This window comes from Sesamum indicum, linkage group LG5, assembly GCF_026168435.1.
Source record: "Sesamum indicum cultivar Baizhima isolate 11 linkage group LG5, ASM2616843v1, whole genome shotgun sequence".
Taxonomy (NCBI): Eukaryota; Viridiplantae; Streptophyta; class Magnoliopsida; order Lamiales; family Pedaliaceae; genus Sesamum; species Sesamum indicum.
In genome coordinates this window covers 12,202,405-12,274,493 of record NC_142661.1, presented here as the reverse complement: position 1 = coordinate 12,274,493, position 72,089 = coordinate 12,202,405, and the positions used below count along the sequence as shown (strand labels likewise).

General features: G+C 36.0%; 1 protein-coding gene and 3 long non-coding RNA genes across 4 annotated transcripts; all 4 read left to right on the top strand.

Moving 5' to 3' along the window:
• Nucleotides 1-22,756: 22,756 nt before the first annotated feature.
• On the top strand, nt 22,757-24,143 carry LOC105162334 (uncharacterized). Its single transcript, XM_011080341.2, has 2 exons — nt 22,757-23,326; nt 23,406-24,143. The coding sequence occupies exons 1-2, from the start codon at nt 22,757-22,759 to the stop codon at nt 24,141-24,143; spliced, it is 1,308 nt and encodes a 435-aa protein (XP_011078643.1).
• Nucleotides 24,144-43,941: 19,798 nt separating this feature from the next.
• On the top strand, nt 43,942-45,383 carry LOC148788130 (uncharacterized). Its single transcript, XR_016065580.1, has 3 exons — nt 43,942-44,364; nt 44,487-44,654; nt 44,748-45,383. It is a non-coding gene; the product is annotated as an uncharacterized LOC148788130 (long non-coding RNA).
• An 8,706-nt stretch (nt 45,384-54,089) lies between these two features.
• LOC110012014 (uncharacterized) lies at nt 54,090-55,012 on the top strand. Its single transcript, XR_002287157.2, has 2 exons — nt 54,090-54,481; nt 54,586-55,012. It is a non-coding gene; the product is annotated as an uncharacterized LOC110012014 (long non-coding RNA).
• A 15,346-nt stretch (nt 55,013-70,358) lies between these two features.
• On the top strand, nt 70,359-71,883 carry LOC105162293 (uncharacterized). The gene is made up of 2 exons (XR_016065500.1): nt 70,359-71,564; nt 71,644-71,883. It is a non-coding gene; the product is annotated as an uncharacterized LOC105162293 (long non-coding RNA).
• The last annotated feature ends 206 nt before the right edge of the window (nt 71,884-72,089 follow it).

Genomic DNA, 72,089 nt, shown 5'->3' with positions numbered 1-72,089 from the left:
TATTTGTGACTATTATTATAATTCATAATTCGGGCTTCAATCTTTAACCCTGATTGAGAGGATCAGACATCAATTCCTAGTTTATAATCCCAACTGAGAGGGTCAGACATAAGTTCTCATTTATAACACCAACTGAGAGGGTCAGTAAAAAGTTTTTGGTTTATAGCCCCAATTGAGAGGGTCAATAAGAAGTTCTCAGTTTATAGCCCCAACTGAGATGGTTAGTAAGAAGTTCTCAATTTTTAACCCCAACTGAAAGGGTTCAAACAACTCTAGTTTCCCCCCAGTAAACAGTGATTTCGTTTACGGTTGAGCATGTTCCATCTATTAGTCGATGACTTGAGCATGCTTTATCATTGCTTAAGAAAAAAACTAACATAACATTTATCACATGTGTCTCAATTTCAAAAAGATGTCAAAAACATAATAGACAGTAAAATAATTTTGACACAATGTTATGATTTTCAATTTTCAAGATTCACAAAGTGCTTGCATAAATATTTGACAGAAAATCCAACCGCATGTACCTCAATTTGAACTTTTCCAATTATCATATACTGGCATCACATTTTACTACAAATACAAAAAATATCATTTGAGATCAGAAAATATTAAGTAAGAGGGAAAAATCCACTTACAGAATATACTGAACTCAAATCCACTTATTTGGCCACTTGTTTCGGGTTGAATCCTATAAGTTATTTTGATCATAATTCCTATAAATCAATAATTACTTAAATCACATTCATCCCAATAAAAATAGGCCTTCAACCTATTAATTCTAAATAAACTAACTATGAAGAATTCTATCTTAATTTAAACCTAAATGATCTTACAAACTCAAAATATTAGTTCAGTACACAATTGGCTTTCATAAAAATAGATACCCAAAATAAATTAATAATACCTAAATTAATTGCTGATTTTAATCACTCCATTACTCTTTCATCGATTCAAGTCAAATAAAGTAACTAGATTAAATAGATAATAGGGTGATACCAATTGGCAATCTTATTAAATGAATTTTGTAAAATTATATACATAGTATATGGATGTGAAAAAATTTATATAAAGTGCTAAAGGTATTGATTAACATATTTAAAAATATATTAGATAAAATTTAGTTGAACAAATAGGCGCGTGTAAGAATTTTCAAAATCGAGTTGAAGAATAACTATGATACAGACTAGCAGTTTACTTGTGATGAATATATCTTGTAATAAAAATTTATAAAAGTTTTATAACCAAAAGATATCTAGAAATAGGTTGAATATTTCTGAAAAAGGGGTTGCCATATTCACGCCTAATTTTTGGCAGTACATGTGCAACAATTTTATAAATTTTATTACAATCAAAATATTGCAGATACTTTATGAATAATTCGACAACTCAATAAGGTTCCATAAAAAAACTGTTCTTGATAAAATAAAACGCTTAATGTTCACACAAAACGAGTCTTTTGCCTATGCTAAAAAATCGTTCCATCAAAAACACCATCAACGCGAACTCTCCTTTGAAACTCTTTCTTTATTAAATGTAAAAATCTCCAATCAATTTCAATAGAAATTTATAATTCATACAACTATATAAGTACTAGTGCTAATATTTTCACACCATGAATTCAAGAACTTAATCAATTATTGAATTCCTAGAGTATAAATCATCAAGATTACAAAGAAAATAACCTATCACATCACTACTTAATTAAACTAAAAATTTTGAGATGATGACTACCTGAAATTGACAGCTAGGGAGTTATTTGGCTATCTTGTATCTCCTTTTACCACGATGTCATTTAGATTCGACAATCATAAACTTAAGGTATGAGTTTATGGTGACAAAAGGTTGGTTTTGTTTATTCCCGCTTATGAAGAGGTGTGTGGAAGAAATAGGTTTCTTGAGTTTGAATGGGGTGTATTTACTTGTTTTCGGGTGGTGGTTGGGTATAGATAGGCCTAGGAGGTTGAATTCTATTAAAAGACCTCCAATCGCATTTAAAATCCAATTTCTAGGAGGAATAAAAATACATCTGAAAATAACCAAAAAAGATAAAAATTGCTAGTCAAGGTGTGCCATAATAAGGGTTAAACTAATTGGTTTGACTTGAAGGGGTGCGGGTATTACAAACGGTGCTGCCTCTAACTTTGCCCTTTGTTAGAGCGAGGGCGAGGAGGAAGTAAGCAGTAAAAAAAAAGCTAATAAATAGGAGATAGAGAGAAGACAAATTTAGGATAGAGTAATAGCCTCGGAGGTAGAATCTTTTGGGATTTTTCGTTCTTGTTTTAGAGATGTTGATGTAAATGAACTAAGGACGAAGTATGGGATACCCAATAAATTCTGGATCAGGTTGCTTTCCCCAAATATCGCCCTAACTTTTTGCCCTCACGCTTTGCCTGTTTTTATGTGGTCCAGCTGGAAGCTAGGTTGCACTTTCCTATTCACGCCTTCCTTCCTGAAGTTTCCACCTTGTTTAAGGTTCCTCTAAGTTAGCTAGTCCCCAAATGTTTCAGTCTGCTAAACAGCTTTATCATGTTGATTAGTACTCCAGGCAAGACCTCATCTACCGCCTATTCATTTCATTTTTCGTGCTGAAGAAAGCTAGTGTTGGGTTGTTCTATTTCACCTCTAGGGGGATGCCCACTTTCTGCCTTCTGATACTACTGTGAAAGAGTTGAAACACCACTAATTTCTTCCCCCATTTCTTGGCGTTTCCCCATTGTGTAGATTACTACCCCTCTTGAGCTTCTTAGATATTCAATTCGTACGCGCCCAACTATCTTCTTGCTGGATTGCTTTAACATCTCATTATGATCCTCATAAGCTACTTCATCCAACTCTCCTCCATAATTTCAAGCTAAGTTCTAAAGATTCCAATATAGATGGTAGGTCTGCGTGCTTTCTTGTTGTATTTTTTCTGCCTGTCTAACTAGTTCGTCTAACCTATTGATATATTTGTTTCTGTTGCAGTCGAAATGTTTAATCGATTGCTGCAGAACAAGGTCCTTGAGGAGGAGAAATCCCCCGATGCTAGTTCCTCTACCGACTTTCTTTGTTGAAGAGTCCACCCCCACTCTGGCTAGTTCTGCCTCAACGGGAGACCCAAAGGGTAAATGGCAGGCGGATCCCCCCCCCCTCGACGCCTAATAAGAGGAATAAAGGGTCAGCTAACCTCTAGCTCCTCGTGCTGTTACATGGGCTGGAACTCCCAAACTTGCTGGGGATAAAACTATGAAGGAAAAATGGTTACCAGTGAAGGCTACTCCCTACTGTAAGAGGAAAGTGATAGCAGTCGGGTTGCAAAGTTTCTAAGGAAATCCCTTTTACCCTTGGACATGACCTATATAGAGGCTTTGCCCCCGTCCCCAGGCCTTGAACTTCTCATCTTAGCAAGTGTTAGCATAACATATATAATATTTTGAAATGTAACTATAGATGGCTAACCTATTCACATGTTTCAGGAGACTATGCTAGTTAGTGGCTTGCTTGATTGGCTGGAGCAAGGAGGGTTGGAAACGAAGGATGCAAAGTAAAAGGTGGAAGAGCTGGAGAGAGCAGCCTAGGAGAAGGATCGTTCTCATAAAGAAAGCCTTGACCACTTGTGATTTGATATTAGTAGCCTTTATAAGTGCTTGGAACAAGCTGTGCTAAAGCAGGAAGAAAGGATCCATGACTATTCTTCGTCTGAGGGGGGAAAGAAGGTGCTCGATAGAGAGTGGTCCAGCAGGTTGGAGGAGTTCAAAAAGTCTTTGGATTTCCAAAGCCTACTAGCTTACACTGCTCTCAAGTACTACAACCATGTTTGGTTTGGACCCGTGCCCTCCAGTTTGCTGAAGTAGGTTATTATCCTTCTACCACCCTTACCTCTTTTATGGACATTCTTGCTGTGCTGGCTGATGCCCCTGAGTAAAATGAGGAGGTCCCCCGTGAACTATCGGAGATCTTTCTAAATGTTGGACAGGAAGGAGTTTCAAAGAGCCTGGATGATCAAGTGATGAAGGAGGCATTCTCCCTTAGGATGAAATTTCTAGCTAGTGGTGCTGAGAGCATTCCCCTCCTACTGACAAGTAATTAGTTTTTTTTTTTTTTTTTTTTTTTTGGCATAAGTGAACAAGTTTAACTTTTGGGTACATCCTGCATGAAGTTTTGGAAATGCCAATGTGTGGGCTTGAATATGTTGGCTTTTTTTTGGCACTATATACCTTGAATTCTATATTTTCTGCTCTCTTCTTTGTTGTTTATGATGCGCTACTTGCTTGCTTACTTGCTGTTGGGTTCTTGAATATCTCCTTTCCTATAAGCTGTTAGAAATAGATGTACAAATACATTTGTTTTTCTTGTAGGTTGAAATAGAGTGTTGGGTATAACAAGCTTGCTTGATTGTCCCCTGCAGACGGTTAGTGATATGAGAGATAAAGCATAACTCTTGCTATACCAACAAGTGTACATGAAATTTGCTTTGCAAGCTTAAATAAACATAGCATTTCCCTAAGTGAAAAACGAGTAATCTCATAAAGTGGTAACCTAATACGTTTCTTTTTCTACTGATAGTGTAGCTCGACCAGGTATGCTTTAGAGCTTGTCCTGACCTAGCAAAAATAGAACTGCTGCTTCTAAAATATGCAAGTGTAGGACTGATAGGATATAAGAGAATATTTCACATAAATAGTGAGTGCGTATAAACCATAAAATGGTAAATCAAGTAACTATGCCTACTAGAGGCAACTTTATTATGATTTATAGCCAATATAATGAGGGAGAATGAGCCAGCTAGAGGCGACTTATCATAGCCTCGCTGTCAAAAAGATGAATAAGAGTAGGGGCGTCACCTAGGGGCATCTTATTAGGGTTCAAAATCAGCAAGTATGTGTGCTCCAGCTGAGGCTGCTTATTAAGGTTCAAAGCCAGCAAGTATGCATGCAGTAGGTGAGGGCGACTTATTAGGCTAGCAGGATTATTAAATTGTCATCAACATAGACTATAGCAAGGAGAAATGGGATCCATTCTCATTCTAGCAAGAAATGACTGGTAAAACTATAAAATCATAAGCAAGAGCAAAGTTTCAAGAGTAAAACTTTCTAAATTTGATGATCTAGGTCACCTTGTAAGGACCTTCCCAGTTGGGAGTTAGTTTTCCAACTAATTTAAGTCGGTGTGCTCGCTTGAGTACGAGGTATCCTATCGGCATTCTCTCATTTCCACCCATCTATTGTAGGCGTTGACCATCTTCTATTGGTATCTTGCAAACGAGTCCAAGCATCTTATTGAACTTCATCTATTAAGTCTAAGTGGGTACATAGTAGGGCATCATTGTTTTCCTACTTGTATTGCTGGATTCCGTAGGTTTCTATCCCTACCTTTGTAGGGATAACCACTTTCGAGCCTTACGCCAAGTAGAAAGGAGTTTCTCTAGTGGTGGAACTAAGGGTGGTCCTACAGAACAAAAGGGCATCGACCCACAGTCCTCTTGTCTGCTCAAGCTTGATTTTGATGCTTTGCTCAAGGATGCGGTGGGTAACCTCTACCTGCCTATTAGCCTTGGGGTAGGATGCCTAGACCAGCACAACAATCTTAGATTTTCAAGCCCTGAAACTAACGACCATTGCTAGAAATAAGTAACAATATAAGTCATTCCTGCATATTATGTTTTTCCAAATTAATTTGAGCAATTCACTTTCTGTGGTTTTGGCAATGGGGCTTAGCTTCCACCCACTTTATGAAGTATATCACTGCCACCAATAGGAATTTGCGTTGTCCTTGTGTAGTTGGGAAATGACCCACTATATCCATTCCCCGCCAGGAAAATAGATTGGGCGCTGAAAAAGATTTGAATGGTTCGACTAGAATATGATGCGTGAGATGTGCTTTTGGCATTGCTCACAGTCTCTTTTTAGAGTAAGGCAAAAGTATTCGGCTCGTAAAATTTTACTTGCAAGAGCTAAGCACCTATGTGGGACCCACATGATCCTTCATGTATCTCCAATAATATAGTTCTGCCCTCCTCTGCGGACAAGCATCGGATGTAGGGCTGGGAAGAAATATGTTATAAAGTATTCCACCAAGCAAAATAAATCTAGCTGCCCCGCTTCTCAAGTGGGTTATCTCGTGTTCCTCAGCAGGAAAAATTCATCCTGTAGGTAGTCTAAGACGGGTTTTCTCCAATCTTGTTGATCTATATGGCATGAACATTAGTACCAGAAGATTCTTTAGTAAGGGTTCTTATAGTAATAGTGCGAGTGCTGCAATCAACTAGGGAGTTGTCCAGTTCGGCAAGATAGTTTACCTTGGTATTTTCTTTGCAATGGATTTGATAGAGCTGAAAACTCTTTAGGCGGCTTTTGAACTTGCTTATCTCTTTGAGGTATTCCTTCATTCGGTCCTCCTTGACATCATACATGCCTCCTCCTTGGTTGGTCACCAGTTGGTAGTCGAAGTAGGTAATCAGGTTCCTAGTTCCCGTATTAAGTGCCATCTTAATACCAACCACGATAACTTTGTACTCAACCTCATTGTTTGAAGCCTTAAAATCGAATTTTAAGGTATATTCCAACTCATCTCCTTCTTGGCTAATGAGGACAATCCTGGCTCCCCTGCCAGCAAGGGCGGAGGAGCTATCAATTTATAAAAGCCATTATCTATCGTCCTCCTCAGTATGTGTTGCCTTGGTCGCGAACTCAGCTAGCCCCTGAGGTTTGATGGCCATTCTAAGTTCGTATGTCATATTTGTTGAGCTCAACAACCTATTTGATCATCCTATATGAAGTTTCAGGTTATTGCTCGTAGGGGATTGTTAGTACGCACAATGAATAGATAAAAAATAAGGACGTAGCTTACGTGTTGTTGTTACCAAACCAAATGCTAGTTCTACTTTAGGGTAGCATTGTTCGGGTTCGTGTAATACCTTACTGACATAGTATATGGGCTTCTCATTTTCATCTTCCTCCTAGATGAGCACTAAGCTCATGACGTGTTGCCCCAGAATAAGGTACAATTATAATGGCAGGTGTTGGTTTAGTAAGTAAGAGTAGCTCGACCAGGTAGGATTTCAGATCTTGAAAAGCTTGTTGGCATGCCTCATCCCAAGTGAAGCCTTTTGCTTTTCTCAGCTTTCAAGAAGAGTAGTTTGCGCTCGGCTAAGCGGGATATGAACCTGTTGAGGGCTGCTAAGTGATCAGTTAATTTTTGGATCTCGTTAACGTTGGTAGGAGGTTTCATCTCCTGTACTACTCGTATTTTGTTCGGACTGACTTTGATGTCTTTCTATGTAACCATATAACCAAGGAATCTATTGTTTCTAACTCCGAATGCGCACTTAGTCGGATTCAATTTCATGTGATACTTCCTCAATATGCTAAATATTTCAGCCAGGTTGGTGATATGCTGATCCGCACCAGCTCATCACCAAAATATTATCGATATATATTTTTCATGTCACGTTCTAGTTGTTCTTGAAACCTACGGTCCACTAGCCATTGGTAGGTAACACTTGCCTTCTTAAGCCTGAAGGGCATAACAACATAGCAATAGGTACCCTGATGTGATGAAGCTATTTTCTTATAGTCACTAGGGTTGAGCATATTTGACGGTAACTCTACGAGGCATCCATTAGAATTAACAATTCATAACAAGAGGTGGGATCCACCAATTGGTCTATATGAGGTAAGGAAAAAAAATCCATAGGGCATGCTTTATTAACATCTCAAAGATCAACACACATATGCCATTTGTTACTTCATTTGGGTACAAGTACCACATCTGACAACCACTCTGGAAACTAGATTTCCTTGATGTGTCCCACAGCAAGGAATTAATTTACCTCCTCTTGGATGACCTCGTTTTTTTTTTGGACTAAAATATCTCTTCTTCTGCTTTACAGGAGGGAAGAATGGGTCTAGGTTCAAGTTGTGCACTACTTTGTTGGGGTCAATTCCCACTAGGTCGCGAGCTGAGCACGGAAACACATCAACATTTTCCTGCAAGAAGGTAGTTAATTGCCCTGCTAGTTTAAGGTTTAGTTGTGAACTGATCCTGGTAGTCTTATTTGGCTCTCCTGGTATCAACTGGATGCTTAATAGCTCCTTAGTCGGCTGTACTTAAATGGGGACCTCATTCCCCTATTCATCATGGATTCAACTCTTTCCCTTCATCCGGTTAAGTAGATCCGCCTCCATATCCTTCAGGCAACCCTCTTTTACCAATTCCATGTAGCATTTTCGAGCTACAAACTGGTTATCTGTAAACTCTCCTAATCCTCTTTCAGCAGGGAACTTCAATTTTATGTGATAAGTGGAGACGACGACCTAGAAAACATTTAGGGCAGATTGCCCTAGGATGACATTGTACGCTGATGGATTGTCCACTATGAGGAAACGGGCCATCTAGGTCTTTCTGTTGAGCTTTGTTTATAAGGATAATGGGAGCAGGACTGGCCTAAGGGATGTACCACCTTTTCTGCAAAGCCATGCAATGATATGGCTACTGTCTCGGATATTGCCCAGCTCTATTTGTCAGTAGACCTCGTAAAAGAGAGTATTTGTAGAATTACATGAATCCACAAAGATGCGTTGAACTGTATAATTAGCTAAGGTAGCAGATATAACAAGTGCATCATTATGAGATAAATGAACTCCTTGTGCTTCAGCAGGCCTAAGTGGATTGTAGGATCCTTTACTCGCATTTTACGGTTAATCTCCATGACTAGCTGCCCTGGCATGAGCACATCGAACTCACCTGGAATCCCCGTCCATGGATCCTCGAGCTATCATGTAGATGAGCCCTTTGGCTGGGGTGTTCTCGGTGCTCTACTCCTCACCTAGGAGCTTCTCCTTTCTGCTTTCTCTCCTGGAAGGATTGTCTATTGCTCTTTGTTCCCATGGTAGTCTTTGTGGTGGGAGCGTTGTTGCTTATGCTCTCATCTCTTTTATCTATCCACATAATCTTTCAAGCAATCGGCTTGGATAAGCCTTTTTATCTCTTCTTGCAACTTGCGATACCTATTGGTGTCGTACCCGTACTCCTGATGATACTTGCAAAAATATTTAGATTTAGGAAGTTAGGGTCCCTCTTCGGAACCCTTAGGCTAATGTAAAACAGAGAGCTGGTCCATAGTCATGAGCATTTGTGTCAGACTGGTTATGAGCGGGGTGTAGTGCTCGTTCTTGGGATCAAGGAGATTAAATCATCCTCTAAGCTCTCCCCTGTTCATGCGGGAGGAGGGTCCCTTGTTGTCCCTCATTCTTAAGCATAGATTCCTTCTTCATCAGTTGTGCATGTTCTAGATTTATGTACTTTTCCGCCCGATCAAGTAGCTAGTAGAAGTTAGAAACAAGTTTTTAAGCTAGGGATTCGAAGAGAGGTATGTTGTGAAGTTGCTTGATAACACTAATCAGGACTTCTGGGTGGGTAGCATGGACCTCCAGTATGGCCTTGTTGAAGCACTCAATATACGCCCTCAATGTATCCTTTTCCTCCTACTTCGGTCTGAAGGGGCAGATGGCCGATTTTCGGCACTTCTTGTTGTTGGCAAACTGATGTAGGAAATAAGCTAAATTCTGCAAAAGATCTGACTGATCCAATTGGAAGCTGGTCGAATCATTTTTGAGAAAAATTGGTATACTTGTAAATCAATGCTGCTTGTTCAGCCTTACAGATGTGCTTATCAGGGTCGACGGTGCCACTGTAAGAGGGTAGGTGCGAGGATGCCTATAATGAGTTGGGAGCTCCTCCACATGATGTCAGCACTAAAATGACTACCAATCTCTTGGAATGGGCTTTCCTCTTTACTCCTTGGAGGAACTCCATCATCCTCTTCATGAGAGAGTGCCGGCTTTTGAGGGGGCCCTAGGGAACTTCCTCCTTACTGGTAGGCTTGGCGGGTATAAGGTTGGTAGGAATTTGCTAGCTTGTTCTTGACTCACTAGGTGTCTTGCTCTTCTCCTGTTGGGAAGGTGTCCTGCTGTACTGGTTTTGGAGCTTTAGAGAGTTGCATGGACAGTCTCCATTATGAACTTCCGGAGCAGCTTAGCTAACATTCGATTGATGGCAGTAGACATTGCTGCTAGATCGAAAAGTGATTGGGGGTATTGAGTGCCCCCTTCGACTTGCTATGGAGGTGGAATGGTGGAATTAGTTACAACAGGTAGGGAAGTGTTTTCTTTAAAGGATCGTTGTCACCTCTATTGTTACAACAGGTAGGGAAGTGTTTTCTTTAAAGGATCGTTGTCACCTCTATTGTTAGAACTTGCCATTTCTTACATCAAAGCTCAATGGTCCCACAAACAATGCCTATACTAGATATTAACTGCACCACAAAGGTCGAAGAATTTTCAGAGAAATCCTAAGATCAACGGAGACTAACCTTGCAAATCAAAGATTAGCATTTTGATGCTTAAGTCAATAACAGTTTAATAAAAAAGGTGAAAGAGAAACTTGAATCAAATTGATAATACTGGTTAATTGTGATATTGAAGTGTTATATATTCGTGTAGAGTGCAAAATATAAGCTTAGAACAATCTAAAAAGAGAGAGAGTGTGAGAATAAGTGAGGATTGATGTTACCAAATGACTGCACAAAGCCTCTATTTGTAGGTTTTCTTAGAGCAATAGGGGAGTTTGTTGTGGAGATTCCTATACCATTCGAAAAATCATTGAATCGGACAACTAACCGAAAAATTCATGTACGATTTGGACTTGAATTGATTGAGGTACATATGGTTGACTAGGTCTTGCTAAGTCTGCTTGAAAATCTGGAAGTTTGTTACATGTAGATTAATAGTTCGTTTGCTATCAATCTACCAGGTGCCACCTGAAGATATTCTAGAATGATGTGCCTTAATGTGTTAGCAAGCTATATAACGTATTTGTCTAGCTGTATGATGATGTGTTCGATTGGAATGAGGTTGATTCTTGAGCGTACCAGCTCAATAAAGGTGAAGGTGAAAAAGAGATAACCTTGTGGGGCCAGCTAGACCTGAGACCAGTTGGAACTGATGTGCATTACTCCTGGGTTTATGAAAGACTTTAGGACATCATCATATACTTGTATATAATTATATACTGAAATTAATTTCAACAAATTTTCTTATAGGTTGGTAAATTGCATACTTATATCCTAGCGCAAAATACATTTATCGTTCTATAAATTTGGAGGGTGATATTTTTGATCCATTCTGATTTTAATTTGTAATTGAAAATAATAGTTTTATTTTTAAAAAATAGTATATTTAATTCAATTTTTGTACGAAATACCAATTTCGCTGAAAAAAACGAGTTATCACAGATCAAGCATGTCCCTTTTTTCTGACTAATTTGGCATTTTTTGACAAAAGTTGGACTAAATGTGCCATTTTTTTAAAAAAATTATCATCCTCAATTATAAATTTGGAATTAGTGTGGACCAAAAATGTCACTATACTACAATTACAGAACAAAAAATACATTTCTCCCATGTATTCTTCTTTTTAGAATTAAAGTAAATTTCTAAGTTTAATTTCACATAAAAAACCAAACTAGTATATGTGAAAAAATCGAATTACTCCTACCTAAAAATAAATAAAAAGAAGGAATTAATGAGGACTAATATAATTACTAATTTCGTATTTTTTCTTAAATACCAAAATCTTTTCTAAGTTTACAATATTTACATGCCACCACCTTCAAATTTAAAAAAATTAGAGCGGAGATTACTTTAATTCATAAAAGAAATTAAATGAGCAGTTGATATATAATTACACTAACCTAAAGAATATAATTATTAGGGTCAATTACATGGAATTCTCCTAAAATTTAATATAACTGCAACTACTTTTATTTGTTTAAAAGTTAATATAATACCTCTGATATGTAACATAATTATGTAATCTTGGACTGTAAGATGGAAATGTCAATTTTATTCTTATTAAATTTTTGATTTAAAAAAATAAAAAAATATAATATTGAACGGACATTAATATATAAAATCTAGATATATAAATTTGATGATGGATGGATATTATTATTTAAAAAAAAGGGTGAATAGCAATTTACCCCCTTGTGATATTAAAAATGAGCATATTACTCCCATATGAAAAAAATATATCAATTTACCTCCCTGTAGTTTTTAAAATGAAGTAATTTACCTCCTTATACAGGAAGGTATATTGCTTCATTTTAAAAAACATAGGGAGGTAAATTGTTGTATTTTAAAAATATAGGAAGGTAAATCGCTATTTATTTTTTCATAAGAGGGTAATTTGCTCATTTGTGATATCACAAGGGGGTTGCTTGCATTTTTCCTTTAAAAATATATATATTTTTTAAAAAAAATATGTAAAACTATAATTCAATGTCCAAAAGAGCATTTGAGGCAATTAATAAAAATATGGATGAAAGTCTATCGACACTAAAGAAATGGGTAAATTGTTAGACGAGCGTTATTATCAAGAGAATATCGATAATTTTTCAAAAAATCAGGGGTATTAATAATTATATCAAATTTCAAAAAAATTTGATGTAATTTACCTAATTATTAACAACCCTCAAGTAATGCTTCTCAAAGGAGATTCCTAGATATCAAATATCAAATTTTCAAATGTTTTCAACTATTCCAAATATTCTGGTTTTCCTATTTTCCTATTTTTTTTTTTTTTTTTCCTCATGAGGCTTCCCAAAGCTCACTGAATTTGGGACTAATCCCCGATCGTGGTTGTTGTTGGCCTAAGAAAATTTTGCGCATAATAAAATTTGAATACGAGATTTTCTAGTAGATAGATCAACTAAAACACGTGCGAACACACCCTACATTAAGAACTCTTGGTAGAAAAATGACGGATGGGTAGTAATACATAGGATAAAATTACATTCATAATATTTGATATTAGATCTGACTATACAAACACCCCATATCTTTTTTAAAATTATAAGTACATTTAACGACTGTAAATTTGTAATATTACGGATGCAGTTTTAATTTTGTGAAAATATCTAATATTTGTGTAATTAAGTGATTTTAAGAATTTTAAGAATTTATTTTTATCCAAATCAGATTTAATCAAATCAAATCAATACAGAGCAAATGTGATACACTTGTCAAGTAATTGATCATTTTTTTTGAATTGCGCACTAAATCATGTTATATATATATATATTATATCATATAATTAGTTTGAGTTCGATGAAATTAAATTTAAATTAAAATTTTTGTAATGGGGGAGCGGGGGTATGGGGATAAGTAGATGAGAAGTGCAAAAGGTGGGGCGGTGCATAGCTGTTTAGGTCCACACCCTCATCCCAGAGCAGGGATGGTAAGATATCAGTGTGTTTGGATTAGATTGGATATTCCATTTATCCAAGTCACCTGTTTATCTATACTATATAAGATATTTTTTACTCACAAACAACGGTTAATGATATTATTGTATCAATTTTTTGTAAAGTAATCAATAATATTTTTAAGGAATAATTACATTTACAGTTCTTGACTTATGGTCTAATACACAAACCACCTATATCTTTTGTATAATTACAAAAACTACCCCTGACAACAAAAAAAATAGGGATAGTTTCTATAAAAATGATATATGTGTAATTATCTAAAAGATATGGTTGATTTGTATAAACGGACAATGAATCAAGAGGTATAAATGTAACTATTCCTATTTTTAAAACAATCAACAGCTTCAAAACAAATAAAAAAACAACAAACACATGTTACTACAAAATTAGAACAAATCCTCAAAAGTATTACAAAAATGCCAGTTTCAAATCACAATCAAGCAAACAATGCCTTAGATAAATATTTCAAATTCTATCACTACATATTTCAAATTTCATCATTTATTACTCTCTGTATCAGTTTAATCTCATCATACAAAGTAAACGGGCCCTACTATAATAAGTGTAATACATTCTATATATATGAATATTTTTATAAAATATTTTTTAATATTATATTTTTTATTTTTTATAGAGTTAAAAATTACTGAATATATATATATATATATATATATATATAAGGTAAAATGAATGAGAAAAACAAGTTATGAAAAATTATGGTGAGTGAGGAAGTTAAAAATAATTATTTAATTTTTTAAAAAAATTAACATACCAATAAATGGAAGACACCAATAGGATGCTCTTCAATTATATACGAGAATATGTGGTACACTCAGATGTGTGTGCACAATCAATTTAATTTTTTTTAAAAAATGATCATTATTTTAAAAAATATTAATTAGATTAATGAGTGTTAAAAAGTATAAAAAATGAGAAAATAATAAAAAAATAACTAGAAAAGAAAGACGTGGAAATTGAGAAAAGAAAAAAATGGAAAGTTGAGAAAGAAAAAAGAAACTTATTAAATCTATACTAATATAAAAGGGAAAGGGACTTCATACACAAATGATGGTTAGTGACACCGTCGCGCACCAACTTTTTTATAAAGTCAAAAATGCCCTTCAGCTAATAAAATAGCTAACTCATTCCAACTTTTAAATTATACATTAGTTTTTTTCCTTTTCTTTTTTAATGTAATGTATTGATTTGTATATTTTACTCTTATAATATATTTGAAAATACGAAAATTATTTATTATATGGACGCAAGAACGGCGTGCCACAACGGCTAGTATTAAAAAAATAAAAATTGACATACCAATGAATTGAAGACACTAATAGTGTGCTTTTCAATTATATAAAGGTATATATAATATAGATATTGGGGTAAATTACACTTTGCGTGTTCGAGTGATTATATATGATAATCACAAATTTGGTTTATGATACTAAAGCCCAATATGACCAGGCTAGTCTTATGAATCACAATTGGGTAAATTATATTTTTGGTCCCATAAGTGGACATGTTTTCAATTTTGGTCAAACACTCAGATTAATTCGCACAATGAGTCCCATATGTGGTTTTTTTTTTTTTCTTTCAATTTGAGGACCATTGAGGGATTTCCGTCCAATTGAAACGACAACTGCTCCCTCCGTTAGTCAATACGACCAAAATAAAGATAAATTACATTTTTGATCCCATAAGTGAACATGTTTCCAATTTTGGTCTCACACGTAAATGTGCGAATTGGGCTGAGTTTGGGACCAAAATTAAAAACAGGTCCACTTATAGGATAAAAAATATAATTTACCCGATCACAATTTATGGGATAGTGTATACCATCGTCTAAGAGGTGTGATATAAGATTCATCAGATAATGTATTTGAGATTAAAATGCGTTGTTGTTATCTAAATACCATCCAATTTTCTCCACCGGTCTATTTCTCTCACCCTTTTTCTCACATTTTTCGTGAAAATAAGATGAAAATACATATATTCTTGAAATAATATACTTCAAATTTATAATAATTTAATAATAAATTCTAATAAAAAAATATTACTTCATTTATTCTTGGGACTTTTGAAAATTATTTGAATCTTGATTAGTATTAAATTTCAAAAAGTAAAATTTTAGCCATACTGCCTCTCCCTCTCTCTTTCTCCTATTCGATGTCTGGTTTGAATTTCTCCCTTATATGAATATGGAAAAAATATTTGACAAAGAATTTTTATTTTAAAGATTATATTTCAATAAATATCGAGAGAATTTTTTTTATCTTATGTAATTATTCACAAACTGTAATGTTAAAATAAAAATAATTTTAAAAAAAACATCTTTATTGGTCACATTAAATCATACTTTGTAATCGTTTCAACCAATCACAAAATTGTATTATTAAACGAGATATCACACAACACAATATGCCAAATCAAACCGTATATATATAATTAAAAATGAGATTAGTTTAATAATTTTATTAACGGTGTTAAGTGAGTCAGACATTTAATATTTTTTGACAGAATGATTTGTAAAATTAGTATATTTGAAGAAGGGTAAGTATAATTAACCAATTATTTAATAGGAACATATGTTGTTGGGTCAGAATTGTTATAGGTTGGCTGCCAAATTAAGAAGGCATCATCGTCAGTGACAGCTTTACGCATCTCTTTGCGCGTCAAACAAGAACTTCTCGAATCTTGAGGGAAAAAGGTGTTAGTGTTAGGGAGAAGAGTGGGTCAGAAACAGAATGCTTGGGGCCATGTAAACTAGGCCTACTCATTCACAAAATTTCAAAAACCCCTCACAAACCTTAGGATCAAATTGAGTCAATTGTTTAGAGTGATAATTACGTTCTCCTTTTTTTGTGATTTTGATGTAATTATATATATATATATATATATATTATTTAAAAAATTATATTTAGTAGTCTTAAAATTTATTCCGTCTAATAAATAAGTCTTCTCGTTAGCCAAACTCAATGAATTTGCTGATATCAACAAAATTTTTTTAATGAAAATTGATATTTACTCTTGATTGAATTAAAGTGACCTATTGCAAGTTAAACAATTTTTTCCAAACTCAATTACCCTTATAATGATGAAGATATACCTTCTCATATATATTAATGCATGAAGATGTGTGAGAGTAATCTGGTTATAAAAAAAATTATTTGACCTACTATAAATCAGTGATAGGTCAATCGACAGTAATTGTAGAATTTTTTTCTGTTTTTTTTTTATTTTTTATTAATATCAGCAAATTCAGTGAATTTTGATTAACGGAGGGACTTATTTGTTAGATGAAAGCAAACCTTAAGGGTGAGAGATGTAACTTCCCCAATCACAGGGGATTTACGTGTACTTATACCAAACTTCAGGAGAGAAGAGTGTAATTATCTCTTGTTTATATGATTTATTCAAACAATTATGATTCTAAATTTAAAGTAAAACTGGCGTAAAATCGTTGTTATGTACGGTTATATATATATTTTTTAAATAAATAAATTATTTTATAATATATTGTTTTATAAATAATTTTTTTACGCAAAATAAAACTTTCATTTTTAATAGACAAAACATAGTAATTTTAAATAAACAAATCGATTTTTACATACATCCAGCTCTATATAAAAATTAAAATAAAGAATTAATTAAATATATTTTTTTATATAATTCATCTTCCTCAAAACTATATTAAAGTATAGAATTTAAAATAATCTTATTTATAAGAAATAAAGTGTAATGCATGAATATAAACTTACTTTTAACCAGTTATAAGAAAGACAATTAAAAGAAAACAAAATGGACAATAAAAAAAATTTAATTTAGAATAATCTCAATATCTTAATATCATTTCATTCAATTTGAACAAAAAAAAAATGCAATAAATTAAATATCATAAATGAGAAAATAAAAAAAATGAAAATAAAAATAAAATAACTAAGTTTAGTTAAATAATAAAAATAGCAACATTATCATCGACTAAGAATAAAAATAACTTCTATTACGCGAAGAAATCTTAAAGATGAAAGTTTAGTCTGCAAACAAAAGAATGAATCGGAAAAAAATGGTGAAAAGTATTATTTTAGTACGCTAAGTATGCCTAATTTTAATTTTAATCCGATAACTATGTCCATTTTTGTTTAGGTCCAGTAACTTACGAAATTGCTTACTTTTGATCCTCTGGCAGATTTTCGGACAATTTTACTCCTATTAGTGCATATGGACTAAATCTGCCTTTCAAAAGTTGCATAGGGGTAAAATTGTCCGAAAATCGATCAAATGACTAAAAGTAAGCAATTTCATAAGTTACTGGACCTAAACAAAAATGGACATAGTTATCGGACTAAAATTAAAATTAGGCATACTTAGCGGACTAAAATAATACTTTTCCCAAAAAAAAAATAAAGCAACTATTAAAACGATAAATATTTATCAGATCATACGTTTCTCTAAAAGCCCTAATGCATTAATAAAAAGGGTCGACAAGAGAAAAGAAAACATACAGAAAAAAACAATAATAATAATAAAAAGATAAAGCAGGCAAAAGTATAAAATAAAAAATAGATTAAAATGTATCGACAATAACTGTTAAATTTTAACCAAGAATAAAGGCCGCATTTATATGATATAAGCTTATAGCGACTTGCAAATCACACCGCTCCCAATTCAGTTTTTTGAAGCAATATGATACTGTAAACTATAAATAATGGTATGGCTCATAGCAATATGATTTTTAGTGCTTCTTTATCTCGCTCTGTTAGTTCTTGTGCGTCATATAGACTTTGGCGTGTTTCTTAGCCTGTCGAAGGAGGCGCCACTCATTGAGCATTGTTGTACTGTACGACTATACTATTTATTTAATAAAAATTACATTTACATGACTTTTGAAGGATAAATTATGAAACTTTATCTCATAGTGAACTAAAAATGTTTAAATGCAATAACTAACTTGATAAATTTTTCATTTATAAAATTAGAATTTTCAAAATGATATTTGTTTGATTATTTAGGGTATATATTTTATTTGTAGTGATATATATATTTTTTGATTAGTAGAATGAACTAAACAAAAGATTATTATATCTCATAGTTCAAAATTTTGTTTTGTAAAAATTTTACTACAAATAAATGAATATATTTAAAAACTAATTTAAAATTTTAAATTAAACAATAAAAGAATTGCATTAATAAATTAAGGAATTCGATTAATCTCTTTATTCATTATTAATTTAACATATGCCTACAAAATATTCAATTAATTAAAATACAAATATTTACATGTAAATGTAAAGATTTACAACTCATATATTGATCATAGATTTATTATAATTATATTCAGATACTTCAAGAAGCTATTACATAAAAGTTATAATTTTGTCACTCTTTTCATCTTGGAAAACATTAGTAGACAAAAAAGAATCTAAAAATAACAAAAAAAATAGACTATGAAATAAAACTTTAATCAATGAGACTATATTATATATATATATATATATAATTAAATTGATGTATAAAAAGATATAAAAGGGTAAATATTTTTAAATAAAATTAAAAAATAAATATCAAATTAAATATAATAATATATGTAGATGGTAAACGAAATGTGCAGCTTAGGACTAAGTAAACATGCTCCTTCTTATAGAAAAATAAAAATTAAAAAATAAAATAAAATCTGAAAAAGAACAACAAAATTAAACTGTAAATTAAAATTTTAAAATATGAAACTATAATATGTACTATAATGGTGTATAAAATAATTCAAAGGGATAAATATTTAAAATGAAATAATGACTTAGCATATTAAATAGAATCATACAAACAAATGTTAAATGGAATATGTACATATTAATATTAAATAAATATGTTCACAAAAAACTGAATAATTAATGAAAGATGAAAAAGACCAATAAATTGAACTATAAAAAAGTTGATCGATAGTACTCTAATATATAAAAAAGTAGTGTATAAAAGAATAAAGAGTCACAATAAAAATAAAAAAAAAAACAGTGCTATAGCAATGGATTTTTGCCATAAATTTTGCATAAAATATGTTGCAAAATAGTGTTACCACGAAAATTTGCAACGGAAAATTTTCGTTGCTAGAGGTACTAATGTTATAGTTTTCTCCATCCGTGGCAAATTTGGCCACGAATAATTTCCCGTTGCAAATTATTTTGCTAAAACTTTGACTTTCAACGAATCTTGCAATGGATTTTGCAACGACATTTGCAGCGGAATTTACTATATTTTTGCAATGATTTTGTGACAATATTTTTATTGCAAAATTTGTGGCAATTTTGTTGCAATATCTTATTTCATTGCAATGACACTCGTTGCAAATTTTGCAATGACACGTGCAATGAAAATTCTTGGCAAAATTGCAACACGTCTCTTTCGATTTCAATCCATTAAAAAATTGCGAAAGATTTTGCAACAAAATTTTTTGTTAAAATCCATTGCAAAATTTTATTACAAAATTTTGCAAAAAAATTTATAATCTTTGTTTCAGATTTTGATATATAATTTTTTAAATTAAAATTACATTTAAGTTACAACTAAAAATTTATAAAATTCAAACACAACAAAATTTAATCAAAAAATAAAATATAGAAAGATAATTCAATACATGTTTACTAAACAAAATTTTAAAATATTCAATATTTAATATGGGGGTAATCATCATTTTCACAATCATCTAAACATGCATAGTTAGCCCAATCGGGATGACAAATCATTGCCACTGAGTTATCTTCTAATTCACTCGCATCATCCAACATTGTAACAAATTTATCCACGAATTCCATCCTTAAAATTTGCATTTGATTCTTTGTGTGCTTGATTTCCTGACGTCGACCTCCCCTCGATCCTCTACATCCCATATCTACGTAAACATAGTAACATAGTTAAAATAGTTTAAAAGAACATTTTAAGTTGATAGTTAACTTAGTTAAATAGAAGTTTATAAGTTCATAGTTAACTTAGTTTAATAAAAGTTTCTAAGTTCATAATTAAATTAGTTTAATAGAAGTTTTTAAGTTCACAGTTAACTTAATTAAATTAATATAATAGAACTTTTTAAGTTTGAGTTAACTAAGTTGAAAATATTTAGTTCAGTTTTTAAGTTCATACATACAGTTAAATTAATTTAGTAGAAACTTTTAAGTTCATAATTAACTTAACTAAATTAATTTAATAGAACATTTTAAGTTCATAGTTAAATTAGTTTACTTGAAACTTTTAAGTTTGGGTTAACTAAATTGAAATAGTTTAGTTGAAATTTTTAAATTCATAGTTAACTTAATTAAATTAGTTTAGTTGAAACTAATAAATTTGAGTTAACTAAGTGTACGTTTGGTTGAAGTGAAGTGGGAGTATAAGAGAAGTGGAAGTAAAAATAAATGTATAACAGATAGATTGGTGTTCAGTTAGAAGGAAGAAATAGAGGTGAAGTAAAACTCGATGTATATGAAAGCCCTCCACAGTCCAATTTGGGTTCATCCGAAATTGGGCAGAAAAGTGGAAGTATAGTTTTTATTTTTATTTACTCTATATATCTATATATACAATTTCTTTTCAATTCTTTTCTTCTTTCTGCTCATGATACTGTACATAATTGGCCGAGCAAAGATAACAAAATCGCTGAAAATGCGTGCCTTCTTTGCATGCTTTCTTCAGTGCATCTGGAGATGACATACAAAATTGTTTCCGGTACCAACAGAAACGCATATGTTTGAATTTGAATTATTAGTAGAAAACATTGTTACTAATTTTTATTTTATTTAAATTAAACAATTCAGAATAGATGAACAATACTCATTTTGACAAATACTCTTATTAATAAAAAATATTCTCGTTCTTATTTGATAAGCATTTTCATTAATAAGGTTTTTAAAATTTTAATATACTAAAATTATATTAGTGTAATATTAATTCGTTTATTTTCTAATACAAAATGAAGAGAATGGTTTTTCAGTAAACTTACAAAAATTAATTTTTTCTTCCCAATCTATTTTTCTCCTACCAAACAAAGGGAAGTGTTTGAAATTTACTCCCCTTCCAATCATACCAAACAATGTGAATGAAAATTATTATTTTTTCCCTCCGCCCTTTCTTCCCTTTTCCTCTCATTAACATAATCATCTCATTCACCCATCAACATAATCATCTTATTATAGAAACTAAACAATATATAAGACAATATCTCATTTACCAGTACAATATAAATCTATTCCCTCTTGTATAAAAATAAAATAAAGCAATAATCATAGGAATATAAAAAAATAACATCATGAGAGAAATAAATATTAAAATTTAATAAAGAAAGGGCAGAGGCTATTACTTCAATAACTTTCAAGTATATAAAAAAAATAAAATGATATTGATGTGTGATTAATGAAGAACGCTAGGAAAATACCAAAAAAGTCCTTCATTAAGGGCATTTCTGTCATTTAAGCGGGGATCCGCCTTTTCCATCGGCCGGGTTGAATAAGACCCGACCCGGATCCATCCGTCTTTGAAGACCCGGACAATTGTAGCCGTCCGATCGTGGACGCTGGCCAGTAGGATGGGGCCACGTGGCTGGCCAAATCTGCCCTGCTGAGCCCTATATATAGACCCAAAACGCCGTAATTAAAGGTAACTGTTCTGCATTTATTGAGATCGAACCTTGAGATAGAATACTTTTCTCTCGATCAACCTAACTTGAGCGTCGGAGGGTCATTGTTGGGGACGTGCCCGACGAGCTTACAGTTCTTATTTTATTCTCAAGGAACCCTAAATCTGATCTTAGAGGAGTTAGCTGTCTGAGTTGAGATCACTTCACGAGAGCGCTAAAACTGACCCGGATCAGTTGGCGCCGTCTGTGGGAACATCTGAGAATTATTATCATGGAAGGTTCATCAAGGAGAAACGCCGGAGAGGAGGAGACACTGAGAAAAGGAGGAACGACCATTCAATTAACGAAAGAATAGCTACAAAGAATGATAGAAGAAGCTAGCCGAAATGTCATTGTGGAGTATGAGAGGACAACCACGACCCCGGTGGCCAAAGAAACCACAAGAAGGCAATTGTTCGAGAACACCGAACCCCAAAGAGAGTCGCGGGTGCATGGCGAGCCAGAGCGCAGAATTAAGAAACCGGTCTCAACAGACGCGGGATCCAGCAGTCATGCTCGGTCAAAGAGAAGAGAACCCATGATCTCGCGAGCAGAAGTGGAGAGCGTGGGGAAACAAATAGAAAGCCTGAACAAGCAAATCGACGAACTGAAGAAACGAGGAGAGATAGTTGCGCACAACATTCCCCTTTCAACAATGATATTCTGGTTCAAGTGGTGGAACCGGGGTTTAGAGTGCTAGATTTGCCAAGATACAATGGAACTAAAGATCCTTATGAACACGTGACAGCCTTTGATATGGTGATGAATCTGCACGGACAGCCATGTCCCATAATGGCCAAATTATTCGCTACTATGCTGACGGGGAAAGCGCAAGAGTGGTTCACTAACTTGCCCCGAGGAAGCATCGATTCGCATGAGCAGCTTGTTAAAAAATTCTCTTTCTATTTCGCGAGCTGGAGGAAGCAAAAGAGGTCGGCCACCCATCTCTTCACTATACGACAAAGGGAAGATGAGACATTGAAGAGTTTCGTGGGTAGATTCAACAACGAGATGATAGAAATCCAGGATTTGCGCATTGACATGATGGTTAGTATCCTGATCCATGAATTAAAAAAAGGCCCCTTCGCGTCCTCGCTTGCGCGCGACCCGCCAGGTGACGCTGAGCAGCTGATGGCCCTAGCTCAGAAGTACATAGACGAGGAAGAGATGAACGCGATGAAGGATTATGAGCGAAGGGAACGCGAGCAGATGTACAGGCGATCGAACGATACAAGAGAAGGTGGGGGGAGTAAGCCAAAGCAAGGCAAGCCCAAGGAACCAAAGTATCAGCCCAAATACCACAATTACACTCCGTTGCCGATGTCGCGGGAGAAGGCTTTAATGATGGTCGAGAATGCTGATGTTCTCAAATGGCAAGGCACACCAGGTATACCCTCTCCAAGAAATTTTCTAACAAATATTGCAGGTTCCACCGTGAAAGGGGACAAATACGGAGGAGTGTTTCCAGCTCAAGGATGAAATCGAGAGGCTGGTGAGACAGGGTTACTTCCGGGATCGAGTTCCCCCGACTTACAAGATTAGTAAGGACGAGACAAGGAGAAGCAGGTCGAGGAGCCGAGATCGAAATCCCGGCCCCGTGAGGGCGAACAATACCCAAGTCGCCGGGAATAATGCACCAACGAAAGGGGTGATCTACACTATAGCGGGGGGTTCTAGCTCGGGAAACTCGAACAAGGACAGAAAAAGATGTGCTAGAACTCTGAGCTCGAGCAGAGGAAGGGAGTTCGTGCTGAAGGTCGAAGAGGAGGAGGCAATTTCTTTCAACAGCACGGATAAACCCGGAGAAAGTGGGGAGATGAATGATCCGATGGTTATCAAATTGGATATTGCAAATTTCACGGTTCACAAAGTCCTGGTGGACAGTGAAAGTTCTGCGGATATCATTTTCGAAAGTGTGATCGATAAGATGGGCTTGGAGAACATTCGGTTGGAGCCAGTGAAAGCCCCACTAGTCGGTTTCGGGGGAAGTGAAGTGGCGTCCTTAGGGATGGTCGAATTTCCAATGTCCATGGGTGACAAACCTAAACGGAAAACCACGATGATGAAATTTTTAGTAGTAGACACCCCATTCGCGTACAATGTGATTTTAGGTAGACCAGGCTTGAATTTATTTAGGCATGGAGTCCGTCTGACTTCACAGGCATCAACCCTGAGGTGATCGTGCATAGGTTGAATGTAGACCCGGCTGCGCGACCGGTGCAACAGAAAAAGAGGTCGTTCGGGAGTGACAAGAATGAGATCATACGGAAGGAGGTGGACAAACTGCTTAAAGCCGGCTATGTATCAGAAATCCAATACACTGATTAGCTTTCTAACGTGGTGCTTGTTCTCAAATCCTCCGGGAAGTGGCGGATGTGTGTAGATTTTACAGATTTATACAAGGCCTGCCCAAAGGATCCATACCCATTGCCCAGAATTGACGTCATGGTGGATTCCACAGCCGGGTTCGAGATGTTCTCAATGATGGACGCCTACCAAGGGGATCACCAGATCTATATGGTGGAAGAAGACAGAGATAAGACCTCTTTCATTACTGAGAAGGGAATTTATTGTCATAACATGATGCCTCTCGGTTTGAAGAATGCAGGAGCAACATACCAACGATTAGTGAACAAGATGTTCGGCGACCTGCTCGGAAAGACAATGGAGGTTTATGTCGATGACATGCTCGTCAAAAGCAAGAGGTCGCAGGATCACCTCGCAGATCTCGCACAGGCGTTCAGCATCATGAGAACATACGGAATGAAACTGAACCCGGACAAATGCACATTCGGAGTAGGAGGAGGAAAATTTTTGGGGTATATGGTCAGCGAGCGGGGGATCCAAGCTAATCCAGAGAAGATACAAGCTATCATAAACTTGCGATCACCGACCACGATCAAGGAGGTGTAGAAGCTGACAGGAAAGATCGCCTCGCTGAGTAGATTCATCTCGTGGTCGGCAGACAGGAGCCTTCCTTTCTTCAAGGTCCTATGAAAACCCAGGAACTTTGAGTGGAGCGAAGAATGTGAGAAGGCATTGCATGAACTGAGAGAGTACTTGACAACACCCCCTTTGCTCGCGAATCCGAAAGACGGGGAGACGCTGTTCCTATACCTAAGCGTATCTGAAAACGCTGTCAGCTCAGTGCTAGTGAGAGAAGAAGGAGGCCAGCAGAATCCAATTTACTACGTGAGTAAGATGCTCCAAGGAGCGGAATTAAGATACACGGAAATGGAAAAACTTGCGCTTGCATTGGTTATCACCGCTCGAAAGCTGTGACCGTACTTTCAATCGCACAGGGTGGTAGTGTTAACAAACCATCCTCTTAAACATGTGATGTCGCGACCTGAGACCTCAAGAAGGTGGATTAAGTGGGCAGTAGAACTGGGGCAGTACGACGTGGATTATCAGCCCAGGACCGCGCAGAAAGCACAAGTATTGGCTGACTTTGTGATGGAACTCTCGAGCGATCCCAAATCACCTCCGGTCGATGAAGAGCAGACCTCGAAATGGATGCTGCACGTGGATGGTGCTTCGAACGCTAACAACGGAGGGGCAGGCATACTGATTCAAGGGCCCAAGGGAGTCGAGATCGAAGTAGCAGCTCGCCTGTCCTTTCCTGTGACCAATAACGAGGCAGAGTACGAGGCACTCATACTCGGACTAGAGCTCGCATACGAGGCTGGAGCAAGAGATTTAGAGGTTTTCACAGATTCCCAACTGATCGCTTTACAAATCGAAGGGACCTATGAGACAAGGGAAAAAACGATGACATCTTACAAGGAAATTGTAAAACAGTTGATGAATAAATTTGACAAATGCTCAATTTTGTAGGTTCCTAGAACAAAAAATGATAAGGCGGACGCCCTATCGAAATTCGGAGCTGCGATGGATGGAATCAGAGGTCGCAAGATCACAGCCTTGGTCCGTGAGCGATCAAGTCTAGCGAACAAAGCAGAGGTACAGATGGTCGCGGAAGCCGAGTCATGGAAAGACGAAATTGTCAAGTATCTCGAGGACGGCACCCTACCTGCCGATCCCATTGCTGCAAAAAGAGTCAAATTCCGAGCCACCCGATTCACCATGCTATCAGGTCAGCTTTACAAACGAACGGTGGATGGGCCCTCTTGAAGTGCTTAGACGAGGAGAGAGCCTTATACGTGATGCGCGGAATCTATGAAGGGAGCTGTGGTAATCACTCAGGCGCGAGGTCGCTGGCTCAAAAGATAGTACGACAGGGATTCTACTGGCCCACGTTGGCAAAGGATTTCAAAGAGCTGGTAAAGAAGTGTGAAAGTTGCCAGAGATATGCGTCCCTGATACACTAACCTGCGACCTCAATGGAGCCGATCAAAATAGCCTGCCCGTTCGACCAGTGGGGGATCGACATCGTCGGACCTTTTTCCCCAGCACAAGCCCATAAGAAATTCATCATTGAGGCAGTGGAGTATTTCACCAAGTGGGTCGAAGCAGAGGCTGTCGCCAAAATATCTGAAAAAGAAGTTATTAACTTCATCTGGAAAAACATCATCTGCAGGTTTGGCTTACCAAGAATTCTAATCTCTGACAATGGTACTCAATTTCACGGAAGGAAAATCACAGAATGGTGCAAGGAGCTCAAGATCGCGCAACATTTAACAGTAGTCGCAAACCCACAAGCCAATGGACAAACGAAGGTGACTAACCGAACGATCCTGCAGCACTTGAAAACACGACTGGAAAATAAAGGATCGTGGGTTGATGAGCTACCTGGAGTACTATGGGCTTATCGGACGACACCGCGAACTGCTACGGGGGAGACCCTATTCTGTTTGGTGTATGGGACGAAAGCTATAATTCCGGCAAAGATCGGTGAGGAGTCTCAAAGGGTCGCAATGTATGACCCTGAAACTAATCAAGATGAGCGACGCTTCGACCTCACAGTGATCGAGGAGAAAAGGGATGCTTCATATGCTAGAATCCTGCACCACAAGGGGTTGATGATGAAAAGCCATGATCGCAGAATTCGACCACGGCAACTCCAGGTGGGAGATCTCGTGCTAAAAAAGGTCGAGGCCTCCAAACATGTGGGCAAGCTGGAACCTCCATGGGAGGGGCCATACAAGGTAATCGAGATTAAGAAGAAGGGGACGTATAGGCTACAAGATATGCATGGATGAAATCTGCCGCGTCCATGGAACATACAAAGCTTGAAGAGGTTTTACGCGTGAGCTCGTGAGGTCAAAATCATAGAGCCTGTGAAAGACCGTCAACTGCGACGAGATCGCATTTCAAGAGCTTGTGAAAGGCCAATCAAGCATCCGAAGACAAAGGAGCCTGCGAAAGGCCATCAACTACGATGAGATCGCATTTCAGGAGCCTGTGAAAGGCCAATCAAGCGTTCGAAGACAGAGGAGCCTGTGAAAAGCCATCAACTGTGACGAGGTCACATTAAAGGAGTCTGCGAAAGACCACCAACCATGGATATCGCATTGAAGGAATTGCTTGTGAGTTTGAAATTCGAATATTTTGTATTAGAAAACTGTCATTAAAACTTGTTCAGACTGTAACTTCTCCGGAGCAATTTTAAGACATCGATTTGTCTTTTCGTATTACGTTGATTCAAAAATTAGGTGCATTTTATGCTTTTGTCTTTATCTGCTGTTAAATTCTTCGAAGAAACACACGCCGACTGGAAAAGAGGCGTTCAACAAAAATGCGATCTGGGAAAGACGCAGCCTAAAGTGCAATTTGAAAAAGATGCACTCCACACGCCAACTGAAACGTTCAACAAAACTGCGATCTGAGAAATTCGAAGCCTAAAGTGCGATCTGAAGAAGATGCACTTCACACGCCAACTGAAAAAGAGGCGTTCAACAAAACTGCGATCTGAGAAAGACGCAGCCTAAAGTGCGATCTGAAAAAGATGCACTTCACACGCCAACTGAAAAAGAGGCGTTCAACAAAACTGCGATCTGAGAAAGACGCAACCTAAAGTGCGATCTGAAAAACACGCACTCCACACGCCAACTAAAAAAGAGGCGTTTAACAAAACTGCGATATGAGAAAGACGCAGCCTAAAGTGCGATCTGAAAAAGATGCACTTCACACGCCAACTGAAAAAGTGGCGCTCAACAAAATTGTCAACTGAAAAAGACGCAACTCAAACTGCAATCTGAGAAAGACGCAGCCTAAAGGGCGGTCAGAAGAAGACCAATATCATATGATCTAAAAAGACATGCAATCTTTGGATAAAAGGGAAGCATTCAATAAATTGAGAAAGAAAAAATATGCGAGCTGCCAAAAAATGTCCTTCCATTGATGAAGTATCATTTACAGGGGCAATCAAAAATCCATACCCCAATGTTCAGTTCCCAAAAACTTACAGGTCAAAAATTGATCCCCAGGATTTAGAATTCAGAAGTATTGTTCGAACAAAATAAAAATCCTATTGCAAAAAACTAGAGGACCGGGATTCCTCAAGCGTCAGCCTCAGCTTCCAGTTCTTCCCTCAGAGCCGCGAACTCGTCATCCTTAAGGTCAGGCTCAGCAGGATACGGTTGGAGGTTGCCGTCGAGCGTGATGTCCAATTGACCGCGATCAAAGGACTCTTGAAATCCGCCAAACTTTTTAATCTGGGCCTCACAGGTCTTGTAGCCCTTAGCGAAGGAATCAACAGATTTGATTTCAAGAGCGGTCGTGAAAGTGTCGGTCTTCAGAAAATCATGAACAGTGGACATCCTAGAGTTGGCCAAGATTTGATAATGTTCCTCGGTAGTGATGTGACCAACTTGGCCTTCCTCTAATCCCTGCTTATGGCCTTCAACGAGGCCGACCTCCCTCCCAGCGTCAAACCCTTCTTCCCCTTGCCGAGAGCGACCTCATTCGCCTTCTCAGCTTCTGCAAGTTGGCCCTCCAAGCTTTTGATTTTCTCGCCCAAAATCAGCATCTCGTCCGCGTGCTTAAGATCTAGTCTATCTCGTTCAGCCTGGTTGGTCTTCTCCTCGGCTTCCTTAGCCATCCTGCTCAGTAGTTTCGAACGATGCGACTTGGACTTTGAGGGGCCGGAGGGTTCCGCTGGCTCCTTCTCTCGGGCCTCGTACCCTTGCCCGTGCTTCTGCGAAGCTCGCTTCCTCTTTCTAGAGTGGTCCCTGCTGTCGGGGTCGCGTCTTTCTTGTTCGGCCCCCTGATCGCCGCTTACTTTGTCTAAATTCAGCTCTAACTCCAAGGAGTTGTAGCCATGATGATCTGCAGGGGCGGAAGGAGTCTCTTCACTGTCGACCAGGATGGGTCGCTGGTCAGCAGGACTCGCAGGCACAGGAGCCCACGAAGGAGCAGGGACAGCCGAGCTCGAAGGGAGATCTGCAGGATCCACAACCTGCTTCCCCTTCTTCAATTTATTTTGGGCCGCCTTCAGCCGCATAGCATTACGGGAGCTCATTATTAAACTACCTGCAAGATCGAAGGAAGTTAGGATGTGCGAACAGAGTTGCAAGAAAAATATGGGGCAAGAAAGGGAGAATCACCTAAGGACTCTTCAATGTGGAGGGACGCTGGAGAGAGCCCAGACAGTTGTAAAACCTTCTCAGTGAGAAGCTTCTTGGGGTCGTATTTAAAAGCCATTAGGCTATTTATCTAATCGCCCTCCAGCCCCCCTCCACTTGTCTTGGGAACGGGTTTATGCTTACTCCATTCCGTGTTAAAGGTCCAAGCCCTAGGAGGTCGAATAAAAATGTAACGATCTAACCAGGCCCCTACGTTCGATTTTAAAGTATCTAAATATCTACAGTGAGGCTTGGCAGAGAGATAGAAGAAACCTCTTTCACCGGATCGCTTGGAAGTGGTGAAAGAGTACAAACTCCAAAAGTTATCAAAACTGGTATCTATGTCTAAGTATTGCATTATTATGATGAAGAGAACAATATGAGAAATGGAATTAGGAGAGAGTTGCATAGGACACAACTCCAATTTATTCAAAATTCTGGCCAGAGGAGGAGCTAAGGGAAATCTCAACCCGGCATCAAAGTGCTTAATAGAAAAGGCACAAAAACCAGAGGGAGGACAATGCATATGATCGAAAGCCCTAGGAATAATGATCTCGTACTAAGGGGGGATGAAATATTTTTCCCTAATCTTTTGGATGGGTGTCCTAACGCTGCTAACTACCCCCTCCCATGGATTCCTAGCGAGCCTATCTTGGAATTTCTCTAAGGTAGAAGGCCCAGCCTGTTTATCGGAAGGGTTTTGGGAGGTTTTGAATTTTTTGTCCCTCTTAGGGGAAGTGGAGAAAGAACCATGTGCAGACCCAGAGCCAGTGCTCGAACCCGAATTCAAAGAGTAGCTAGAAGACATCGTATCTTAGAACAGGATGGCTCTGGAAGCAGCAGGTCGAATGCGAACTCAAGAGTAGCCACGCTGGTCGCTAGAAGCTTGTATGTGGGGTAGAAAAGAACGTTTGAATGAGGGGGCTATATATAGGCCCAACCCTCTAGGAAAGCGCACTGCAGATGGACCCATGAGATGGCGACACGTGTGCACGCAGTTGGCGGATCAACAGACGCGACCGATAAACTTCTCCAAAAGTGATACCCTCACTTTTTGATAAGTGCTGGAGTAATGATGTGTGATTAATGAAGAACGCTAGGGAAATACCAAAAAAGCCCTTCATCAAGGGCATTTTTGTCATTTAAGCGGGGATCCGCCTTTTCCATCGGTCGGGTCGAATAAGACCCGACCCGGATCCATCCGCCTTTGAAGACCCGGACAATTGTAGTCGTCCGATCGTGGACGCTGGCCAGTAGGATGGGGCCGCGTGGCTGGCCAAATCTGCCCTGCTGAGCCCTATATATAGACCCGAAACGCCGTAATTAAAGGTAACTGTTCTGCATTTATTGAGATCGAACCTTGAAATAGCATACTTTTCTCTCGATCAACCTAACTTGAGCGTCGTAGGGTCATTGTCGGGGACGTGCCCGACGAGCTTACAGTTCTTGTTTTATTCTCAGGGAACCCAAAATCTGATATTGGAGGAGTTAGCTGTCTGAGTTGAGATCGCTTCACGAGATCGCTAAAACTAACCCGGATCATATATCATGATAAATAGAAAAATAGTAGTCCAACCACACAACAAATGATTGTAAAACATAAATAAATATAAAAATTTAATATACACGAATCTATAAGTAAGGGATAGAGTTATTACATTATTAATTTCAAAGATCATGGAATAAATATGTATCATGAAAAAGTATATGATGCCCAGTGTATCTATAGAAGAGCAATGAAAATAACCATAAAGTGTTAAGTTTTGAAATCGTTTATTTAGGAATAGAAATTGATAGAATTGAGTGTACCTAATATACGAAGAGATGCATAATAAATTTAATTTTATTTAAATATAAATATGATGGAAACTATGATCATTAGGTAATTATTTAAGATAAATTCAAATTAAATTAGTGTCATAATCTTGAGGATAAGATTTCGATTAAATAAAAAATATTTAATTTACTTAAAATTAGGGGTAACAAATGGGCGCATTGGGTCGGGTCCAAACGGGTTGGGTTTAATATGGGTTGGGTTGGATCGATGATACCCATTTTTTTATATTTAATATTTATAAAATTTAAAATTTCAGAAAATAATAATAAAATGATAATATTTTTAATACCACTTGTAATATAATATAATACGATTAAAATTGTATTATTTATTATTTATGAAAAGTAATCAGGTTACATTAAAGATTCATTTGTTAACTATAAGATGAAAAGCTTGTAAAGTATTAAAAAATACCTTATTTTTCAAAACAAACCATGAGATGAATAGTTGTGCAATCAATTTTTCTATCTTTTTTTTTAAAAAAAAAAATTGAATTGTGAATTTTCAATCGCAATATAAATTATTATTAGATATTTATATTTGATATGTTCATTGAAATTTATAATACAATGTATACTGTCAGTTTACTAAAACCAAAAATAGAATTTTAAATGGTCACATATGAATTGCAAGTTTTGACTATTTTATAAAATTCTTCATTTTTCTTTAATTTGTTTCTCATTAATTTAAAAAATAATAATTTACTAAATAATGTATGAAAATTTTGTTTCTCATAAAAATGTGAAAAGTTAGAAATATAAAAGTAGTTAGTAATATATAGTATAATTAAATCAATTCTAATTAACTTAAAATCCATCACCAATCTACTTAAAATCCATCAACAACCCATATAGAACGCATTTTATCGACCCACTTAAAAATTTATCACCAACCCATATAGGACTCATAATGAATTCATGATTATAATTTATACTAATATCTTTTCATCAATTCTGTTATAATACTAAAATTATATTTGGTAAACTAATAGAAAATTAAACATGAAGAACCCATTTAAGACCCATTAGAACCCATATAGGACCCATAATCTATTTAAATTTATTTTAAAAAAATATATTAAAAAATTTTAAATCCAACCCAATCCAAAATTAGGTGGGTTGGGTTGGAACCATGGGTTTCCACACATATTGCCACCTCTGCTTAAAATAGATTGTTATTATTGACATCAAAATATTTGAAAATAAATTATCTATTAAAGCCCAAATAAATTGGTAAACATTGGGTTCCAAAATAAAAGTCCCTAATAAATTTGGGTTCTTCATATTTTTAAGACTATAAATCCACAATAAAGCACATGGAAAATTTGGGTCTTATGATGGATCGATCCAAGATAAATACCAAATTTTATTTTATTTTGAATTGGCTAAATTGAGCAAAAATATATTCAAGAATGGCTTGTCAGGAAATTAATCCAAGCCCAAGTATATGGTGTTAAAGCCCATCAAATGTAAGCCCAAGCTACTGTAAACCTACTCATGCCCATAAATAAGGGCATCCACCACACAACAACGAGGACATACAACATTTAAGTCCCTACATATAACACACAAAGCACAACAAATCAAAAGACCAAAACCCAACTCTTTGCCACAAAGAAGCTCTGTAACTGCAAAGGTTCTACGTCTTTCTCAACATCAAATCTTCAGAACTTGATATCAAATTTTAAGGTGACATGTAGTTTGCTCCATAAGTCCAGAGGAGATTACACATCCACATCGAAGAACAAGTTTTAAGCCCTTGTGTCCACATTCGAAGTGAAAAATTAGGGGATTATCATATAATTAGAGATTGTATTTACTTTTCTTTTAAAACAATAAAATTCATTTGTTCGTATATTTCTGTCTTGTAATTATATTTAAAGACACGAAATTTTGTGTGAAATTTTTTTTGGCACGTCTAGTAGGATAATCTCTACCCTTCATCCGTTTCTCTTATGTCAAAGTTCAATTCATTACTTCCAATCTCTCAATGGCACCTAAGAAGGATCAAGTTGTCAAGAACGAAAAGAACGATGTCAACATCAGGATCAATCCTCCACAAGGAGCAAGACTGTTGACACAACCCCTGCACACAGTTTGAACTCAGAAATCCTACTGAGGTCAACTCAAAATCCACTCCTCTCTCGCTATCCTCCCAGCCATGATGATCGACGCGGTCAGAATGGAAGAACAACTTGCACTAATGGCCCAATCCATCGCCAATCTCCAAAAGATCGTCAAGGACAAAGATATTCAAAACTCCATATTGATGAGCAAACAAGAGCTTATGAATGTTGAAGAATCCAATGACAGATATAAGAATGCTTCCTTCTCAAACCAAGTTGAAAACGAGAAAAAATGGATAAAACATCTAGAAGCATGACTCTGTACAAAAGTCTACATATCCTGAAATATCCATTAGTATACTGTCTGCTCAATAGTTGCAAGAGATGATCACCAATGCCATTAAAGCCCAATTAGTGGAACAACCCAAAGCTCGCCCGTGTATTCAAAATCATATACTAAGTGCGTCGACGCCTTGAGGATGCCGATGGGATATCAACCACCAAAATTGCAACATTTCGATGGATAAGGCAACTCAAGACAACACATCATCCACTTTATCGAGACATGCAATGATCCTGGCACTAGTGTTGACCTCTTAGTGAAACAGTTTGTCTGATTACTTAGAGGAAATACTTTCAATTGGTATGCCGATCTAGAGCTCGAGCCGATAGATGGTCGTGATAAAATAGAAATGGAGTTTCTAAGTCACTTCTATAGCAGCCGAACAATGAGCATGGTCGAACTCACCAACGTACGACAGCGAAAAGATGAACCAACCATCGACTACATCAACTGTTGGCGCACTGTAAGCTCGAACACATAGACAAACTTTCGAAGGCCTCGGTGATAAAAATGTACATCCAAGGTATGTATTGGGATCTTGTTTATATCTTTTAGGGTATTAACCAAGAAACTTTAAGGAGTTAGTTGCTTGTTCTCATGACATGGAGATAAGCACTAACAACAAAAAGAGCCAAAGATGGATGGAAATTTAGACAAACCTGATGTTAAGGAGTTAGTAGCCGTCAAAGCAACTCTTGTTTCCTCTAACAGAGAGATGGAGTGAAAGGCCTCAAACCAACATACACCAAATGACATGCGTCGACCAATGCTGAAAAAACTACAAGAGAAAGATTACTCATTTCTTAACTCCGAGATACCTCACATCTAAGGTGAGCTATTGGCGAGAAAGTTGATTGAATTTCCTAATCAAAATGCCTCGAGGAAGTTGGAAGAGTGAACGACTAAAGTACTGTAGATATTGCTGAGTAATCGGCCACCCTGACGAAAAGTGTTTCATGGTTAAAGAAAAGATCGGTGACACTACTAAGAGAAGGGAAGATAATCTTGGATAACGAAGATATCGCACGAGTGAACATCACCAGCGTCACTCCAACAAATGACCGATAGTGATACCAAAACTTTGGTTGGATAGTTTGAGCCCGTATAAATGGAGGTCTCTATCACCGACATGGAGCCCTTTATGAAGGCCTCATACTTTGATAAGATGCCAAACTTTACCTCAACCCCAACGAGATGCAAAAAGCAATGCCTTCAAAGTTTCTAACTAGTCAATCAATCAAGAAAATGCACTCCAAACCCCCTCCTTCAAAAAGCAATGATGAAAATTTCATCAAATTGACCATTAGTAAAGTGCCAACTCTAGTGAAAATCATAAGTCGAAGAAGCCACCTACTCGTCAGTATTCCCCTACATGGTTCGGTCAGACGAAGAAGATAAATAAAGCTCGTCACAAGACGAATCAAACAATCAAATAAGGTGAACCCTCATGATGCCAAGGTTGAAATAATCAAGTTGGTCATTGGTCTATACCATTTGGTCTCAAACAAACCATATCTTTTGAAAAATAAACCCAAAAAGATGCAGGGGCATTCAGCTCAAAGCTTACCACCTCTTATTGAGATTAGGGTATGACCTTTTTGTTCCATCCTAACTCAGCAAATTAAATCTTGAGTTGACTGAAGAAAGGATTCATGGACTGACTAAAGCACAATATGAGTTCAGAAGACAAGGCTTTTCTATCGACCAACTGCGAACTAGCTTAAGCTTCAACTACAGAAGAACCTGTAAAAATGCACATGGAAAAAAAAAAGGCAATTGAGTCGCCACATAGTACACTGCTGTGGAGAAAAGCCAATACGATGAAAGTCAAAAGCCAAATGACAATTGCACTACACATTCAACAGACTTAGGACTAATATTCCTTGCACTTCTATTTTAGAAAGACTAGGAAAGGCAAGCAAGACTTCGTCTAGAAACGAAGGATGTTGCCAACAAGGATTTGTGTGCAATTGCCTCAAAGATGGTTATGCACAACAACTACAAAAAACAAATCAACATGTCATTGATTCAAAAAGAAAATGGCAAAAATCAAAAAGAAAATGGCAAAAATCAAAAAGAAAATGGCAAAAATCAAGCACTATCTTTCTTAGCCTCGAGGAAGTAAGATGTCATTCTTGCTCATCCCTGCAAACAAGCCAATCAAGGTGAAACAACACATTATTAGACAATCATATGATTCAAAAAGGCACTTCAAGTAAAGAGGACGAAGAAATCATCAAGGCCCATCCAATCACGTCAGTGTTATGAAGACTTTGACTTAGACTTCTCAACAAATGAGATCAAGATGCACCCATTGCACAATTTGAAGATGAAAAGCATAAAAACCTCCATCATTTCAAATAAAAGACTCGACCTCGGCCTCACAAATGACAAACTCATAAAGATGCTCTATGATGGACGAGCCTAAATTGCACGTTGATCCATGACACACGAGCCTAAACTATATGTTACTCCTGGCCCACATGAGTATAAACTGTGTATAGCATCCCCCATGCTATGAAAGAAAAAAGAGGAAGTAAAGAAAATTCAATTTTCTTTGAACTACATTTTGACTTGATCCTTCATTGGGTACATAGGTTGCTTGGGTATATATTTCACAAGTTTAGTCATATCTTAAAACCAATTCCTTGTTTCTTATTCAATACATCTTCTACAAAGGAAATGCATTCCAACAATGTCGGGCGTACTAAGCCATGATGTGTATGCTAAGTCAAATCATTTTGGGAATAAATTAGGTGAAAAGATAGCGGAACAAATCTGAACGTGACTAGGTTGTCCCAGAGCAAGCACAGTCATATCGTGAAAATGAGCATCACCAGCATCACACTAAGAGGAACACACCCTCGTCATGCTCCTTGACATGGCCGTGTTCCTCTCGGCCATGACCAAAAGAATTTTTCCCTTCTTCTTCAAAGGGGTAAAAAAGAGCAACGCAGAGTAGGCCAATTCTACCTCCAAAGTAAATGAGTTTTGAAGAGACGATTACTTGTGGAATGCACATAGTAAATTGTCGTGACTAATGTCAACGCAAACAAGGAAAAAGAAAAGAAGGCTCCGAGAAGCACGTATAGGAGTTGGAGAAAGAATATTTTCTTGCATCAAAACTCATTTACACTGAAGGATGTAATAAAACAACAAAAAAAGAAATATTACTTCCTAAACATTCCAATGGACAAAGTTTAGGCTCATCTTTCTAGAGATCTTCAAGAAGCGTCGCTATCATCTTAAAGGCCTCTGTCGCATTCTCGGGCAAATACGAAGTGTCTTCAAGCATCAAAGTCCTCTTTCTGTTGGACGACAACATCCTTTGAGGTTGAACAAGCTCTCTTCAGCTTCTTGGTAGAGGTCTTCTCGCTCAAGATCAAGTCCTTCATGGCTTGGGGACAAATATCAAGAACTTCGACAAGAAGAAGTGGCCAAGGTCATTCAAAAATTGAAAAGTGGTTTTCACTCAAGAGATGCATGAAGAAGATGTCGTATGAATAAAGCCCAACCTAGTCGAAGTTAGCACACCGTCTGAATCCATAAAAAGTCGATAGCGCACCAAAAGCAAATATTACATCTCCATGTTATGGAGGCCTTACAAGCATGATTACCTAAGAACTCTTTGAAAGAAAGAATGAAATCACTATCGAACTCCCACTATACAAGCAGCCATGAACATCTGACAAGGACATAGAAGATTCTCTAATGACAGAATGAAAAACATTCATCGAAAGGCACCATAGCTCGAGGAAAGATTGAAATAGGTTCTTGACGCGAGCACAAATGAAAAGAGATGTATGAGTGGTAGCTTGAAGCTTGGTTGCATGAATGATGCTTGCACAATGGATTAACATATCATCCGTCTACCTCCAATAGCCAATGTGAAGGGATGCTTCGCAGAACTTGGACTGGTACTGATGTAGGTCGCACAAAATTCGAATCGGGTCGCGAAGATGGGTCGCGGGATCGGGTCGCTAGATCCTTCTTTCGAGCTTCCTGTTAGTGGATCCTGAGAACAAAGCAAACGTAAGACTAGCAGAGTAGCCCTCGGCGATGGCCCTCCAATGCCTAAGTTAGAATTTTGGGTCGAAAATATTAAAGTAAGGTTGAAAGAGATCAGAAAATGGCGATAAAAGTGATAAAATACGTGTGTTTGAAAAATCATAAATAAGGGTATTTATAGTAGTACGGTACCCTTTATGTATGCGACACGTGGCGCCAGTGAGATCCTGACACGTCACCTCCTCCAAAAGTTGCTGCCACGGTTGACTTTTCCTGGTTAATTTGTGCCCCACTTAGTCAACCTTTAAGCATAAAAATGCCAAAAAGTACAAGGGCATTTTTTAGTAATATAATAATTTTCCTCATCATTACTCCCCCACTTCTCTTAGTGTCATTAATGACACTAAGGGAAGTGAATAGGCGTCTGTCAGGTGCGAGAATCGGAGCCTTTCATTATAGTACACGTGTCTTCCTCCAGTGGGGTGTGAGAGAGCTCGCTGCTTCAGATATTCCTCTATATATAGCCCCCCATTTGAACTTCCTTGACCGCACCTACCAGCTAATCGCATTCGATCTCCTCTTGCGAGCAACCTCCTTCTCCCAAGTACTCTCCAGTCCCTTCTTATTTCTGCTTTCAATATCATGTCTTCTAAATCTAGGAGTCTCTCTGTCCCTGTCTCTGCGTCCGCGTCAATTTCTAGTTCAGACTCGATGTCGGGGTCGTCAGCGACCTCCCCTAGGGAGACCATTGGTACTTCCCGCGATCCTGTTTCTTCCATACCTGCTTCTTCTCGCTCTAATCTTCCAGAAGAAACTATTGATTCTGATGATGTTCCTATTTTTCAAAAATATATTGACATGATGCAACAAAAACCATGGTTAGGAATTGTAAGTACTGTCAAAGTCCCTGCTATACAATTGAAAAGAAGATATTATATCCCTGATAATTATGATATCATCATTCCTCGCTCGTTTGATCGCATGCATCAACCTCCAGAAGGTTATTGTGCCTTGTCTATCCTTCATTTAGATGCGGGTTTGCGCTTTCCTTTACCCCGTAATGTGAACAACATTCTTGTTAGGCTGGGCGTTTGTCCCATGCAATTATTCCCGAACTCCATAAGCCATATACTTTTATTCATCATCGTTATGAAACATCTTGATCTTCCCCCTACCTTTGATAATTTCTGGTCGCTATATAACATTACCACCTCCAAGAGGTCAGGGGAAACCAGATGGTTTTACCTGACTACACGTAAGGATTATCATTATTTAGACAACCTGAAGTCCAATGTTGGTCCTTGGCGTGATAGGTATTTCTTTCTTCGACCACCACCTGGTAAGTCCTGGGATTTTTATTTGGGCTGGCGCGAGTCAAAGCCCAAACCTAAAACCTATGGGGAGGGGTTCGAGAGCGACCTTTATCAACTATATCACGTTGTTTTGTACTTTCCCAAAGTACTACTACAGGAGAAAGTGTTGAAGCTCGCGGGCCTCTCCCCTGCTCCAGTACCCGTCATAGGCACCTTAGGTGATTTTAAACGTCTCATCTTCTCATTTCTTACTTTTTTAAGGCGATCTTCTAACTGAGTTCTTTGTAGAATTTGAAATCATGCTTTCCAAAATTGCGAACAAAGCCAAAGCTAAGAAAGGCACGCTGCCCCCCTCAGTAGATCGCTAAGCGATCTGAAAAAGATTGCAGGATTTCTAACCTGAAAAAGGTTCACTAAGTGATCTGAAAAAGATTGCAGGATTTCTAACCTAGAAAAGGTTCGCTAAGCGATCTGAAAAAGATTGTAGGATTTCTAACCTGAAAAAGGTTCACTAAGCGATTTGAAAAAGATTGCAGGATTTCTAAGCCTGAAAAAGGTTCCCTAAGCTATTTGAAAAAGATTGCAGGAATTCTAAAGTGGAAAAGGTTCGCTAAGCGATCTGAAAAAGATTGTAGGATTTCTAACCTGAAAAAGATTCAGTAAGCGATCTCAAAAAAGGCCGGATGTCCAACCTGAAAGAGGTTTATTAAGCGATCTAATAAAGATTCGTACAATTACTGACATGAGAAAGGTCAAGTGGTCTCTGATTTTGACAGGGAGTTCAATTACACGACCTAGAGAAAAAAACATGATTTGTACAGACTTGTATATGATCAAAGTGATCTAATATCAACAGTAACAATTGCTCGAAAGGTCAGCCAAACAAAAAAGCCGTGCATATTAAAGTTCGTCAGTTGTCCATGTACAAAATAGGAGTGTTTCATGCTCTGCATTGTCATAGCTCAAAAATAAATCCACTGAAGTGGTTACAAAAATAAATCCATTGAAGTGGTTACAAAAAGGATGTTCACAGACAACGATCAGGTGCGTGAAGGGGGAGGCAGGTCATCCATTAAAGGAGAGAACTCGGGAAATTCGTCTGCTACGGGGGACTCAGAGGGATATGGCTCGAGGTCCCCGTTCAAAGCTATATCAAGCTGTTCCAAGTCGAAATCCTCAACGAGCCCGCCGAGTTTTTGGAGTTGGCCTTGGCACTTCTCAAATCCCTCGAACATAAATTCGGAGGCCTGATTCTCCACAGCTTCTTTGAAGGTTTTTGATCGGATGAAGTCGTGAGCTCCATTCAGGCGAGCTTGGGCAAGTAGATCTTGATGTTCAAGGCTCTGAAGATATAGATCGCGACCCTCGCTTAATCCCTGCTCCTTGCCGGTTTCAAAGGCTGCCTTACGATCATTGTGAGCTGAGGATCTTACTTCTTCCAATTCCTTCTTGGAAAGTCAAGCTTGGAAGTAAGCTCATCTCTCTCTTGTGCAGCAGATCGTAAGGATTCGATCAGAGTTTGCTGCTCCAGAATTTTCTTCTCCATCTCCAGTGTTCTAGCCTCCGCAATAATCTTCTCATGTCTCCACATGGAGCATTGGAGAGAGAGGTTATGAGCGAAGGCCGTTGCCTACCAAGAAAAGAAAACAAGTGAGTTCGGAGAACATAAGTGTGCTAATTGGGCCTGAGTCATGCTATGAGATCGTTAGTTACCTGAGTCATATTATGCGCAAAATGTTCCTCAATGGATGTATGGGAAGTTTGGGCCAAGATGATTTGATCGCGTTCGAGACAGACAGCCTTGTAAATTTCCCATGAATCTTGGTCGGCCAGCGTTCGCAGAACACTGTTGTTCTTAGAGATCTTCCAGTCAGGCACCCATTTGTCACCTGACATTTCTGGAGTTCGAGTAGAGGGGGATCGCTCGTCCCTTGTTTGCTGCCACACTTCCTGGAAAGCGGTGAACCTCTGATGGTTTTCTGGCTCGGCCGCTCTATCTGCTGCAAGTTGGCTTCCAACCTACTTTGCCGACCAGCTCTGGAAGAGGGTCCACTCCCAAATTTTACTTTTACTCTCGGTAGGTTCGTGCGTCTGGGTCGACTCTTTCCCCTTGCTTCTTTTTCTTTTAAGGCCTCGGTCCTCTGAGACCTCGACCACTTCTACTTGAATATCTGGGGTGAGTTCTTCGACCTCAGTAGGAGAGGAAGGTTGTTCAGAGAGGGAGGCGGTCGCAGATTTTGGAGCAGGTGGTTCCACGGGCGCCTTAGCTTTTCCTTTGGCAGCTGCTGCAGCACGTTTCAGTTCCCGATCCGGATTTTGTGCGACCTACATCAGGTACAATCCTCGAAGTCCATCTCTGAAAAATTAAAAAAAGCACAAAGAAATCAAAAGTCAAGAACATGTGTACGTGTACATGTATATGAAAACGTGTTGCATGAGCAAGAAAGCAAAGAAATACTCTCACAGACAAATTCACAAACACATGGTGGGGCGGAGTTGTTCAGATGCTTGTCTGAAAAATTGGGATGATGTACTTACCAACTCAAGACAAAAATGGCAGAAACATCAAGCAACTACGTCAAGGAAGATATGGAGGCTGCAGACAATTGCGCTAAACTCGTTATTTGAGGAAAATCAATAGCCAAAGTCATTTTTTTATAAAGAAAGTTGCAAAATTGCCAGACATCTCAAATGCTGGAAAGTGGAATGCAATTGTTAACTTCCATAATTTTGAACTCTTAAAATTTTATCCTTATTTCGCTCAAAAAACCGGTTGCGGCTGGTTTGCAAAGGAGGTGAAATTTCTTTTGTTGGCTCTATTGACGTACTTGCAAGATGGAGGGAGGAATAACTGATACGGTCTTTGGTGGCTTTGCACACAGAGAGAGAGAGAGAGATTTGTTTGCCAAAATTTCCACTTGGCAGTCGAAACAATGACTAAAATACCCTTCTAGTCAAACCGATCAACTAGGCTTATTAATATATAATTATTTTAATTTATAATTTTTAACATATATTTATAATACATATAATTATAATTTATAAAAAAAATTAAAAAATAACAATTATACCCCATTCCCCCCACCCCCACCCCCCCCAACCCCCAACCCCCACCGGGCCCACCCCCACCTCCATCTTCTTCCCCACCTCCATCTTCTTCCCCCCTCCCCCACCCCTTCCACCTCCAAACCCCCCCTTCCCTCCCCCCTCCCCTATCCTCCCGGCACACCTCCCCCTCCCCTTCCCTCCCCCGGCGCACATTTGGGCGACGCCGGCCGCCCAGATCTAGGCGACCGGCATCGCCCAGAAATGGAGGGCGACGCGTCGCCCTCGCTGGATGGGCGACCGTGTCGCCCAGATGATGGGCGACAGCCGTCGCCCTTGCTGCGTTGGGCGACGGCCGTCGCCCATGGTGAGGAGGGCGCCGGCCCTCCTCTTCAGCAGCGGCCGCGACGACGCCGCCGCTGCTTTTTTTTTTTTAAAAATTATATATAAAATTAATTTTAATTTAATTAAAATAATATTTTATTATATAAATAATTAAGTAATTATTATATAAAAAAATATTTTATTATTAATAGAAATATATCATATTTTAATTAAATAATTATTATATAAAATAATATTTAATTCTTAAATACATATATATAATATTATATGTTAAATGTGAGAGAAGGGCAAAAATGTCAAAAAAAAAAGGTATTTTTATAGAAAAATCGCAGTCAAAGCGCGTGTGGCCCAATTTTTGTACGGAGGGGGTTTTTTGAACTTTATTTTATATCATAGGTGGGGTATTTGATACTTTAATTTTCATAGGGGGGTTTTTGAACATTCCTATTATCACAGGGGGGGTCTCTGAATTTTTTCCATATATTCATATCAAAATATTTTAAAATAAATTATCAATTAAAACCCAAATAGCATATATTCATATCAAAATATTTTAAAATAAATTATCAATTAAAACCCAAATAAATTGGTTAAAATTGTGTTTCAAAATAAAAGTCCATTATAAATTTGAATTTTCGTATTTTTAAGACTATAAATTAGCAATGATATCATAGAAAATTTGCGCCTTATGAGCACGTCGTGATGGATCTATCCAAGATAAATATAAATTTTATTTTATTTTCAATTGGCTAAATTCGGCAAAAATATATTCAAGAATAGTATGTTAATAAACTGATTCAAGTCGGAATAAATAGTGTTCAAATTCAACAAATGTGAGCCTAAACTACTATAGCGCTACTCATCCCTCGATAAGGGCTCCACAAAATTATATTTGCATACACAAAATTTTGTATGAACAGGTATTACTAACCAATAGGATTTTTTAATTAAGCAATTTAATTATAATGTTGAAGGTAAGATTTTGAATAAATACAGAATAAATGTATAATATATTTAAAATAGATCATGTTTCTAGAGGCCATGATCATCATGTAATTATTTAAGATACATATAAATTAAATTAGTTATAACATTGGAGAAGAGATTTTGGGTAAATACAAAATAAATAATTTATATATTTAAAATTTCATTAGCTAATTATTTAAGATAAATACAAATTAAATTTGTTATAATGTTGGAGATAAGATTTGGAATAAATACAAAATGAATTTTAATATATTTAAAATAGATGATGTTTCTAAGCAATAAAGATTTTTTCTTGACGATTAAAATATTGTGTAGATGAGTTTTTTACAAAATATGAATTAAATTATTAATTTAAAATAAATGAAATTTTTTCTTAGTAGTTAAAAAATCAAAAAATAGAAAAAAAAATTTGGTCAAAATTGAAACTAATTTGGTTAACCATCGTTGTATATTTTATACACACATATAGCCTGACGACGTATATGATAGAAACTGGCTATCTTGATGAAAGAGTGTTGAGGAATGTGACGCAACCGCCCCCGAAGATGCCCCATTTCCAACCCCGACTGATTGTTGCTGAGAGAAATTCTGCGTGATCAGGTTCGGTACTGAATGGAAAGTGTTGCAGACATGCTCCATTGGAGTCTCTTGCAACAACTCCTGTGTTGACGACTTGATGTGACAAGCCAGATATTCTTGGAGCAGGTTGGATGCTTGATTAAGGACATTCAGAGGTGAAGAGTGACTTGCGAGTAGAACGAAACCAGGTAGCACAAGGAGATGATATGGTGGGGGAGATAGGACAAAGCCCACACGTGTCTAGAGAAACTACACTCAAGAAGTCTATGTTGTAAGGTTTTTCTTTCTCGTCTGCATACCGGACATAAATTGCAAATTTCCACTTTTCACAAGGCAAGGTTTGACAGAGTTGGTAAGTGTTATGGAAAATCTTCCTCGGGATATTTTGTTTCCACACAAAATCCCAACTGCTTTTTCGATATTTGTGTTTCTGATAGACGAACCTGAAGGTTGATGAAGTGCTCGCAATTGCAGGGTGTTAAAATTGGCAAGATTTCTAACTTTTCTACCCATCAGCAACCAAAATAAGAGGAAGAAGAAGGCACCATATGCAACAGAGGAGGAACTTCGCGGGCTATTTGAAATCTGATGAAAGTCGTGTTTTCTGTCCTTATTTAATAAGATACCGCTATTTAAACGCAGGTTTAGATTTAGCATTTCTTGGTTAATCATTAGCACTTTCATTAGTTCCTTTAATCGCTTTTTTGTTTTAGTAATTTTTCAATTCTCATTTAGTTTTGCTAGTTACGGCAGTTCGAGCTTCTTGAAAGCTATATAAACCAGCTACTCTTAATCCAAGAGGCGATGGCTGTCAAATTCTTAATCCAAGAAGAAATCAAGCGAGTGAGATAGCTGCAAGAAAGAGGTCTGCCATTGATAAGAAGTCACAGTACTGCGATTTCTGTAAAAGGAATGGTCACACGAGACAATCTTGCTTCAAGATTGTTGATTTCCCTGATTGGTATAAAAATTTAATTGAACAAAGGAAGAGTGAAAAGGGAGGTGCAGACAGAGCATATAATGCAATCATAGAAGATAACCTGCAGAGCCAAGATTTCAATATCAGACCTGACCTTGCCAAAATAATCAGAAACGAAGTGAAGAAAGCAATGCACGAACACGATTCTGTGAAGGCACACTCAACCAATATGGCAGAAATGGAGGATTATGCAGGTAATGTTCTTACTAACAAATCTTGGATTATAGATAGTGGTGCATCTACTCATATGTGCAATGATTTTCATCTTTTGAAACATCTACAATATTTCAAGAATCCCATTTATGTGAAGTTACCAGATGGTACAAAAAGGGAAATTATATGTAAATTGCAAATAGTATTGTCCGCTAATATCATCTTAAATGAAGTCTTGTATATCCCTACTTTTAAACATAACTTACTCTCTGTTAATAAAGCATGTCTTGATAACAAACTTAAGGTGATTTTTACTAGTAACAAGTGTGTTTTGCAAGAGCCTCAGATGATGAAGATTTTGGGAATAGGTAGACTAGTAGGCAGGCTTTACATTCTTGATAAAGAATTCTGTAAAACAGCTACTGATCAGTCTGAGAATTCACTTGATGTATCATGTATGAAAGCTACTTTACATGACATAGATGTATGGCATAGAAGATTGGGGCATGTCCCCATTGATGTACTAAGACACATACCTCTTGTTAATAAAATACATTCTACTTTGAGTTTATGTGATGTGTGTCCCATGGCTAAACAACGTAGATTACCTTTTATTACTAGTCAAACTCGTGCCACTAATAATTTTGACTTACTTCACATAGATGTTTGGGGACCATATAAATAATTTTCCGTTACTAATTCACATTCATGCTAACCATAGTTGATGACCACAATGGAACCACATGGATCTACCTTACGACCTATAAGGACCAAGTTGTACAGAAACTGGAGATTTTTTTAATTTGATATACAATCAGTTCAACAAACGCATTAAAGCCATTAGGACTGATAATGGCACAGAATTTACTAGTCAAATTTGTCAACAGTTTTTGCAAAAGCATGGAGTGATTCATCAAAGAACTTGTGTTTTTACCCCTCAACAAAATGGAGTGGTTGAGAGGAAACATCAACATTTGTTACAATTGGCTAGAGGATTGTTATTTCAAGCACGGATGCCTTTAAAATTTTGGACAGAAGCTCTCCTCACTGTAGCTTATTTAGTAAATATATTGCCTACGGTAGTGCTATATTACAAAACACCTTTTGAGGTTTTGCATGATAAACCTGCTTCTTATGATCATTTAAAAACCTTTGGATGTTTATGTTATGCCTCTAACACCCTGCCAACCAAGAAGAAATTTGACTCTAGAAGTTATAAATGTGTTTTCTTGGGATATGGTCATGATCAAAAGGGGTATAAAGTCTATGACTTGAGTTTTCAAAGTACTTTCACTACTAGGGACTTAGTTTTTTATGAAGATGAGTTTCCTTTTGAATCCATAAACTGTGATAATCTAGCTTGTCCACTCCCTATAGTAGCAGTTGATGACCAACCTACCCTATATGAAGATTCAGAAAATAAAGGCACTATAGAAACAGAACATAGTATGGAAGAAATACAGCCTACGAGGACAACCAGGTTGACCTCAAAACCTAGGTGGATGAAAGACTTTGTATGTGATATTGCTAGTGATTCTATGCCTAATCAGATTACTACTATAACACCCTCCTTTGGGTGTTTTGTACAAGCATTATCTACATTGCAGGAACCCAAAATTTCAGAGAAACACATCAAAGAGAGGAATGGAGGGAAGCAATGAAATCAGAAATTGCAGCACTAGAGCTCAATGACACTTGGGATTTGGTGAAGACACCTGAAGGCAAGAAGTGCATTGGAAGTAAATGGATTTATAAACTAAAATTGAAGCCAGACGGAACAATTGAAAGATACAAAGCGAGACTTGTAGCAAAGGGCTACAACCAAGTAGAGGGGGAGGATTACACGGACTGTTTTGCACCTGTTGCAAAAGCAGTAACAGTGAGGATATTCATGGCTATGTCAGTGGTAAGGGGATGGCCTATTCACCATTTTGATGTTAATAACGCCTTTTTACATGGTATATTACAGGAGGACATTTACATGAATGCGCCCGAGGGATTTGAGATTGAACCAGTGTACGTATGCAAGCTGAAAAAATCCCTCTATAGCTTGAAGCAAGCATCGATAGAGTGGAACAAGAAATTCACAGAGAACATGGAGCTTATGGGTTTTAGACAATCTAGACACGACTATTGTCTGTTCACAAAAGGGGTGAAGGAGGGACAAATTTTACTGCTTGTGTATGTGGACGATGTCCTCATTTCAGCCCCTACAACCACTCATATTCAAACTGTAAAACAGCACCTGCACAAATTATTTACCATCAAGGACTTAGGGGTGGCTAAATATTTTCTTGGGATTGAATTAGCTTGGTGCAATGAAGGGATGCTAGCCACACAAATCAAGTACACTGCTGATATTATATAGGATTTAGGATTGGTTCATGCTAATGCTAAAGATACCCCACTGCTCGTGGGAGTAAAGCTCACCTCAACAGGTGGGAATCCCTTGTCTGAACCTTCCAGATATGTTAGGTTGATAGGGAGGCTGCTCTATTTGAATTACATCCGACCTGACATTTCATACGGGGTGCAACAATTAAGTCAATACCTGCATAAACCATACCAACTCCATTGGGATGTTGCGGTCCACCTTGTGAAATATTTGAAGAGGCATCCTTCTACAGGTATTTTCTTTTCTTACAAGAACTCTGTTCAGCTAATTGCCTTCTGTGATGCAGATTGGGCAGGTTGTGTCGAGACAAAGAAATCACTCACTAGTTTCTGCACTTTTTTTTGTAATACACCTGTTTCCTGGAGAACAAAGAAACAGGTTACAGTCTCTCGATCAATTGCGGAAGCTGAGTATCGTAGCGTTGCTACCACAGTATGCGAACTCATCTGGTTGAATTACCTACTTCAAGAACTCCGGATTGAAATTTCCCAACCAATCCCACTCTATTGCGACAATAAAGCCGTTATTCATATAACTGCGAACCCAGTGTTCCACAAACGGACCAAACACATCGAAATTGACCGCCACATCGTAAGAGAGAAATATAAAGAAGGATTCGTCTGTCCCACACACATCAGTGCAAAGGAACAAGTCGTCGATGTCTTTACAAAGGCTCTACCAGCTACAACTTTCAAACTTATGAAGTCCAAGTTGAACCTCCTCTTGGCCACAGGGTTCAACTTGCGGGGGGTGTGTTAAAATTGGCAAGATTTCTAACTTTTATACCCATCAGCAACCACCAAAACAAGAGGAAGAAGAAGGCACCATATGCAACAGAGGAGGAACTTCGCGGGCTATTTGAAATCTGATGGAAGTCGTATTTTCTATCCTTATTTAGTAAGATAGCGCTATTTAAACGCAGGTTTAGATTTAGCATTTCTTGGTTAATCATTAGCACTTTAATTAGTTCCTTTAATCGCTTTTTTGTTTTAGCAATTTTTCAGTTCTCATTCAGTTTTGTTAGTTACGGCAGTTCGAGCTTCTTGAAAGCTATATAAACCAGCTACTCTGTATTTTCTTTGCAAGTGAGAATAATCAAAAGACTTCCCTTTTGAAATGCTTTTTCCTGGGTTCTAACACAGGGCGAGATGGTTGGCGATCTGAATTCGTGTTATGGCCCAACTGTATGGAATGTACACATTCAACATCCTCCGTCAAAAAAAGACTCCCGAAGATCCAAGTTCCATGTTCTAGTAGAAGAATCAACAGTGAACTCACTCATGCATCATTATCGTCCCTTGGGGTATTTGCAACCGGTCTGAAGTTAAAAGGTCTAGGAAACCACCTATCATGTTCCCGATATAAGTTTAAATTGTTTATGAATTCAAATTGAAGGCTTTTTTATATGAGTATAAACTATCTATCAAATTTAAATGAGAACTCTTTGATACGATTATAAACTATTTACAAATTCAAATTAAAGGCTCCTTGATACGAGTATAAACTATGTACAAATTTTCAAATATAGAGAACTACATTATGACTTGATTCTCTCAATAGACTACATAGATAGCTAGAAATTTATTTTTCAATTTCAATCACATGTCCAAAAAAAAAAGGAGGAAGAAGAAGAAATACAAAGTGGAGGAGTTAAAATCTCATGAGAAGAAATAATCTCGGGACATGTTCACTCCTCTGCTTTGCTACAACTCGTGAACAAGTCTCGAGGGTGCATTTATAGGCATGCAAAATTTATTACCAATTATATATTGACATGCACAATAAATTTTATCATCAATTTTATGTTTTTTATAAAATCAAATATTGATTGATGAATAAAAGCAAATATTGTCATGTATGGAATTGAAGTATTGAAGGCAATTTAAATCTTTGCTTGCCAACAAGGAAGCCAATACCAACGATTTGGTAATTTTATATCACATCTTGGGACTAAAGAAACAAATTATAAAGGACCTGTCATATCGCGCCACATCATTAAGTAAATATGAAAAGTTTTCCATCCTATAACAATAAATAGGGGTGTTTCTTCAACAACTAAAGATACAACTCAAGGCATAAGACAGAATTGAAGAGACAATCGAAGACAGAAGCAAGGGAGCATTCAAGAAGTCCTAAAATCCTCTCAAGCACAAATCAAGAAAGATTTACGACGTTCAAAGTAAAATCAAGGCGTTCATCATGGAAATCATCCAAAGTCAACATTTGAATCGAGAAAAGTTGGAAGACCCATGAATTAATATTGTTAAGATAGAAATCCATTTCGGTGCAAGATCAAAGCTTCAAGGTCACCGGGAGATACTTGAGTTAAGTCAAGTTCTCCAAGTTTATAGTGTTTAATTCGAAAATAAGTTGAAAGACCCTCAAATAATGTTATTAAAGATCCAATTCAACATCAAAGGAGATTAAAACACCAAGTTCCACCTTTGAAGTTGCCAAAATAAAGATCGCGTTCTTAAAGTAAAGATCAGAGGTTTCACATAGAGATTTGTACCAACAAGATATTTGATTGCATCTAAAAATTATTTGTAATATTTTTCTTGTTTCAATAAATTCAGAAAGACGAAATTGGCGTTAGAGGAACAAAAGTCCCAAATTTAAAAAGCACGTGCAAACTCCAACATCTAAAGGACCGAAATCGTGAAAAAGTTAGAAGTTATAAAGACTTATTTTCTACCTCAGAAAAATAAGGACTAAAATACCAAAATGACTAACTTAGAAGATCATAAATATATTTAGACCTATAGAAACCACCCTTGACAATCAACAAGCAATGATAGTTTGTAATGATACTGTCATTTTTGGGAGTATATAATGTAGAGGTAGTTTGAGTAAATAATGTCAATATTCTCAAATAAATGGAGTTTTTTCTTTTTTTGGTTATAGATAAATTGTGTTTATAGGTATATAGTAAATAAAAATAAAATGGGTACATTTTGGTTTTCCTTTCACTTTCAAATAATTGCACATTAAATGTCTCTTGTATATATTATGCATGTATATATATGTTTCAATTTTTATAAAAAATAATGTCATATTATGTAGATTTTATGGCAACTCCTATTGATTTTTGTACAATAATCTATTGAAATTAATATGTGACAACTTTTTGAATGAAAATTCATATATTGAGAGAGGGGGGTTTTGCAAAAATATTTAAAGGTATGATACCAAATAACAATAGGTATGGACTCAAGGGTCAGGTCATCGTGGTAGTTAAGATAGCAAAGCTTGACGCAGATCGGGACATGATGGAGATGCAAAAGCATCAGTTTAGGGTAAGTAAAACTCACTGTATCTTAACCTTTTGAATAAACAAGTTATAGGTGATTCCTTAGTGAAAATAATGCTCAACATTTCAAGCCCTAATGCTATTTTAGGGTAAACTACATTTTTTGTCCCATAAGTGAACTTGTTTTCAATTTTGGTCACATACTCAGGTCAATTAGCACATTGAGTCACATATGTATTTTTTTCTTTTCAATTTAAGGACCATTGAGAGATTTTCGTCCAATTGATAACGACAACTACTCTCTCCGTTAGTCAATACAATCAAAATAAGGGTAAATTACATTTTTTATCCCACAAGTGGACCTGTTTCTAGTTTTGGTCCCGTAAGTGGACCTGTTTTCAATTTTCGTCCCACACTCAGGCCAATTTGTCCATTTGTGTGTGACCAAAATTGGAAACAGGTCCACTTATGGGACCAAAAATATAATTTACCCTTAGTTTGATTGTATTGACTAACGGAGAGAGCAGCTGCCGTTATCAATTGGACGAAAAATCCCTCCATGGTCCTCAAATTGAAAAAAAAAACCACATATGGGACTCATTGTGCGAATCGGCCTGAGTGTGGGACCAAAATTGGAAATAGGTCCACTTGTGGGACAAAAAATGTAAGTTACCCACTATTTTATATGCATAAACTTATCACATGTCTTAGTTGAATCGTACTGACTTGTGGGGATTGCAGTTGGGTTGTTTATTATTGATTCATTTGTGGTAAGGTTTGGTTATTGTTCTTTTCTAGTAGTATTTTGTGTCCTGAAAATCATGATTAGTAACTCTAATAATTGCTCTTTGTTGTTTAAATGGCATATTGCACCAATGTGATAGTTGTATCATTTGTTGCAGAATGAAAAAGGATTAATGGTTGTCCAGGTTTGACCACCCTATAATATCATAAGAATGGTTGGGTACTGCTTTAAGGAGAGTAGGGTTGCATGTCTTAGAAGACGCCGTTAGAGGAGAGTTGACAAATTATATAGCAAGTGAAATTTTGAATTCTACAACATTAATTATAAATTATTTTTTGTTATTTCATTCATACTCTTGAGCATGTTAAAACTTGATAGGAATAACACGTTGAGTATAATCAGAAAGCTAGAAAGAGCTATTGAGTATATTCACTCTTTAGCAGGACAATATCTTCATGGAAACATCAAGTGTGATAATGTTTTGTCGATGGAGGTTTGTTTTTCAGTTGATGTTTATCTGTATGATTTATTATATTTGATGCACCATTTAATTTTTCTATTTTTGTTTCTTATTAGAATAATGAGACGAAGTTATCTAATTTTGACACCATGATGCAAGAAGATCGGAGTAAAGAATTGGTTATGACTGTCGGATATCTTGATCCAAAAGTTTTAAATAGACAAGGTGAAAAGAATTTTGTCTTCTTCTACAATTTGTATTTTATTGGATAGGTGATGAAAATTTTTACTAATGCCTTTACTTTCTTGCAGATGGAGAGAGACGACAAAGTGATGATGTCTATTCATTTGCATTTATTATACTACAGTTGATTTGAAGTCAAGTACGACATTAAAAGACATCGAGAATCATATTTCACAGTGGGCTTTTGAAGTATATACTGCGAAAGGATTGTTTGTGGATGTTAGATTGATGAACACCAGTTGTTTCGAGGAATTGGCTAAACTCATATATAATGTGGTGCAAGAATTCTTAAAACTGGCGGAAAAACCTTTAGTTGCAAACTTGCAGTGGACACCATATGGCAGGACTTGCAAAAGCTTGTTGCAGTTGGCGATTTGGGTGAACGAGGAACCGATGAGGTTGAAAATGATTTAAACTGGATATGGATGAATCCCCAACCACAGTGTTCAAAAGTCCGCCTAGTTTTCCAAAATACTATGAAAAGTTAACTTTGTTAATGAGTTGTGAGAGAAAATGAAGCAAACCGGTGCAAATAGGTAGTGGACCATGAATTTATTCGAGAAAACTCTGTTTAGAGTTTTTTCGGCAATAGTATAAGGTGGTGATACCATGGATTGATAACTCTATTTATAGTTTTGCATAATTACTTTCTATTAGTATTTTATTTTAAGAAAGGGAATTGATGATTGAAATAATATTAGGTTGATTAGTTTGAAATAGAGAAAAAGAAATTTTTCGTCCAATAACTTTGGTTTGAATTTATTTTGATCCTTTCTCTTTGGCAATATTAGATTTAGTCCTTTATCAATTTTTCTTAAATTTGGTCCTTTAGTCTAATTTATGAGTTTTTTGCCCTTTTGATAAGGCTAATAGTTCATTGTAATATTCTAAGTGTAATATAAATAAATATTTTTTCAATAGCCTAAATTCTTACACCATTCTAGGCGAGCATTAGCTATGAAATGAAAAATAAATGAATATATATAGACTAAAATTATTCTGAAAAGCTATGTAGGGGTAAAATTGTCTGAAATTGGGTCAAAGAACTAAAGTTAAGCAATTTTGAAAGTTACCAGACTAAAACTAAAACTAGTAAATTTAAAGGACTAAAATTAATAGCAGACAAATTTAAAAGACTAAACAAATAATAATTCCGTTCGAAATATGGAAAACAAGACTAGATTAGAAGGTGTTGGGTAGATCAACAAAAGAGGAGCAAGAAAGCTAGAGAGCTTGGAGAAGGATAGTTAATAGTTTTATTGCATAGTTTTTCTCTACAAATTTCATCTTTATAACAAGCCTATTTATACTAGTTGGTGGAAGGTTCTTGATCATACATTTGTGGTTATAATTAATGGCTTGCTCAACCAGCCATGAACTATGTAGAAGATTTCTCAAAATTCTCGAAGATATTTCTAGATTTCTTTAAATATCTAAGATATTACTTAAAAAACACATTAACTTTAATACTCTCTCTTAATGTGTGTACGGGAGACTTGGATCTTTGCACGTAGTTCTTCGAATTAGTTACGTCGTAGTGTTTTAATGAACAATTGATCTCGATTGTTTAGTCCTATTATGTTGCACCGGATTTTTAGTTATGGCAATTGCTGACTTGTTATCACATTAGCGTATTGTTGGCTCTCTTGCTTTTCCCCCATGTCTTCTAGAATCCTTCTAAGCCAAGTGGCTTGATTTGATGTTGCAACAACTGCAATGTATTATACTACTACTGTTGAGGATTGTACCACGATAGCTTGTTTCTTAAAAGCCCATGAGAATATTCTTAAACAGGGCCTATAAATAGCCTCTCCGGCCATGGAGTAAAAAGTCAACAAAAGAGAGATAAAAACAAAAATCAGCTAGCTAAGAAAAAAACTATCACTATGTTTGTTTTTGTGTTTTTTTGGCCCACCTTAAGTTTGGATATATAACTTGCACACCTCCACTAGGTGTGCAAGTTGTATTTTAATTTCTTTTTTAATTCTTTTCTCTCTCCTTTCTTTTCTCTCTCTTTCTTGTCGTCTTCTTCTCCTTCTTCTCTCTTCTTCTTTTCTCTCTCTTTTTTCTGTCGGCTTTTCTCTTCTCTCTTTCTTTTCTTTTTTCTTCTTTCTTCTTTCTTCTCTCTTTCCTTTTCTTCTTCTCTTTTTCTTTTCTTTTTCTTCTTTCATTTTTGTTTTTCTGGTCGGTTTCTTTTCCTTATTCTCTTTGTTCTTCTTTCATTTATTTTTCTGTTTCGCAGAGGTTTGCCCGATGTTATTTTCCTTCTGTTTTCTTGTTTTTTCACACGTTTTTTTTTTCTTTCTATTTTGTTGTTTGATCTAATTATTTTCGTGTGATTTTTCCAGCAAAACGCCCAATTTTTCGCCGTTCGCGTTGCCGCCGCCACCGGAGTCAACGCCTCTTCTACCGCGCGAGTTTATGGACTACAAATTGATCTCTTCCTTTGATTCAAGTATATGAGTTTTGGAGGTGGGTTTGTTATGTGAGGTGAGGAAATGGCGAAGAGGGTCGGAGATGAGACTGCTGAAACAGAGCCGTGCATGTTTTTCTCCGGTCAGCTGCACTGTTATTCTTTCTTTAAATTTAGGATTTTTCTTTTTTATTATGAACTACTTGTATCAATGTATTTCTGTTGCTCAACAATATGTCGGTTATTGACAAAAATTACCACTGATTTGTACATTGAAATTCTTTTTTACATATTTTAAGAAATTGATTTGGGCAAGTTGTAGTATATAGTGTCGGTGCACTATACATACCTGTTTTGTTGCAGTGTAATGAGTATTTATTGCAATAACTGTTGAAGTGTATATCAATTGTGACTATACACTGCAATTTTCTGCTACTACTATTTTGGATTTAACATTTCAGTGACAGCTTTATCATTATGTTTACTGAAATTGGACCGTTATGGCAGTTCATTATTTAACTTTCAAGCTTAGTGTGTAGTGCATGACTGATATGCACTGTTGTGGCAGTGTTTCTTTTTGCTACATTGACTAGTCGTATTATTTGCAAGTTGTATGTGGATGCTTCACATGGCAACAATGTCACTTTTGGCATATTTGAGACTATAACATATATGTTACTTATTTTGTCTATATATATAGCATTCATATTGTTCTCTAAAAAAACTACTGCATCTAAACTTCGAAGTACAAATGCTTGTATTGGTTATTGAGTACGTATAGTGTTGCACTCGGGGAACGGTAGCTTGCATTCAACTTTTGTCGGTGTTCTACTTGTGAACCATCATATTCGTACGTTGATTGAAAAAGGTACTTGTCAATCCCTTTAATAATTTTGATTTTATGTTGTTTGCTATGTCTCACCAAGCCGTGAGGTGGAGTTCGTGTTGTGGTTATTTAAGCTAAAGTTGTCTCATAAAACTTGCATATCTATTGGATTATTAGGTTCTTTATTTGTTATGATCTATTCTGGAGTTGGTTCTGTAAAGACAGATATGTGGTAATATGTACTTTTGTAGTTGGCTTTTTTTTAATTCAATCTTGTCTAGACCATCCTTATCTTTCATCTTTGGAGTTAGTTTATCTACATGAATTCAAGTGATATAATGTGTCTTTTACTAGGGATGACCCTTGCAGTGCACTACCATGCTAAGTTGCTAATTATTTCTTGTTTCTGTGAGCTACATTCATATGATTTGTGCTTCAAGACAACTTTATTTTCCTTTTCCTTTTTTATGTTTCTGGTTTAGGGCACTCTATGAGATGTAACAGTTGCTTACTAAATATATACTTAACATATTTTCAGACAATGGAACCTAGCGTATATTCTTTTTCCCTGTCCATCTGGGCTATATATGCTACATATATAAAAGTTGTAATAACAGAAGCTGACATTTGTTTATTTGCTAAGTATAATTCAGGACTGCGTATAATTCTTTTGATGTGCATGTTTGGATTGTGGAAGTACAACTCTTTTTGGCAGTGAAGAGTGTGAGAGAATTAATTTGTATGAAGAAAATGCAAACTATTTTCAAGAAGGGAAGATAGTGATTCTGCTTTTGGAGAAAGATAGAAGTTTTCCTTTAAATTTAATTGTCTTGCACCCCTTAATTTGTGTTATTTTCTTTTTTTAGTGGTGTTGTCTGTTTTTCTTTATATTTGACGGATCGTAAATGAATTGAGTGGAGCTAAAATCATATCATTTAAGTTGGATTTGAATCTTTTATGAACTTTGAAAGTTTAAATTAATGAAATTCGAATGAGCTTTAAGCATGTTTATCACTATTATATGTATTTATATCAATATATCTATGATTTGTAATCTAAAAATTTAAAATTCACCTAGTTAATTTTATTAATATGCGATTAGTAAAAAAACTAAAATTTTATAATTGATACAATCTGTCCATTCACTTTTTCTTAAAATAAAATATGTTCAATTTAAGTCATATAATATATATAAATTGTATGCAAAATTATTTCTTTATATTTAATATGCTATAAATATTTATTTTCTGTTTGTTCTTAAATATGATACAATTAATATAATCAAAATATAATACATTATTTGTAACGTATTTGTATCAAAAAATTAATATGCACGGACATATCATAAAAATCATTCTTATCTTTTAACTAAACTTTATTTAGATATAAATAAATCTAATAAACAGAAAATAAATATGACCTTTACAAAAGAAATAAAATATGATTCAGTAATGTAAGCATAAGTATGGAAAAGAAATTAAAAATACAATTTATATATTACTTTTTAGTTAAATATATTTTGAGAGACGCTATTACTTTATATTTAATATGATACAAAATATATAATCAATTATTTCTTTATATTTAATGTGATATAAATATTTATTTTATGTTTTTTTTAAATATTATTTAAACTGTAGCATTGTTTAAATATCGTGCTTATTTTTTACGACACTGTGATATATAATCAAAACCACAAAGATGCAATACCCAAACGACGCTGGTTCCTCCCAGTCATCTCGGTATGATAAAGTTGTATGGAACTCGGAAATGGAACGCGTATTCATTGAATTAATGCATGAGGAGTTCATCACACACCGACTCCAATCCTCCACATTCCCACCTTCGGTGTGGGCTCGTATAACCGACAGAATGAACTCAATTACGGGCCAAGGTTGTCGATTTACGCCGGTACAGTTAAAAGGTAAACTTAACAGACTTCGTCGTGCTTGGCGTCTGTTGAACGACATTCTTAGCAGGGGTACCGGATGGGGGTGGGACCCAGAATTGAATACCATAACAGACGAGGCAAGACGTTTGGAGGAGCTGTATCGGGTAATAAAAATATTGTGCTCTCATTCTGTCTTCACTTAACGTGCACGAAGGCTCTCTTGCCTGCAACGAACGTACTCTTTCACAAACTAATAATATGTCCTGCCAATCGGTGAATGATTGCAGGAAAATCCAGACTATAAATAAGTTGTCCAGCGTGGCCTTTAATGATTTGACCTATGCACTCAAATATTCTCACGGAACACTGCAACTGGTGGGCTCGCTCGTTCATCATCTCAGCAACGCCGAACCGTCCATAACAGCAACAACGTAGATGATGAAGAAATGGATGGCACTCACTCGGGCACCCGTCGATCACGAGACGAGTGAGAAGATACAGCATTCTCTCAATCACAGCCCATGACGTCCGGGGAAGAATTCTTTTCTTCACCGGGATCAGCGCCTGTGTCTGCTGGTCCGTCTGGAAGCGGTCGTCGGTTCCGACGTGCTACTAGTAAGTTGCACGCTAAGAAGTATGAGACAATGGATAGGTTGAATGAGTCACTGCAAGGGAAGATTGACTGCACTGGGCGCAAAGCTACTGAATCGATTGAGCGGTGCGTAGATGAGTTGACAAAGTTTCAGGATCTGCCGGACATTATATTCACCACCGCGTTAGAGCGCTTTCGCAGTCACAGCATGTGCACGATCTTCTTACGTCTTAATGACGAAAATAAACTCCGCTGGTTGTATTCGTTGGGCAAGTGAATGTAATGCCCGGTGGTTAAAATATTGTGTTACAACTGGTTAATTTATGCATATTTATGACAGTATGGTTTACTTAGATTACAATCATACCAAGTTCGTAAAATTTTAATTAGTTTTATGTCCTTATCCATCAGACGTCTACTGTATGGAACTTACCCACTACTTTTGCATGTTTCTATTTAGAAATACAGCAATGACTGGATATATGGCCAACTCGGATGTTGGTGGAGGTTTGGAGTCTAACTCCTCAGGTGACAGTCCAGGGACACCAAGGACTCCAGGAAGTAACGAATCTGATGTTCCAGAGGAATTTTATGCATTTAGAGACATAATATGCCCAGAATTGTTTAGGAAAAATGTGCCACGTAACACGTCAGCACTGCAGGGAGCAGAGTGGGTTGCTGAGATAGTGACAACCCCACACCAAGGACGTTTTTTTGACAATATTCGCATGACCAAGCCATGCTTCTATGCTTTGGTTGATGCATTAACTTCTAGAGGGTTACTGCCGCATGGTCAGACGTCCAGGGTTACCTCAATCGAGGAGGTAGCACTCTTTATGCAGACGGTCGGCGTGCATAAAAGACACCGCGACAATATGGAGCGATTTCAACACTCACTGGAGACTATTCATCGTAGATTCCATTGTGTGCTTTCTGCTTTGTGCGTAATGGCGCCAGAGCTAATAACTCGTCTGGATTTTACGAATACACATCCGAGAGTGGCAAGTAACCGTGATTTCTATACTTCAAGGTACATTTCAGCAGTTTCCACATCATTGTTTATAGTGTAATTAATGGAAGCTAGTATTTCACATACTAAGTAATTAATGTAACTATACTGTGCATTGTGCGTTCGATGAAGGACTGTGTCGGAGCGATGGATGGGACGTTGGTACCTGCTTGGGTCCCTCGAGTTGACCAAAATCGGTACCGGTCACGTAAAGGTCACCTTGCACAGAATGTACTAGCAATATGTGACTTTTATATGAATTTCACCTATGTCTATGCGGGGTAGGAAGGAAGTGCCGCCGATGCCCGGGTCCTGGACCATGCAGTATCACAAGATCAAACTTTTTCATTTCCGCCGATCGGTGAGACGATGAAATATATTTGCTACATTGCATCGAATATCTTTCTTAAAAAGAAAGTAGGTGGTACTAGCAGTTCTCCTTATGACAATGTCTTTTTACAACGCAGGTAAGTATTATTTGGTCGACGCGGGTTTCGCAAACTACCAATGTTTTCTTGCTCCTTATCGAGGGACAGGGTATCACCTACAAGAGTGGAGGGGACAAGGTCGTCGCTATCAGACCCCACAGGACATGTTTAACCATGCACATTCAAGGTTACGAAATGTAATTGAACGATGTTTTGGTGTACTGAAGAAATATTTTCCAATATTACAGTGGGGGATGCCGAGTTACCTTCAAAACCACCAGGTCGATATCGTAATTGCATGTTGCACACTTCATAACTTCATCCGAAGATATAGCAACGATGACATCATATTCAACGAACCGGATGAAGACACTTCTCCTAACATGGATTCATTTTACCATAGGGGACATCCAACCACTTCTGAGTTAGAAGCTCAACGCACCCTCCGAGATAACATAGCGCTACAAATGTGGGCAGCTCACCATCCAAATAACCCACAATGATGGAACAAATGTTGATTCATATCTAAACTATTTAAACCTTTTGCTGATATTCACTCTGCCTATCGGTCGAACGCTATAGGATCATTTAGTAGGAATCAAGTGTAGGATGATGTGCGCTTTTTGTTGAATTGAATAAAATTGGTGATGTATTAATCCAAGCAATAATGACATTTCATACATTAGCAACTAGTGCAGATGGTACGACGTTGCACATTACTATTTCTGACCATTGTTGTGTGCAGACATGGCATATCGTAGACATCTAGAGAGTGCTAGATTTCCACAGGAGGATCACTGGACTTTAAATGTTGAGCAGCGCTTCATGTGGATGATACTAGACGACAACACCAGAACGCCCATGAGAGACGATGCACGTGCCGAGACACAAATGGGTCATTGGGCACGTGCATTACGAAGACATTTTCGATACCCCTACACACGAGAGCAAGTCCGTGCTAAGTTCTATGAGTTTAAAAATCGATTTCACCAGTTCCACGGCATAACTCAGCTAACAGGGGTTTTTTATGATATTGAAACATTTGTTATGGTGTTTCCCTCCGAGGTACGACCACACACGTCACAGGTACGTCATGTTATTTCAAATGTAATGAGATCCATTTAACAATTGTCATTTCAAATTACATACATTATTTTACAACGCACAAACACCTTTCATTTGACCTTTTTGCAGCACTTTCCATTGGCTAGACGGTACTATCGTTATCCAGAGCCATATTATCCCAGTATGCTAGAGGTTTGGGGCCCGCTGATGTTGCCAGATGTTCCTGCTGAGGCCCACGGCGATGCACCAGACAGCGAGAGCAGTCACACCGTGCGTATTCCGGTGAGAGGAGGCCATCATGCACCAATTGTCATATCGGATTCTACTGCCCCATCGGCACAGACGCATACACGCATTGCCAGTTGGGATGCAGTGGAACATGTAGCTCGTGGCGATGTTGCCCCACTGGTGCCACACAGTACCCCGATAGCCGCACGGCCCAGTCTTGACATGGGTTCAAAAGTGGGGGAAATTGGATCGTGGACTGATTATATTCGTCGATTTGGCGTGCAGCAGGATCGGGGTGCCCAGTCGTACAGTGAGAGCAACAGCACAGCACGCTCACGCCGACTACAGGGACTCCCACCACGGCGGCGTGACGGTCCTTAGAATTACAATGGTCGAATATGAAAACTCTACGTCAAATGTTGATTTAATTAGTAAAGCTGGAACAAGTACTCGAGCAGTTTGTCATTGTCAAACGCATTCGTTTCTTATATATCGTGCCGATGTGTTTTAAGATTTGAACAATTCCCTAAAAATATGACAGCTTTATATGGTACAAGTAAAATATTTCCTCTATTCTGTTTTTAACTAATCGATACTAATTCACTGACCTTTAATTATTTAAGTATTTTTTACTCAACACATCGTTCTTTACATGACAAACAATATTTGTAAAAAAAAATTCAAAAATATTGGGCAATATATCTTTACTGCATGCGTAATGCAAAGTGGTTGTTGTTCGATTTATCAAGCAAATATTTTTACCACGAATATAAACGCCCATGAAATTATTTTCACCGCACCGATTTAATCTACACAAATCTATTCAACACCAAAGCAACTAAGACTTAATTATTTTTTTTTTAAATTATTTGCATTATATGTATTATATATTATTTAATATATAATATATGTGAAATGTAAGCAATAATTACTACTAAAAAATAATTATTAACTTATGAAATCATTGATATTAAAGATATTTACTTTCAATGCTACTTAGTTAAGAAATATAAAACTTTTCTACCTAACAGAAATACTGTAGCAGTTCCGTACACTACTGACAATATATCAGTACTATATACCTAATTCGTATTTTTATTACTTCAATTATCTATTAAAATTTATCTGTTCGCATATAAAATTTTAACGAATGTATTTTCAACACGTTATATAGAGCATTTAACGCTTGATTACAAATTTTTTCAACTTAGACCATTTAAATATTTTATACTTATAATTTTTTCTATTTCAATAAAATATTTAAGAAATTTGAAATTTGAGGACAATATACCAATAATACATACTTAATCCTAAATTTTTTATTTAAATTTTATATATTATATTTTTTTATTCCAAATATAAACTCTAACAAAACCATTTAAGAGACAATACTACAATGTATTCAATCATGCATTAAAATTATAAATATTATTTAAAATATAAAAATAAATGCCTCAATGAAAAAAATTACTTAACATAAATATATATATTATATTTCACTAACAAATAAAATACTATATACATACATATATATATATTACTAAATATATATATTAAGAGACATGATTTGACAATGAACAGTAACTCCTGTCTCCCAAATCCCAACATCAAACCTACACCATTTATTTTATACTATTTTATATTATATAAAAACACAGATCCAAACATACCATCTATCTCAAAACACATACTAACTTATCTCTATTTTTCTCTCTCTATCTCCAAAAACACCAAAACAAAAACACCCAAAACATTAATCCAAACATAATGTATCTTTCTTATTAATTTATGCTTGAGTTATATATTTCTTACATCATAAAATATATTTAAATAAAGATTGATTCGATAGAATAATAATTTAAATAAAATTTAAATGAGATAAAAAAGTAAAAAATGTTATAAAATGAAACATTTACATAATATTCCAACTTATAACTTTTTTTATTGGAAAATCTCAATTTTACTATCAATGAGTTCATTGGATACCATTATTTTGTACGTAAAACTATTAAATTTAGTTTAGGATTTCGAGATCACCAAACACAATGAGAAATAAAAATTGTATTGTATTTGATGGACATTGTTTGAATACAAGAGTGTAATTATTTAATCAAATAATTAATTCCAGCCTTCTCGAGATCCTAAAAGTAGTGTTTGAATTTGTACTTTGAGTATTTTGTTTTATATTTTAGAGATAGAGTATGGTAAAAATAAATGATATGTATATAAATATTGTATGTTTAATATTGTGTTTTTGGGAGACAAAAATCACTGTTTATCGTCAAATCATATTTATTTTATATTATATATGAGTATATATATTATATATAGAAAGTTGAAAAAAAAACACAGATAAGGTGTAAAAATACAAAAACAAACATTGGGTGTATTTTATCTTGTCTCCAAAAATACAAAAAATGAATCGAAACATAGTGTAAACATTCTTGAAACAATTTCCACTTTCGACAATTTCCTTTTCGTTTGAAATATAATACTTTTTTAAAATAAGTTGTAAATTGCACGAAGGAAAAAAATGGCATGATAAAGAGGGACTCTTCTATTTTTTTTTTTTTAAATGTTAATATTCTTTTTAGATATATTTTTCTTTTGATTTAAAAAGTTTTGTCCATATTTCAATTTTCATAAAGAGTAATTTCTATTTTAACCTAAAATATAAGGACCAATTATATTTAAATTTACTTTACAAATATAAAATTATACTTTTCCCAAAAAAAAAAAAAAAAACACTTGTCATTACTTGCACGTCTTCCCGGATTCCTCCATTTACAACTCTATTATTTCTGTTAGAATTTAAATAAAAAATGCTAATATAATATTTTTTAATATAAACTTCTAATTTTATGCCTTATTTTCAATTCGTAAATTATTGATAATATAGCAATTTTTTTCTTTCATTAACATCTACTTGGTATCTAATAGCAATAATTTGAGAATAATATTTTATTGCGTGGCAGTACAACAAATACAAAAATATTGTAAAAATATCTTTATCAAAAGATTATATGAAAGTTGAATGAGGGGTAAACCTAAAGATTTATATAAATATTTGGATTAATTAAACTTATACTCTCCTTTAAAAAAATACGAAGTTATACATTCTCTTGGGAAAAGTATTTAAAATTACACCTAACTCCGCACCCCCACCCAAGAATTCTCTATTAAAACTTGACTGTATTTTATTCGGATTTGAACAAAAAATATCAATATTAACCGCAAAAAAAAAAAGATAAATTTTTAATTTTACCCCTTATTTATTTTTTCCTAGTAATACTTTTAATACTCATTAGAGAATAAATATAATATATATATATATATAAAGTCAAAAGAGTATAATTTTAATAAAATATTATTCCCAAATTATACTGATTGGATAAAAGATAGCAGTTTATAGAAAACTAGTCATTTTTATGCACTTCCGTTTTTACTTCTACATATGGGGCGAGGCGGAGACCGTTGTATCATTTTTTGAAACATTAGATGAAATGCATGAACCAAATATTTTCAATAAATAGATGCAACTATAATGTTACCCCACCTATATATAGAAACGTTAAAAAAACGCACAAAAGATAAATAAATATTTTCATCTGTGATTCGCTAATTACTTTATATGCAATGACTATAATTCAAAAATAAAATTTATTATAGTTACACTATTTGATGTTTTATATATATTACATTTATCCCTTTTCAAGTATAAAAAATGAGAATGTTTAATGTCAACAATTTTCGTTCAAACCCTAATAAAAGTAGATTAGTTGTAAACTCAAATTTTTTGCTGAGCATATAAGTGTAATTTTGATTTTTTTTTAGAAAAATTATAATTTCGTATTTTTAAATAATATCTAAATATAATTAATTTTGATTTTTTTATTATTATATATTTTTCGTTCAAATTCTAGTAAACAGGAATATATTAATGATAAAAAAAATTCTAAAAAAAATGTAAAAATATAATTTCTTATCCATTAGAGAGGGTCGAAGTGTAACAATTTTTGTTTTTGTTTTTTTTTTTTTTTTTGAGGTATAACAAATCTTTTTTTCTCACTGGATTAATCAACTTGTGTTGGTGTCCGGTCCAATTGTTAATCAAGGAATAACCCTGCATTTGTTCATTGGGTATGCAGAGTTATCTCCAATAGTAATAATGTGGATGCACTGAACGGATGCCGGACGCAGTCGTACGCGCCCGCCAAAGTGGCCTGAATCGCTCCGTGTTCGCCCTCTTGTCGCCGTCAACTTCTCTCTAAAAATCCGGCCATTTCCCGGCGAGTTACCGGCCGTGTCATATACCATTTTGATCGCCTTGATGAGTACTACAATTCCCCTCAAACAATTTCATGTTTCATCCACGCATGATAATGAGCTCACACCTCGATCGCCGCTAGCCTACGCCGTCGATTCGCCGTCGTCACGGCGACCCACGATCGCGGACCACCAGCGTTCGAACCCCCTTCTCATTGCGAGTCGTTTTAGACTAGTCTCACCCAATTCCATCACTGGTGTGAAGAGATCTCACAACTTTCGTCTGTGCGCCGTCACCGAGCTTCAAACCACCATCCCCCTGCCGCCGCCCGCCGTCGGTTCACTGGCGGAGCACCACCATTGGCCTCGCCTCGACATGGCGCAGCCAACCGTCCGGTCAAAAACGGTCATCGGAGATCGGCCAGAAGCTCCTCCATCGGTAGCCGGCGAGCTTGACCCGCCGTTGACCGAGTTTGACCCGTTGACCAAGTTGACTCGGCTAACTCAGTCAACCCGGCAATTTCAGCAGCCAGCTTCTTCCATTCCGACGCTGAACCTTTCGAAGAAAACATTCGGTGAAGTTGTTGCGCCATCATGGGCCTCGAAAATCGCAAAAACGGCACCTCACAAATACTTCCTTGCGGACTCGCCACCGCCCGCTATCGGTACGATTTTGACTGGCGAGAAAGGTCCAACACTGCTGTTCATAGATGCTGAGATCGAAGTTCTTGCAGCTCCATTCAGATTCGCACTCGTCGGAAAATTTTCGCATGGAGCACCCTCGTACAGCATCCTGCACAAACTGATAGCTGGAACTGACATAAAAAACAATTTTACGGTCATTATGCTGAACAACAGACATGTCTTAATTTCCCTATCTTGTGAAGCAGATTACTCTCGCCTGTGGCTTCGCCGTATTTGGTATATTCAGGGGTACCCAATGCGTGTCTTCAAGTGGACTCCTACTTTCACGCCGTCTCAGGAGTCATCAATTGTACCAGTTTGGGTTAGTTTTCCGGAGCTGCCAGCACATTTGTTCCGCAAGAAAGTCTTGTTCACAGTGGCTAGCATGATTGGAACCCCTCTGCAGATTGACGATGCTACACTCAGTCAATCCAAGTTCTCCAAGGCACGGGCATGCATCAAATTAGACCTTCTCAAACCACACCTTGAAGAGTTTCAAATTCAGATTTGTGGGGATATTATTGTGAAGCGTATTGAATACGAACAAATTCCACACTACTGCTCCTTATGCAAACATGTGGGGCATCGTGACTCAGAATGTTATTCGAAAGGCGATGCTCCCAAACCACCTCCTCAGAAATCGAGCAATCGTGGAAAGAAGGTTGCTGTTGAGGTGGAGCGGGGCAAAGCAGCAGTACAAAAAATTAGTGAGAGCTCAAAGATGATGGACCAGCCGACCAGCCAGAACAACTTCAGTCTGCAAAGGACATCAGGTACCACACTGAACACAGAACTGACTCCATGATTAGCGTGAATGAAAATGTTGTCTCTGTTGATGTTGCTGACACTACCTGTGATAATGATAAAATGGGGGATGAGAATTTGGAGTATAAAGTGGCTGATGGAAATTGGACACATGTGGAAAATGCTATCATGCTACTCGAACAGAATTCAGATGAGGATCAGAGTTCAAAGAATTCAGAAGATGATCAAAATTCAGAAGAGGGAGAGATTATGGATCGCAATGCCAGAGGCCTTGGAAGATTCGCGGCCCGATCTGCTTGACCAATTGCAACCCAGTTGATAAAGAATCCGCAGAGCAGCTGTTACAGCAGCTGGCCACTCCGACCAGACTGCCAAGAAATCAATTCCCTATGAACGAGCAACCAGATTACCTGTTCAAGAATTCAGAGGAGAAAAATCGAGTGATGAAACAAAGGAGCAACTCTTGTGGTCCAAGAATTCGAACAAGGCGAATCAATGAAGAAGGGACGGGGACGCCGAAAAGCTTCCCCCACCTTTGGGTGTTAAAAAAAAAAAAGAGTTGTAATTTGATGTGGATTGCGGAGGGATTCATATCTCTGAAGATAGAGGAAGAGGAGAAACTCTAAATCAGAGATGTTGCGGGTCATTATTTGTTTAGAAAATAGGTGTATGGTTCAAGTGAAAATGGAAGTAAAGTATATACGTAGCACGCTCAAATTATGCCGACTTCATGATCATATGCGAGATCTTTGTTTGTCAAAAGGAAAAGAAGAAGAAATTCTACAAGTTGTGGACATACAGAAACTCTATATGGGAGATGCCGTGGCTCGTTATTTGTTTAGGCTAGCAAATAGGTGTACGGTTCAAGTAAAAATGGATAAAAGATATATATATATATAGCATGTTAAAATTATGTCGACTTCATGATCTGATGCTAGATCTTTGTTTGTCAAAAGGAAAAGAAGAACAATTTCTACAGGTTGTGGACATACATGAAGCGAAGAGGAGTCTTAAATTTACGAAATAGTATGTTGGTGATACGTTTGAAGTCATGTTTTTTGTAGTTAAGACGTTACAAAGACAAAAGAGGTGTAATATGATATGGATCGCAGATGATTTATATCATCTGAAGATAGAGGAAGAGGAGAAACTATGTATAAGAGATGTCACAAGTCATTTGTTTGAGCTAGCAAATAAATATATGGTTCGAGTGAAAATAGATAAAAAAAAAAAAAAAGCAAAGTACATATATATAGCACATTAAAATTATGCCAGGTTCATGATCTAATGCGAGATTTTTATTTGTCAAAAGGAAAAACGAAGAATTTTTGCAGGTTGTGAATAGACATACAGGAAGAGAAGAGGAGCTTTCAATTTGCAAGACAAGTTGGTTGATGCTACATGTCAAACCATGTTTTTTGTAGTTAAGATGTTACAAAGATAGAGAAACTATAATATGATATGGATTGTTGAAGCTGGATTGATTCCATTGGAGGAAGAGGAAAAGGAGAAACTATATATACGAGAGATGTAGTGGGTCGTTCTTTATTTGAGATAATAAATAAGTGTATAGTTCAAGTGAAAATGAATGAAAATTTCCATCTACGACAAGTTAAAATTATGACGACTTCATGATTCGATGCGATATCTATGTTTATCAAAAGCAAAAGAAGGATTTATGCATGTTGTGGACAAACATATGAGAAGAGAAGAAGAGTCTTCAATTTGCAAGACAAGTAAATTGGTGATCTTGTTTGCTTTTGTTTTCATTCTTAGTTTTCAATTGTATTTTTATTTTTCTATTGTGTTGTGTTTGAAAAATAAAAATGTATCTGGATTATGATGTTTTACTACAAGTTTCCTTACAAAAAGAGATGATAGTGAAAAAGGGTTGGATTAGGGTACGTTGTGATAGTTTTATACGAAAAGACGTGACAAAATGAGAATGTGTTTGATTAGATGTTTTGTGATAGTTTTAAGGTAATATATTTTGTATTCTTGAACTTATGCATATGTAGTCACATTTACGCCTTTAAATGTATGAAAGATAACCAAAGCTTCCCGGGCAAAATAATTTATCATTGATAGGACAAAAATGCTCTTCTCACTCCCCTATATACTTTTTACTTCTTGAAGTATATTTTATTCAAAACAAATTCCCCTAAAACTAATTTTATTAATTTAAAAATTTACTCATATTTTATATAAAAATAATTTTTAAAATGCATAGCTTTTTATAAATTATGTAATACAAAAAGATATTACAAACTCAATTTATGCAAATATATTTTACAAAGTAAATCATTTATGCTAAAAATACATACATATATATATGTTCAATGTAATATTAAAAAAATTGTATATATAACAATACAAACAAAAATTATATAAAATTTTGAATAGTTATGTAAAAAATGTAAGGATTGTAAATATAAACTTTATACAGATTCTATTCTCATTAAAAAAATAATATATTTTGGATATATTAATTTTAAATTTAATTTTTTTATAATAATTCAAATTATATTTTAGGAGAATGATCGTACTAGATATATTTAAGGGTATAAAAAATAAGAGCATTTTCCCTCATAAAAAATTTGGTTCATGTCATGAGAGAATATTTTATTATATTTTATTATTTAGGAGGATAAATGTACTTCACGGTGAAAAATATATTTAACCCTTACGAAAATACGTTTCATTTTATAATAGATTTGTAATATTTTATACATATGTAGCCACTCTTTTCAAACCACATTGCAAATAGTTGATGTGAAAATTTATTGCAAAACAGATTATACCATTAGTTTGATCAGAGTAAGCCTCTCAATAAGTAGGCTAAGATCCTATTCAGGTTCAGATCAATAAAGGTCTAAAAGAACTATTCTGTTTTCAAACCCTACTTAATTCATTAAAGTTGACTTAAGACCTATGAGTCTCTAAACCAGACCAAAACTTGATTTTCTAAATTCATTTTTTTGGCAAAATCATACTAGTTAAATTATTCTTTTTATTTTCATTCTTTTTATAATTTTATCAATAAATTTAGAATTATTCAGATAAATTCACAAAGAACTCTTTTTCGATAGAATTTTTTAAAAATTACATTATTTATTATACCATTTACAGAATAATTTTATGAAAATATCAAATCTACATATCTAATAGCAATTTAATATGATATTATAAAATTTAAAATTCAATTTTATCACTTCAAGTTTTAACAATATTGCCTATCAAGATATTGAAAAATATACCAGCATGATAATATATTTATATATATAACTAATTATTTGATTATTTATCATTTAAAAATATACATGGTTAAAGAATTACATTAATAATGTTATGGTGTCTTAAGTTTTTTAAATTTATTCACTTGAATGTAGATCGTAGCGATGTTCAATTCGATTAACTGAACCGAAAGTTTTTAAATGTCAGTAGGCCAAAAGGGTGTAGTGAGTACCAAACTGAAATATTCAATTTCATTCGGTAAAAACCAAAATAATTGAAATTTCGGTACACCATTTATCGAATCGAAATGTGTAGTTTGGTTCAATAAAAAATTAGACTTATTTTGGTTCTGTTTAAATTTTGTATCGAATTAATTGAAAATTATAAAGAAATATAATATTAATTTATTTGTTATAAATTATTAATAATTATAATAATTAAGTATGTATTAACTATAAAATTATTATTATTGTTTTTATCATAATACTTATATTAAGATATTTAATATTAATATATCTAATTTATCTTCACATATAATATATTTAATATTATATTTTTAAAATCTAGTATTTCGTTCGGTTAGCCGGCATAAAAAATTAAAATCGAATCGAATAATATATTTTTTTTAAAAAAATCGAAACCGAATCGAATTTTCGATTTGGTATTCTATAAAAAATAATTTTTCAGTTTAGTTGGTTTTCAATTAGTTAACCAAAAATTGCATCCAACACTATAAACAGTCCATATTTTTAATTGGGTTATTTCGCTCCTGGATGGGGCCAATTCAGCCCCTCTCATTGCCTATCTTCACTTGATTTTTGCCTAAAAATTCTCACCAGAATTAAAGGCAGCTCGCGCCTATTAAAGTGTGAATGGTGAGCGCATATACCTATAAACATGAAGCCGGTGGGCGGCGGTGAGCGATCTGAAGAGCAGTTGTTCATCGCTGCAGATCTCGCATGGTTGGCCTGCCCAGACAGCTGCGCTCTGTAATTAAAGGAGAAAACTCATCCACATCCGTAGGTGATACTGATTCTTCGAACAAGACGTGCCGATGTGAGGTAGAAAAGCATTTCATTGGAATGGAGGAGGATACAGATCTGCTGGAATCGCTTGTGAGAGGCGATGAAATTTCAGATCGGGTGATTTCTATCTGCGGAATGGAAGGTATCGGCAAACCCACTCTTATTACAAACACTTACAGAGGTGCGGCGCCTGCAGCAGCAGTTCCAATGATGGATAAACAAGGTGGGTTTGTGATTTCTGGCTAAATTACGTTTGGTTTTGAAGTTTCTTTTACAACCAAATTATATGTGTCAATTTTTTTTTCTTCTCTTTATTCGCTTATATGTGTGAATATTTGGCTGATGTTTAGAACAAGCATTAGTTATGGATGAAAATTACAGTTAATCCACTAAATTATGTATTTATTGTTAAGTATAGTACAAAGATCGATCAGGGAATGCATTTAAAATATCAAAGATATAACATTTCATCTGTTTAGATAACTACACTTTTTATTCCTATTATTGGAGTAGTTATGAGAAGTAGAGAGTGGAGAATGTATGTAAAAATATTGTTTATTGTGCATGCATATCTAATTCCAACTCTAATAGTGTGGGTGTCTACACTAGTTATTTTTATTATTGGAGGAATTATGAGAAGTAGAAAGTGGGAGATATTGTGTAGAAATATCGAAGTTGTGTGGATATACTCGCTCTTTTGTTTGGAGTTGTGTGGATACAATTCAAGCAGGTTGACTATCTTTATGAAGACCGCTATGTTGTGCGGAATACGGTATAAGTTGTGTGTTTTCATGAATGCGAAACTTCCTGATGATGCAACTCGTGCGCCATTTCATGCCATCACTTTGCTGGAAACATTTGAGCTTAATTCTTTGGAATTGGAAGATTATGATAAGCACTGGTATGTTTTTGCTGAAGATCTTTAATTCTTTATTTACTAGCAATAGAAGGCAAATAAAGTAAGTAGTTCATATTTTCAGGTGCAAGGATTCTCATCTCAAGAACAAGGATGACATTACTTTGTTAGGTATTGAAGTTGCATATGAAATTTTAAGTTGTGAATCGTGTTGCTTCCTATTTACTAATATTTTCCCATGATCCCCATTAGCATTTAGTATGGGCCTCTGATATTCTATCCCACAGGTTGGAATTATACTGGTTTCATGATCTTATGTTAGATTTATGTTTGTAAGAAGGAATAGAAGATGGGATTTTGATTATATAGCTTCAATTTCATCAGTAAATCTTAAATCGGACCTGAAATTTGTTCCACCATCAGCCACAAGCAAATCGGCTGAAGAAGTTCGCACAGTTTTCTGCTATTGTTGTAGTGTTCACTTGTACTGCATTTATCATATATGGAAATTTTACAATTACAATATCAAAGCTAATATTCTTTGTTCCAATATATGTCACACAAAAATAT

Coding starts and splice junctions, on each gene's coding strand:
- LOC105162334 (XM_011080341.2), top strand. CDS start 22,757: ATGGCCAAATTATTCGCTACTATGCTGACGGGGAAAGCGCAAGAGTGG. Junction 23,327..23,405: donor TGATGGTCGAGAATGCTGAT/GTTCTCAAATGG, acceptor CCACCGTGAAAG/GGGACAAATACGGAGGAGTG.